A 72,089-nucleotide genomic window follows, 5' to 3' on the forward strand; every position below is an offset into this window, starting at 1 on the left:
AGTCATGGAGCCATGTATTAATAGACTGTGCCCATCTGCTTCTTCCTGTGTCATTGCCTGCAACTGGAAGGAGGGAGGAAAAAATAAACTGTGCTCCAGATTCCCCAACCAACTGTCCCAAGGCCCTGAAGTCTCTTCTGGTCTCCCTTGGACTATGTGTGCAGTTTCATTGCCACCCACATGGAAGAGCAGTAGTGGGTAATAATCTGAGGGCCATACCATGCTAAGAAATATCCTAGTGATGTTTATCATCCTACTGGGTTAATATTGCCTGTTATAAGAAAATTTATAGGACTAACAAAACTGGGGTCTTATTTCATGCCTTGAATGAACTTTTGAATATCCACTTGTATATTGCTTCTGTCCTTATTCCAGCCTATTTATCCCATTGCCCTTTGAGCCACCTCTCCCTTACTATTCTTCTTACCTAACAAGTCAGAATGTCTCTTTTTAAATTCTGAGTTAAACAGAATCTTGTCTTGCTACCCTCACCACCCATAGCCTTCCATGAGGTTCAGATACTATCTTCCCTGCATGTCAGACAGATTTCTCTCAACTCTTTGTAGCCTGTCTGATAGACTATGTCCATACTCCTAAGGGGAAGGGAGCCAGGGATTGCCTTACCACTAGGGAATTGTCACAACAAGCTAAAACTAACTCAGCCAAGACTAAATGAGGAGAGTTCTGAGCATCCTGAGAACTCTCAAGTCAGTACAAATACTATTGCCTTCTATTAGAAATGGAAATATGTTATTTACCAGGATGAAATTTCATTTGTAAATGTACTTGAAACTGGCAGTGATTTAATCAATTACGTGTTTCAAAAGCTTGCGAAAGAAAGTAGGTTCAGTTTGATGAGAGTTTGATCTTGAGAATTTGTCTATTCAGGTATTAATTAATAATTTTTTAAACTAAATTAAATATTTAGGAGAAAAGTAGTTACAAAGTGATTTACTGAACAAAATTTGGCACAAAAAAAAAAATTATTTTCTATACCTAAAAGGAACCTTTAGGTCTGTTTCAGACTAATGCAGAACTTAAAGATTTATTTGGAAAAACTGTGTAAAAAGAAACATGAACGAGACCTTCAGTCATTTTAAGTGCTAACTGAAAATGCCAAAGGATTAACCTCAATAGTAGCAATACAGTATCTCATGTGTAAGCATATTATCGTGTCCTCTGTCATGTGTGACTGTAGCACATTGCTCTCATGGTCAAAGTGTCACAGAGATATAGAATTTCCTATTTGAAGGAATCTTTGAAATTCCTCAAAGGGAAAACTGAAATCATCCTGCAGAGATCTCCATGAAGCAGTTCCAGACTTTCTACAGAAGATAGGAGCTATAAAGATGTGTAAGTGCAACGTTACACTTTTATCCGGAGTTACTATATGATATATCAGATGAAAAGTCACTGCAGTTCCTCAGAAAGTAGTGGCCTAAGAATTCAATGTTGAGAGATTAAATTAGTCATAGAAAACATAAGACTGGTAAAGGTACTAAAAATTAATGCAAATATCCACAAAGTAGCACATAAAGCAAAAGGTGGTGTTGTGCTTTAAAATGATTCATTATGATTTCATATATCGGTATTGTTAAAGATATTACAATGACTGGTAGATTTAGGATGACACTATTTCCAAGATAAGGCCTTTCTACTATAAACCTTCATGATGAGATATAGTACACATACCAAAAAAAATCGTAAAAAGAACTATATCTTTATATTATATCTTTATATTATTTATTATACAAGTTTTAAATATATAAGCATTTCCATAACATTTATTAAAGACTACTGTATCAGAAAACCTAATTTTTTTCTTGAAATGGATCTCTAGGGTACTGAGACTTATCAAATCATAATACAGCTTGTGTAATTTGTGTACAGCTGTGCTTATACGTCCAGCTGTCTGTCTATATGTCCCTTTTCAATGAAGTCTGAACCCAAAAGTTTGTTTTCACTCATGTTTGATAGAATAGTAGGAGTTTCAAAGATAATTAGGGAAAAAAGATCTTTGGGAGAGAAGAGATACTGCAAGTGCTCTCTGTAAAGCAAGCAATAGCCATCACAGTTATACAGGGCAGGTAAGTGGGATATTAATTAGGTAGTGTCTTTCTATATACAGTGACTCTTCAAGCCTTTCTCAGTGCTGCATAATCGCATTTTCTGAAAAAGTTTTAATTCACAACTTAATGCTATCAATGGAGGAAATAGACTGATGTGACTTCAAGCAAAGGACAAAGAAAGACAGGCTACGCTTATGGCTAAAACTATACCCAGATTTAAAAAAAAAAAATCTGCCATTAAAAATATTAGATTGCAAACTAGTATGTAGAATTACTAAAATATTTCTTGATAAGTGACAAATTTATGTTGTTCATCGATCACAAACCATTTCCATCACAATGTAGGATGAAGGACACAAATTAAGTGATTTTTTTCCCATGCAATCAAATGCTTTAAGCTATCAGGCAACACATATAAAAAATTACCTGACTCCTAAAGCTACTCGTTCTAATTCTCATTTCCTCCAGAAGAATAGAGAGGAAGAAGGCCAAACTAATGGTAGATATTCTTCCACAGCCTCTCTAAGCAGAGGCTGGCATAGACAGGCATACCTATGGATATGCTGTATTTTCTACCTAAATAAGATGAACATGAATGTGTCAGTCCATAGCACCTCTGTCGTGGAACAGCAACACATACCTGTACCTGCTGAAATTGTTACAGAAAGAACTGCTACAGCTTTCATACCCAGATAAGCCTGGAAGCTGAGAAATATATTTTCAAATACAATAGGTTTTTTCTTCCAATAAAAAATTCTTGGTCCTTCAAAGAGCAATGTAAGTTTAAGTAAAATTCTCATTAGTATTTACATTGTTCTATTTTGCACCAAAATTCACACAACAAATAATTAAGTGTTAATATAATAAACAAAGTAACTTTTCCCCATCTCTCTCATTTATCTGGATTTATGATTTAGAGGTTTAAAAGGGCAGTAAATACAACATCTGGAATACCTTTTCCCTTTGAGTAGGTCTATCAGAGAAATTACCTAGTTTGTTAATAGCCAAGATTCAGTCATTCACACTAGTTGTTTGAACTACAGACCAGTTTTTCCTTATCACAGAAAATGAAAGGTTTAGTTTAGTTTAGTTTCATTCACATTCTTCTTCTTGGTATAGAATCCTCAGTCCGCTCATTTTTATTGCAGAAAATTTCCTTAGAACTTTCATTTACATAAAAAGAAATTAAAAAAGCTTTTCATCCAATATCTTTTACTGCATTATCTGTCATGTGTTCCTTTTGTTTCCTCATTTGCTTGCATTTTTTTCCCCCCAAGGTTTCTTCATTATGCCTGAAGCATGTCCTTGTTTCCAATGTCTGCTATGCAACTCTAACGTCCCTCAACACAGTAGGACAGGCCCAGGAGTCTGATGCTGTATTTACTGCATGAACAACAACTTAATTAAGTGGTGCTTTAGAAATATCATCAGTGCTTTGTTGCTACTATTGCACTTGGGCATGTATCACATTGTTCTGACAAACATGTTGGGACAATTGCTTTGTAGTTCGTCTTGTTTCTGGAACACTACTTGCTAAGGACCCTGGAACAAGTTGTTTCTATTGCACCACTGGGGATACTGCTCTCAGTTCCAAAAATGAGCACAAAAGAGTCAGGATGAGGACTAAAGTTCTTTCAAGGCAGTACACAATCTGAATCAGAATTAAACTTACTTCACTTTCATTGATATCTCATATGCCTGCCATAGGAGATTATATTTCTTTTTTCCTTCGTGCTTTAATAATACAGAAAACTCAGGATAAAATTCCTTCTTCCAGTCCTCTTCACATGTACAGTAAGGGAAGGAAGGAAAATAGAGAAGAAAGTACTTTATTATTCATTCTCTGAAAGCTGGACCAGCACTTTCTGTTCAGCTTTCTTGCATGCCATGTGATCTATTCAATTACATCGCATAAGTGTAAATGAAACCAGTTGGGCTTGATTCGCTATCAGTTTTCAGCAAGTATAATTATTTGTACCTTTGTGAAGTAAGTGCAAGGTGAAGTGAACTAAGACAAAAAAAAAAGACATTTTCACAATTACTGTCCTTAGGTAATGTGAACAAACCACAGTGCTAGGAGGATCAACGTGTCGGAGCCTTAGAGAAGGAATGCTAAAGCTCATGTTCAGAGATAACACAAATTCCATAAAAGCAGAATGCTGTAATAATTATATGTAAAAATTTGTGGATATTGGAAACAAGGATGAACCAAAAACATGGGATTCCTAGCACTGTAAACCCGCAACTGCTAACATTACAGGTAGAAATAAAAAGTTTCACAAAGTAGAGTTTAAGCTAGATGTTGTTACCCTCAGAACTAATTTTGCGCAGTTCATATCTCTTCATATATAATTAAATAAATTATTTGAAAAGTCTGTTTAAAATTTCTCATCTGAAGTCTCTTCATGTATTTCCTGTTCTTTACAAGTTGTTGTTCCAGTTAGAATACTAGACTCAGAGAATCACAGAATGGTTTGTGTTGGAAGGATCCTTTGGAGATCATCTAGTCCAATCCCGCTGTCATAAACAAGGAAAACTTTCACTAGATCAGGTTGCTCAAAGCCGCATCCAAGCTGATCTTGAACACTTCCAGTCATGGGGCATCCACAACTTCCCTGGGCAACCTGTTCCAGTGTCTCACCACCCTCATTGTAAAAGACTTTCTTCCTTATATCCAATAGAAACCTACCCTCTTTCAGTTTAAAAACATTGCCCCTTGACTTGTCACTACAGGCCTTGGTAGAAAGTCTCTATATCTGTAAGGCCTTTGACACAGTCCCTGACAACATCCTTCTCTCTAAATTGGAGAGATAAAGATTTGATGGGTAGACTGTTCGGTGGATGAGGAATTGTTTGGATGGTCACCTCCAGAGGGCAGTGGCCAATGGCTCAATGTCCAGATGGAGACCGGTGATGAGTGGTGTTCTTCAGGGGTCCATATCGGGACAAGTACTCTTTAATATCTTCGTTAATGACATAGACAGTGGGATCAAGCACACCCTCAGCAAGTTTGCAGACAACATCAAGCTGAGAGGTGCAGTTAAAATGCTGGAGGGACAGGATTCATCCAAAGGCACTTGGACAAGCTAGAGGAATGGGCCTATGTGAACCTGATGAGGTTCAATGAGGCCAAGCGCAGGGTCCTGCACCTGGGTCGGGACAACCCCTGGTATCAATACAGGCTGCGGGATAAAGGAATCAAGAGCAGGCCTGCCAGGAAGGACTTGGGGATACTGGTGGAAATACACTGGAATACACACAGTATTCGAGGTGCAGCCTCATGGGCCTAGTCCTAGTGTGCCCTAGTCCTGCCGGTCACACTATTTCTGACACAAGCCAGCATTCTATTGGCCTTCTTGGCCACCTGGGCACACTGCCAGCTCATATTCAGATGGCTGTCAACCAACACCCCCAGGTCCTTTTCTACCAGGCAGCTTTCCAGCCACTCCTCCCCAAGCCTGTAGTGTTGCATGGGGTTGTTGTGACTGAAGTGCAGGACCCAGCCTCATACAGTTGACCTCGGCCTATTGATCCAGCCTGTCCAGATCCCTCTGTAGTGCCTTCCTGCTCTCAAGCAGATCAGCACTCCTGCCTCACTTGGTGTTGTCTGCAAACTTACTGAGGAAGCACTCAATCCCCTCACCTAGATCATAGATAAAGATGTTAAACAGAACTGGAATGGAATTAATTTTCTTCATCACAGCCTGTATGGCGCCATGTTTTGGATTTGTGACTAGAACAGTGTTGATAACACAACAGTGTTTTGGCTGTTGCTGAAAAATGCTTACACAGCATAAAGTTTTTTTTTATTTTGCCACTCTGCCCCACCAGCAAGTAGGCTGCCTTCCAGTGGAGTGTAGTGAATAAACTACCTCTTTGCTCTGCTTGCATAATCAGCTTTTGCTTCATGTATTAAACCGTCTCTCTGTCTCAATTCATGAAGTTTCTCGCCTTCCACTTTCTCCCCATCCTGCAGGAGAGGACAGTGAACAAGCAGCTGTGTAGGTGCTGGGTGGGGTCAACCCACCACAGGTGTAGATATGAAAAAGGAAACAGTAGAACAGATTAAATATTTATTTGACATGAGGCTTCTTTACTTTCATGATTGTTTCCACAAGCATATGCTTGTCTTATTCTTGATGGTATTGCAGTCATGTTAGCTTTCAGTATATTTCATAAATGAAAACCTGTCTTTATTTCAAACTGAGTGAGGCATTGACTGGACCAGGAAAAGATAGTAATGTAAAACTAGTAAGGGAGAGAAGAGATAACAGAGAAGTATGTGTAGTACAAGGTAGCAAACAAGAACAAATATATTGTAATGTAAACTCTTCTATATCAAACAAGGTAGAACAGTCCACATTGTCAATAAACCCTAAAGGAGAAGCAAATAAGAGATGTTACCTGAAAAAAACTGCTAAAAACTTGAGAGGAAAATATGACATCAGTTTTCTCCTATATAATCTTAAAAAAGATTTTTTAAGCAGAGTTTTATACTGAGTTAAGGAATGAAGTTTTAGTAGTTACAAATTCCTAAGTGTTTTTTGATACGGTCTTTAGGCATACTAGTTTGTGCCAACCACTTTCATGAAGATATTATGGCAAAGTTGTCGTTGCAGCTTAGTACTTTGTCACTGCTTTGCCATGATTGATCACAAAATACAACTTCTTACAGATTTTTTCTCCTTGTCCTTTAAGTTATATTACTATTTATTTTAATGTTCTTTCAAAGTAGCATTAACCATAAAATTAAACTACAAAATGAACTGTGAAAAAATGACACCGCAAAATGTGCATGTGTGCCATCACTGAGCCAGGACAACTGTGTTGTGTAGAAAGATACTTGTACATGTGTTCCTTCATTCTTCTCAGAATTTGCAACTCCATCTGGTTAGGTTAGTTTTTAGATGTTAAATGACTGAAGAAGTTCTTACAGGAAAAGTTACTTACTCTTTTGCAGTTTTTGCGCCTTTGAAATTTCAATTGCAGATTTTGTCTAAACTTCCTTCCAATAAATTTACTAGCATGTGTATATGGAACGTAATCATATTACTTTCACCCACACATCTTCTCTTTGTAACAAAAAGACTTGGAAGGCACCCACTGATTTTTTACCACTGCAGTCTCTGCAGACATTCTTTCCATTATCTGGAAAAGCACATCTTTGGTGCAATGAGCAAATGCCAGTTCTGTAGCTGGGACACAGCAAATTTTAGGAGCCTTAGTTTTTTCCTTGAATCAGACTTTTCCTTTCTTCCTTTGACTTAGAAGATAAATATAAGTTTCTGAAAACATAAACTCTAATCTGACTCACTTCTTCCCATTACTCATTATTAAGCTTAAACTTTAAAAGGCACCATGATCTAAGAACAACAAGTTTATCTATTGTTTCAGCTGTATTCAACTAAATACAAGAATCTTATAAAGTTCAGTACACTGAACAGCTTGGTGTTCTTTAAGAATTTATTAAGACTAAGACCTCAATTTTTATTCAAAAGTCTTTTTACTACTGAAAAATATTGTTGATGATCTATTCTAGATAAGAACTAGCAAAACACAGTTAAAAGACCCTTCAGATATCCAATCTTCACAGAATTATATGTCATCTAAAATACATGGAGGACATTCTCCACAATCTATTTCCTGAATTCTTTTTCTGTATCTCAGTATCTGTTGCAGTGTCATGGAAATCTTCATTTTAGAGTTTTAGATAGTTTACCTATTTTCTACATATCATTTGAAAAAGAATCCCTGTTGTCCAGGAAAGCCAGAAGAAGACATTTTGAACTAGTGTATCAATTATCAGAGACTGCTGACAACAGCATGTAAAATATTGTAATGAAAGACTCACTTTCACCTGTTCCCTCTTGAGATGATCAGCAAGAAATCAGTAATGGAACTTTCCACCTTATGTTGTAAAAGTGTTGCTCCAATATAATATGTTGAGGTTTTAATAGGACTTTCATTTTAAAAGAAGAGAAAAAGATGCTTGGAAGATTAATAGCATAAGCTCTTATTTTGTTCAATGCAACCATGCTATATTGCAAGCTTTATGTGACACACAGGGTTACAAACTGTGTGTGCTTTAATAAGGAGAGTATACTATTATAGTTTTGCTGAAGGGTTGGAAATATATTTCATGGATGTGGCCAAAATACCGTAGCCAGATGGTGCATGCTTCACTACAGTCAGTGTCATTACTAAACACTTATTTAAAAGCTGTGGGAATTTTAAGCAAATGTGGTTACAGCACATAACCAAGCTGAAGTCAGCCATGCCAAAGGATGGGTCAATAAGACAGTGTTAGGATCCAGTTTTTGTTTAAATGAGAGCTTGGATACAGGGGCAGATCAAGGATAGAGTTTAGGTGTTCCAAAGTTTTGGAAATTGCTGTCACAACAGCTTAACTACAGTGTTTAGAAACTTAAAAAGAATTTCTCTTGTCCCAAAGCTATCAACACCCTGGACTAAAATATTATTATTAGGGATATTGGCACTCTGATTTTTACCTTTATAAAAACAAAAGCTGAAGAGAGACTCCAGTCAGCTTTGTATCTAATCCCAAATCATAAATATATGAAGGAGTTTTAGTTTCAGCTAAAGAAATCAAACAAAATTTTATTTTGTATGTTTCAATTATTTCAGTTATCTCTTTTAGTATGAAGCTATCCAGTTCAACAATGGAGTTCAATGGACCCTTTTATGTCTGTGTGGTGGGTTGACCTTGACTAGACACCAGATGCCCACTAAAGCTGCTCTATCACTCCCCCTCCTCAGCTGGACCGGGGAGAGAAAAATATAATGAGAAGCTTATGGGTTGAGATAAGGACAGGGAGAGATCGTTCAGCAGTTATCGTCATGAGCAAAACAGACTCAACTTGGGGAAATTATTATCAGTCAAAATCACAGTAGTATAATGAGAAATAAGACTAAATCTTAAAACACCTTCCCCACACACACCCTTCTTCCTGGGCTCAACTTTGCTCCCACTTTCTCCACCACCTCTCCCTGAGAGGCACAGTGGGACAGGGAATGGGTGTTGCGATGAGATCATCATATGTTGTTTTCTGTCGCTCCTTCCTAGGAGAAGGAGCGACTAGCACCAGACCCAACTCACAGGGAAGTCTGCTGCCTCCCTGGGGCCTGGGTGAGAGACGTCACCAGGAAAATCTCTGGTCTGGTTCGGCCCACTGTTTACTACCCGCTGTTGGTCATGCAGGTTGGCAACGATGAGATTGCGCTAAGAAGCCCAAAGGCAGTCAAAAAGGACTTGAGAGCACTGGGGCGACTGGTCAATGGAGTGGGAGCACAGGTAGTGTTTTCGTCAATCCCTTCAGTGACAGGGAAGAACGCTGAAAGGAACAGGAAAGCACACCTGATCAACACGTGGCTCAGGGGCTGGTGCCGTCGTCAGAATTTTGGGTTTTTTGACCACGGGGCAGTTTATACGGCACCGGGCCTACTCGCAGCTGATGGAGTGCAACTGACGCCGAGGGGCAAAAGGATTCTTGCTCATGAGCTGGCAGGCCTCATTGAGAGGGCTTTAAACTAGATTTGGAGGGGGGGGGGGCTAAAACCGGGCTCACTAGAGTTGAACCTAGGGATAGGTTCAACGTGCCAGAGTTGAAATCTATAGCCCAGCTCAGGTGCATCTACACCAATGCACGCAGCATGGGCACCAAACAGGAGGAGCTGGAAGCCATTGTGCAGCGCGACAGCTATGACGTAGTTGCCGTCACAGAAACATGGTGGGATGCTTCTCATGACTGGAGGGCTGCAATGGATGGCTATAAGCTCTTCCGAAGGGATAGGCAGGGAAGGAGAGGCGGTGGGGTGGCTCTGTATGTTAGGGAGTGTTTTGATTGCATAGAAATCGAAGATTGTGAAGACCAAGTAGAGTGCTTGTGGGTAAGGATGAGGGGGAAGGCCAATGAGGCAGATATCCTGCTGGGAGTCTGTTACAGGCCACCCAACCAGGATGAAGAGATGGATGAGACATTCTATAAGCGACTGGCAGAGGTCTCGCATTCGCTGGCCCTTGTTCTTGTGGGGGACTTCAACCTACCGGACATCTGCTGGAAGTATAACACAGCAGAGAGGAAACAGTCTAGGAGGTTCCTGGAGTGTGTGGAGGATAACTTCCTGACAAAGCTGGTGAGTGAGCCCACCAGGGGAGATGCCTTACTGGACCTGCTGTTTACAAACAGAGAAGGACTGGTGAGAGATGTCGTGGTCGGAGGCTGTCTTGGGCTTAGCGAGCACGACATGATAGAATTCTCGGTTGTGAGGGAAGTAAGGAGAGGGGTCAGCAAAACTGCTATCATGGACTTCCGGAGGGCAGACTTTGGCCTGTTCAGGTCACTGGTTGAGAGAGTCCCTTGGGAGACAGTCCTGAAGGACAAAGGGGTCCAGGAAGGCTGGACAGTCTTCAAGAAGGAAATCTTAAAGGCGCAGGAGCAGGCGGTCCCCATGTGCCGTAAGAAGAGCTGGCGGGGAAAGCGACCGGCCTGGCTGAAGAGAGAGATTTTGCTGGGACTCAGGGAAAAGAGGAGAGTTTATCACCTCTGGAAGAAGGGCCAGGCAACTCACGAAGAGTACAAGGATCTCGTTAGGTCAAGCAGGGACAAAATTCGAAAGGCAAAAGCCCAGCTAGAGCTCAGTCTGGCCACAGTCGTAAAGGATAATAAAAAATGTTTTTACAAATATATTAACAACAAAAAGAGAGGCAAGGAGAATCTCCATCCCCTACTAGATACGGCGGGGAACATTGTCTCCAAGGACGAGGACAAGGCTGAGGTACTTAATGCCTTCTTCGCCTCAGTCTTTAATAGCCAGTCCAGGTATCCACAGGATATTCAGCCCCCTGAGCTGGAAGACGGGGATGGAGAGCACAATGTACTCCTCATAATCCAGGAGGAAGCAGTCAAGGACATGCTAAGCCACCTGGACACCCACAAGTCTATGGGGCCTGATGAGATCCACCCGAGAGTACTGAGAGAGCTGGCGGAGGAGCTTGCCAAGCCACTCTCCATCGTTTATCAGCAGTCCTGGTTAACAGGGGAGGTCCCAGAAGACTGGAGGCTTGCCAATGTGACGCCCATCTACAAGAAAGGCCGGAAGGAGGATCCTGGGAACTACAGGCCTGTCAGCCTGACCTCTGTTCCAGGGAAGATTACGGAGCGGTTGGTCTTGAGAGTGCTCACAGGGCATGTGCAGGACAACCAAAGGATCAGGCCCAGCCAGCATGGGTTCATGAAAGGCAGGTCCTGCTTGACCAACCTGATCTCCTTCTATGACCAGGTGACCCGCCTAGTGGATGAGGGAAAGGCTGTGGACGTTGTCTACCTGGACTTTAGTAAAGCCTTTGACAGCGTCTCCCACAGCATTCTCCTGGAGAAACTGGCGGCTCGTGGCTTAGACGGGTTTACTCTTCGCTGGGTGAGGAACTGGCTGGATGGCTGAGCCCAGAGAGTTGTGGCGAACGGCGTTAAATCCGGCTGGCGGCCGGTCACAAGCGGTGTTCCCCAGGGCTCGGTTCTGGGGCTGGTCTTATTCAATATCTTTATTGATGATCTGGATGAGGGGATCGAGTGCTCCCTCAGTAAGTTTGCAGATGACACCAAGTTGGGTGGGAGTGTTGATCTGCTGGAGGGTAGGAGGGCTCTACAGAGGGATCTGGACAGGCTGGATCGATGGGCAGAGGCCAACTGTATGAGGTTTAATAAGGTCAAGTGCAGGGTCCTGCACTTTGGCCACAAGAACCCCACGCAATGCTACAGGCTTGGGGAGGAGTTGCTGGAGAGCAGCCCGGCGGAAAGGGACCTGGGGGTGCTGGTTGACAGCCGGCTGAATATGAGCCGGCAGTGTGCCCAGGTGGCCAAGAAGGCCAACAGCGTCCTGGCCTGTATCAGGAATAGTGTGGCCAGCAGGAGTAGGGAAGTGATTGTACCCCTGTACTCGGCACTGGTGAGGCCACACTTCAAATGATGTGTTCGGTTTTGGGCCCCTCACTACAAGAAGGATGTTGAGGTGCTGGAGCGTGTCCAGAGAAGGGCAACGAAGCTGGTGAGGGGTCTGGAGCACAAGTCTTATGAGGAGTGGCTGAGGGAACTGGGGTTGTTTAGTCTGGAGAAGAGGAGGCTGAGAGGAGACCTTATCGCTCTCTACAACTACCTGAAAGGGGGTTGTGGCGACAAGGGTGTCCGTCTCTTCTCCCAAGTAACTAGTGATAGGACAAGAGGAAATGGCCTCAAGTTGCGCCAGGGGAGGTTTAGATTGGATATTAGGAAAAATTTCTTCACTGAGAGGGTGGTCAGGCATTGGAACAGGCTGCCCAGGGAGGTGGTGGAGTCGCCATCTCTGGAAGTGTTCAAAAAACGTGTGGATGTGGCGCTTCAGGACATGGTTTAGGGGACATGGTGGTGCTGGATTAATGGTTGGACTTGATGATCTTGGAGGTCCTTTCCAACCTAGTGATTCTGTGATTCTGTGATTCCTCCTCAGGGGAAGGACTCACACTCTTCCCCTGCTCCACCGTGAGGTCCCTCCCACAGGAGACAGTTCTCCGTGAACCAACATGAGTCCTTCCCAGAGGATGTAGTTCTTCACAAACTGCATCAGCCTGGGTACCTTCGATGGGGTGCAGCCCTTCAGGAACAGACTGCTCCAGCGTGAGTCCCCCATGGGGTCACAAGTCCTGCCAACAAACCTACTCCAGTGTGGGCTCCTCTCTCCATGGGTCCAGTGGTCCTGTCAGGAGCTTGCTCCAGCGTGGGCTTCCCATGGAGTCACAGGCCCCTTCAGGCATCCACCTGCTCTGACGTGGGGTCGTCCATGGGCTGCAGGTGGATGTCTGTTCCACTGTGGACCTCCACAGACTGCAGGGGCACAGATGGCCTCACCACGGTCTTCCCCACAGGCTGCGGGGGAGTCTCTGTTCCAGCACCTGGAGCACCTCCTCCCCCTCCTTCTTCACTGACCTTGGTGTCTGCAGGGTTGTTTCTCTCACATATTCTCACTCCTCTCTCCAGCTGCAAATTCTGTGTGCCCTTTTTTTTCCCCTTTTAAAATACTTTATCACAGAGGTGCTACCACCTTCGTTGATGGACTCAGCCTTGACCAGCAGGGGGTCCATCTTAGTGCCAGCTGGCATTGTCTTGGTCGGACACAGGGGAAGCTTCTAGCAACTTCTCACAGAAGCCACCCGTGAAGCCCCCACTGCTACCAAAACCTTGCTGTGAAAACCAATAGAATCTGACTTACAGATTGTTGGGTGTTTTAATACATTTTCCTTGGAAACTGCAACTCTAAAATCACAACTTTTCTCAATTTAAAGAAAGTCTTGTGCTCGTTCTTAAAACACTGTTATGACTTCTCAAATATGGCAGAATATGATATATCCATATATGATTAGGACTGATCAAAATATTTGAAATATACAATTAAAGATGTGTTTAAACTAGAGCTATATTAGCTTGCTCAAATGAATTATTGATATAACTGATCAATGCACTGCAATAAAAATATCTGTGCCACAGAAACTGCAGAAACATGTGTTTTTAAGCAGTAAGTTTATTAGTAGTGTATGTAGAGAGAGAGCAATTTTCTGTTAATCTAAGACTGGTTACCACAGTGCTCTGTAATTTCTTCTGGGGTCCTTAGTAGGAAGTGGTGATTACTCTCTCTAACATTGATCTATTACATAATTAGACAAAAAGCTTCAAATATTTTCAATTACTGAGATGGGCACTTCAAGAAGCCATTCAAAAGTCTTTGCAAGTACGACCTCTAAGAACTTTCCATTCTTAGATATCATCTGTAACTGCAATCTCCAGGGCAAACTTTTGAAAACTATGCTGTAGACAAACAGAAGTTTTGGGGTTAAAATCTAGAGTAACTGCATGAAATCTTGTATCATACAGAACGTTAGAATAGATATTCTAATGACTCCTTCTGGCCTGATAACCAATGAATTGGCGAACCTTCTCTGAGGTTTGAATTTCACTCCCCAATACAAACCTACACTTTGGAAAAACATTCATAGCAGAAAATAATATATATCTTCCTAATTTTTAAGAAAACTTTTAGAACAATCCTTTTGTTACTTAGCAGTTAAGAATATTCTTATGATTCTAGCTAAATTATTCTAGGCTTTTTATATATTTTAAAGAAAAGTACTTTCTTTTCTCCCATTCTCAAAATTAAGCTGGCAGTTTTTGCAATTGCATAGGAGTCTAGGCTCTTTAATGGTGTTGGAATTTGTAGTGAGATCTTTGAAAGAGGAAAATTAACAGTAGAATATGATAAATTTTATGTAGCAATTTTTCTGTGTGCTTTGACAGACAGATTTGGGCGAACAGATTGGGATTCAATTTGGGTAATAGCAGATAGTTACACAGTTAGGACATTAGTTACTCAGATCCCATAATTCAATTAGCAAATGTCAGTAATATGTGGGAATTATACATGGGAGCTAGAAAGTTCAAATGTGTTTGTTATAAGCTTCTGTGATTTTGATGCTGCTGGTGGCCATTTCAGATTTGTAGTTTATTGTGATCTTTGTTATTTATGTTGCCTTATATCCAAGTTGCCAGCCATATGAGAACAGGAGAACAACCTGCCTGTGAAAAGGCAGTATGTAGATAACTCTGCTTTGTACCTACTTAAATGTAATGGCTATTGATTTCCTATATGAGAATCTCTGTGTTTTTTTATAATACATGTAAGGTGGCATGTCAATTCTGTAGTTATTTAAAGACCTGTGGCAAAACTACAGACCATCCTGAATAGATTGTTGGCTCAATAACTTGTCAAAACTGTACTTAGAGCAGGAAAATTTAGCTGATTTGGGCCTTATTTGTACAACCCCAGGAGTCCAAGACAAGCAGAAAGTAATTCTTAACGATAACTGTTCTCTCATATTCAGCAAAACTGATAACACAACTCTTCAGTGCATACAGAAATAAAAAATTGAATGCGATCAAGGTTACCTTTTTTTAATGTCTTTTTTTTTTTCCCTTTCTTTCTTTAGTTATAAATGAATTTGAGTTGCAAGGAGAAATTTCTTATTTTTCCGAAACACGTGTTATCCCATTAAATAAAAAAACATGTGTGAGGAGAAGGACTGGAACAATCTTAATGGAAGAAATAGCTGTTAGACTGAGTCCAAATGGGAAAAATCCTAAAATTATTGTATGATAAAGTAAGCCAATAATCCTGTTTATAAACATATTTATCTGCAATTTAGGTAGCTGACACTGTAAAACCAAATGAATCTGAATTTCTTAATACAATACATATATCAGACTACAAGCTACTGGACTTCTAAGAGTGGGTCACAGACCTATTTTTTTGCTTTCTTTCTCTTAGGGAACTAATTTATTGCAGTCTGGAAGCAAGTATGCTTTATGTTAAAGATTTTTCTTGTTACAGTTTGCTGTTGACATAATGAAGATGTGAAAATTAACATAAGGATTCTGTGGATGGCTGCGAAGCTGGTGCTTACTTCTCTGTGGGGAAAAGAATAGTCCTCAGCCACTTTCAACAATCCTTTTATTCTCCAAATTGGGTATTATGATAACTACTTAAATCAGTGATACCATCTGTCTCATCATTTTGAAATTTTTATGACTTGCAATGTAAAAATAATTTACTAGATATATATTTTTTAAATCTAATATATTTTTCATAAAGCTAAATTTTTGTGATTATGTTTTTGGCTACTTGCATTTATAAAGCTTTGATCTTACACTGTTTCAAATTAATTGAAAATGCATTTCTGAAGTATACCTTATTTTTGTTCTGTTACAGCCACACAAGTACATGGCAAAGGTACGAGTCACAAGGCAAACCACTGTAAATCTTTGATTTCAAAGAGGCAGTGTAAGTTTTAGGTTACACTAAAAGTGTTGATCACTGCAGATTTCCATATTGAGAATGTTGGAGATGCAGTCTTGCCCTCAAATCTACAGTTATCAGCTAAGTTTTCCTTCTATCATTAAAATTTCTAATCACACTAGTAAAAGAGATGGGTGCAAGGAAACAAAGCCATAATTCATAACCCTTAGTTTAACTTTTCTTGAGGCAATGGCAATGTGGATGATGTCTCAGTCACTAGTTTCTGACGTAGATTCCTCTTGAACTGCTTTGCATGGAAGGATATCTGGAAGACACAAACATCCATTCTTCAGATAGAGATGATTTATAGTGAAGTTTTCTAAATTAGAGGCCACACCTGCCCATTCCAGACAGCCTATGGAATTCACAGGCATCACAGCAATTACAATTGGGTGATTTAGAAGATTAAACTAATAAACATCACAGAATCACAGAATGGTAGGGGTTGGAAGGGACCTCTGAAGATCATCTGGTCCAACCCCCCTGCCAAAGCAGGATCACCTCGGGCAGGTTGCACAGGAACGCATTCAGTTGAGTTTTGAAGGTCTCCAGAGAAGGAGACTCCACAACCTCTCTGGGCAGCCTGTTCCAGTGCTCCAGCACCCTCACAATAAAGAAGTTTTTCCTCATGTTGAGGTGGAACTTCCCGTGCTGCAATTAGTTACAATGCCATAAAAATAAAAAGAAATGTAGATATCGTGTGGGAGATAGATAGGTATAGCAGAGAGCTTGGTTTTACCAGGGCATTTTGTACATAGCAGATGTGCATAAGTGCCAGAACAGGTTTTATGATGTGTAGCTTCATTTCTGGTTACAAAGCACCAATTCTCTTCCCAAAACTCTCTATTTTGCATGTCAGCTGTATTCTTATAATTGACACTCAATCTTGGCAATTTATGGCATATTTCCGGCACCATCCTCTACTCACAGTACACAGCTTAGCATTCTGTGCCACTAGAGTAAGTACCTCAAATGCATAATATGTCAATGCATTTTAAGATTCATATTCTAAATGTGATGCAGATTTGGATGACTTTGGTGAATGAAATGTAATAGGCATTGACATCATCCATATTAACAGTTCCTTTGGAGCAGTTTTTTTGTAAAATGTCAATGTGTATTAAGAATAATATGTTTTGTACATGGAACCTACTGAAATCAATGCTACATTGCCAGAACAGTGTATGTATAATACAATTAATTATGAAAAATACGCAAATTCACAACAGCTCTTTTATATTAAAATTAATTGCACACATTTTTATCAGACTATGAAACACATTATAAGGTTAAGCCACAATGCCTTTTAGATGCCTGTGTTCACTGTGGTTGATATTGACATCCTTAATGCCACCACTGAGTTATTGCATGGACTGGTCACTATATAAAACCTTCATTACCACGTTGCTATGTACCATACCATGTTTGTGACTGTCAGATGTCAGGCATGCTCCCTGGCTTTAATCAAATCATTGCCATCAGACACTGGAGAAATTATTGATTCAAATTACACCAGTTCCTAATCCATATAGCTTAAATTGAGAAACATCTTCCTACCATTTATACTCTCTTCCAAAAAATATTGAAATTCTAGGTGATGCATGCATAGTTTATACTGATTTCAATTATAAGTTACAACATCCAAAATTTTAGAATGCTGGAGCATTACTCTGTTTGAAGACTAAAGACATCCTTGTCTCAAGACATGTTAAAAGAAAAGAAAAAAATTATTACAAAATTCACAGCGTATGACCTGTAGCCAAGTGGCAGATGTGATAGAAATAACTTTTAAAATATACATAATTTTCTTAAAGTAAGATCCAATTCCTAAGCTTTGTCTTCCTTTCTCTGTACACAACTGATGGATTGTGAATGCTTACCCAAGTACAATATGCAAATTCCCCTCAGTTGCAATTACAGACTTTTGGTAAATTAGGCTTCCTTCTGTACTGCATCCCTTCTTTAATATTCTATTGATATCATCCTCTTTTAAAAAATTGTCTTTTACTTATTTAGTACCTTTGATATCACCTCACGTTTTGTAGTGTCCTAACAACTTCAGAATTTCTAACAGCTCTTTTGTAGCCTAACTGTCATATCTTAAATTTGACTGAACTGTTAGGAAATCATTATCCAGTGAAAGATAAACACTTCACTGTCTGGAGAAGCAATGAGCTACTCTCATTGTAAAACCTCTCTGTGTACAACATTCTGCAGGACCATGTGAATTGACAAGCATACTTGAATTAAATGTGGAAATGGAGTTAATGTATACTACTGATGTTAACTCCTGACCAAGTCCAGAGAAAAAGACTATGTCTATACTTCAAAATAAAAGAGGGTCAGGGACCAGTCTCTGTCTCAGAGCTCATGTGGAAAAGACTGGCTTTCATCAACAATGCTTAGAGCATATTGTCACAGATCTAATACAAACTAGATACAGTAGCATTTATTCCATTCATCTTGGGTCTCCTTTGGATCCCAAAAGAAACACACGCTGTTTTTACATGGGGTTTTTTTTCATGTAAAATATTTATAATAATGAGAGGATAATGTTGCAGTTCAACAGAGTGGTATTTTTCTGGTATGAAACTCAAAGTATATGCTGCATGCAAAGTCTACTGAGATAGTTTTGGAAGACTGTGTTGCACTAAGGGAGACAAATCCTGCTCCAATATACTCCCCCTTGAAAATGGTCTCTTGTGGTTGATATCCCCTGATCAGAGCTTTAACCATGTTTCTGGGAACACTTGTTGACAGGATGAAAATTGTGCAGAGCAATTAAGCTATCACTGGCTGAGTACTGTGGATCAGTGCTTGAACTTCCACCATGACTTTCTCAAAACTATAGATGTAACCAATAACAGTAGATTATTTTTGTTTTATAACTAGTCAGACATCAGGCTTTGAGGGATATCATAACTTCACATAACATAACTTCACAACATTTTTAAATAGTGATGCCTCACCTATTTTAGCAGATGAGCATGACTCCTTATGCAGTAACATCTTCAGAACAAATTCATGTCAGATGTAGTTTCCATGCCGTACAGCTAGACAAGTTCATTTTCAGTATTGACTATCTTTAGGAACGTGTGGGTGTTTAAACATTTCACTCTTCGGAGTCATTTACTAGGAAAAGTATTCAGCCTCAGTTAGGTGTGTCAGCAATTAAGCACTTCACTGAGTGCTCTGTAGTAAATGTCTCTCATTGACTTTTATTTGAATTATGGCACATTAAAAACATAATTAAATATCAGCTGAATAGATCTTCTGTATTTCAGGGTTGCCTTTTTCCACATTTTAGGTTAGTGTCATAACCACTGAACTGTAGAACAAAAGTGGGAATCAATCCATGCAACCCAATCTACACTGGGACATATGTGTCTAGGTCTGTCTAACCTTGTAGTCATCTGAAGGACATCTAACCTACATTAGGAAAGATTAGCTATAGACTACATCATCCTCTGGTGGCAAAGCCTTAATATGTGTGTAATGAAAAGAGTGGCTGACTCTGATGTCCTGGATTTCATTTTGCATGTTTACAAAATGTATATGTCTCTAGATGAGCTTTATTGAAAGCTTAGACACTTTAGGTGGCCTGGATTGCCTCTGCCAGATTAGGTGCACTAGATTTCACTCTCGACTGTAATGCTGCCTTCTCTTTGAAATCAAAATCTAAAAGTGGTGTTGCTTGTTTTCTGCAAAATGACCATGACCTTAATACTGTATTTAAATATCCTAATATCCTAATATTCTAATATTCTAAATATCCTAATATTTAGAAGTCTGGACAGTCTTCAAGAAGGAAATCTTAAAGGCGCAGGAGCAGGCGGTCCCCATGTGCTGTAAGAAGAGCTGGCGGGGAAGGCGACCGGCCTGGCTGAACAGGGAGATTTTGCTGGGACTCAGGGAAAAGAGGAGAGTTTATCACCTCTGGAAGAAGGGGAAGGCAACTCATGAAGAGTACAAAGATCTCGTTAGGTCAAGCAGGGACAAAATTAGAAAGGCAAAAGCCCAGCTAGAGCTCAGTCTGGCCACAGTCGTAAAGGATAATAAAAAATGTTTTTACAAATATATTAACAACAAAAAGAGAGGCAAGGAGAATCTCCATCCCCTACTAGATACGGCGGGGAACATTGTCTCCAAGGACGAGGACAAGGCTGAGGTACTTAATGCCTTCTTCGCCTCAGTCTTTAATAGCCAGTCCAGGTATCCACAGGATATTCAGCCCCCTGAGCTGGAAGACGGGGATGGAGAGCACAATGTACTCCTCATAATCCAGGAGGAAGCAGTCAAGGACATGCTAAGCCACCTGGACACCCACAAGTCTATGGGGCCTGATGGGATCCACCCAAGAGTACTGAGAGAGCTGGCGGAGGAGCTTGCCAAGCCACTCTCCATCGTTTATCAGCAGTCCTGGTTAACAGGGGAGGTCCCAGAAGACTGGAGGCTTGCCAATGTGACGCCCATCTACAAGAAAGGCCGGAAGGAGGATCCTGGGAACTACAGGCCTGTCAGCCTGACCTCTGTTCCAGGGAAGATTATGGAGCGGTTGGTTTTGAGAGTGCTCACAGGGCATCTGCAGAACAGCCAAAGGATCAGGCCCAGCCAGCATGGGTTCATGAAAGGCAGGTCCTGCTTGACCAACCTGATCTCCTTCTATGACCAGGTGACCCGCCTAGTGGATGAGGGAAAGGCTGTGGACGTTGTCTACCTGGACTTTAGTAAAGCCTTTGACAGCGTCTCCCACAGCATTCTCCTGGAGAAACTGGCGGCTCGAGGCTTAGACAGGTTTACTCTTCGCTGGGTGAGGAACTGGCTGGATGGCCGAGCCCAGAGAGTTGTGGTGAATGGCGTTAAATCCGGCTGGCGGCCGGTCACGAGTGGTGTTCCCCAGGGCTCGGTTCTGGGACCAGTCTTGTTCAATATCTTTATAGATGATCTGGATGAGGGAATTGAGTGCTCCCTCAGTAAGTTTGCAGATGACACCAAGCTGAGTGGGAGTGTTGATCTGCTGGAGGGTAGGAGGGCTCTGCAGAGGGATCTGGACAGGCTGGATCGATGGGCAGAGGCCAACTGTATGAGGTTTAATAAGGCCAAGTGCAGGGTCCTGCACTTTGGCCACAACAACCCCATGCAATGCTACAGGCTTGGGGAGGAGTGGATGGAGAGCAGCCCGGCGGAAAGGGACCTGGGGGTGCTGGTTGACAGCCGGCTGAATATGAGCCGGCAGTGTGCCCAGGTGGCCAAGAAGGCCAACAGCGTCCTGGCCTGTATCAGGAATAGTGTGGCCAGCAGGAGCAGGGAAGTGATTGTGCCCCTGTACTCGGCACTGGTGAGGCCGCACCTTGAATACTGTGTTCAGTTTTGGGCCCCTCACTACAAGAAGGATGTTGAGGTGCTGGAGCGTGTCCAGAGAAGGGCAACGAAGCTGGTGAGGGGTCTGGAGCACATGTCTTATGAGGAGCGGCTGAGGGAACTGGGGTTGTTTAGTCTGGAGAAGAGGAGGCTGAGGGGAGACCTTATCACTCTCTACAACTACCTGAAAGGGGGTTGTGGCGATGAGGGTGTTGGTCTCTTCTCCCAAGTAACTAGTGATAGGACAAGAGGAAATGGCCTCAAGTTGCGCCAGGGGAGGTTTAGATTGGATATTAGGAAAAATTTCTTCACTGAGAGGGTGGTCAGGCATTGGAACAGGCTGCCCAGGGAGGTGGTGGAGTCGCCATCCCTGGAAGTGTTCAAAAAACGTGTGGATGTGGCACTTCAGGACATGGTTTAGGGGACATGGTGGTTTTGGATTAATGGTTGGACTTGATGATCTTAAAGGTCCTTTCCAACCTAGTGATTCTGTGATTCTGTGATTCTGTAATCTTATCCACAATCATCTTTAAATAACAAAATGGTACAAAAAAGCAATTAACATAAATTAAACCATAAATTTTAAACAGACAGCTCTTACAAAAATTCTAATCAGACACCTACTGACTCAATATCTAATCCTGCTGCCATTGAAGTCAGGTCGTATATTATTTTAATTTCTTCTAGCTAGCTTCCAAGTCTCTAGTTCTTATAATAGCATATATCACTGCAACATCTAAGTGTCACTGAGGAAATAGTAACTGCTCTAACAACTGGCCAGTGATCACGTTTTTTCTTTCTACGTTAGAGCTAGGGATATATTTTTATTTGTTATGTTTTAAACCACATCTTATCTCTTTCTTTTTCTCATCTTCTATTTTAACTCCCATTCCTCAGTGCCATCTTCAGTGATATTTGGAGGAGTTTATATTTTAATTGAAAGGGTGTTAAATTTAGGTTTATTTTAGTTTGGTCAGATAAAGCTTTGGTCCTGTTGTTGAGAAAGTGCTGTACCACAGTTTTTTTATGTCTCCACTGTTGTCAGGCTGAGAGCTCCTACAGAAAACAGCTGTAAATGCAAGTCATCATATGAGGACAAACATACTCTATGAGCTATATCAGGCATTAGAGATCAACAGAGATTAATTTTGAAGGTGGTTGATACAGGATGACTGTTTCAGAAATCATCACATTAAGCAGTGTTCTGGGAGGAGATGATTTTTCTTTTAGATATATAAATAAGGAGATGCCCACATTCTGAAATTACTTAATTTTTTATTGTTATGATGCTGATACCACAAAACCAGATATTAACAGGATTCCATCAGAATGACAAAATGTGATGATCTATCACTACTATGATGGTATGGAAGGTTATCTTTTACTAGCCACTACTGAAAGGAATTATTAATTCTTAATAAAGACTCCTCTGTAATTCTTGTCTGAAATAAAACAGAAAATGAAAGAAAACTGGTACCTCACTTGAAATCCTCAACTTTAAAGACATTTTATTAACAAATTAAATAGGAATAAGTGGAAAATAACACCAGAGACATACACCAAAGATGCTGCAAAGGATAAGAGAAAGATGCTAACAAAAAAACCTTTCAGGTTACTTTAAGGAGACTAAAACAAATAGGCTGTTCAACCACCACAAATACATAAATTTTCTATCTACTAATTAAGACTAGTGACACCTTGAGTCTCCTGTTTATGTACATTGCACTATCCACAGCACAATTTAGATTCTCACAGCTGTTATCAAAAGTCAGTCTTAGTCCATTACTTTAATTAATCTATGCTCATTATCAGGATGACAGTCATTCTGTGAACAGAAAGTCAAAGAAGATGTATCATTAGAGAAGTTTTTAGAGCAATTTTCAGGAAACAGATACATTAAATATTTTCCACCCTTAGTGAAATTCTTTGATCTGCAACAATAACAATGATATCTCTAAATACAACCTTGAAATAAATACTTGAGGGCTTGCAAATCTGGTACATAACAGGAACTGTCATTCACACTAACCAGCTGCTTTCTTATTTCTTAATAAATTAAGGGGTGTTACCTAGAACATATAGGTTTATGATGATCTAAATATTCTTCCAAGATTATGAAAATATACTTCTTGTTAGAAAAGAAATACAGAATCATTAAGGTTGGAAAAGACCTTCAAGATCATCAAGTCCAACAGCTAACCCAACACCACCATGCCCCCTAAACCATGTCCCGAAACGCCACATCCATGTTTTTTGTATACTTCCAGTGATGGTGACTCCACCACCTGCCTGGGCAGCCTATTCCAATGCTTGACCACTCTCTCGGTGAAGAAATTTTTCCTAATATCCAATCTAAACCTCCCCTGGTGCAACTTGAGGCCATTTCCTCTCATCCTATCACCAGTTTCTTGGGAGAAGAGACCAACACCCGCCTCACCAAAAATCCCTTTCAGGTAGTTGTAGAGAGTGATGAGGTGTCCCCTCAGCCTCCTCTTCTCCAGACTGAACAAAACCAGTTCCCTCTGCTGCTCCTCATAAGACTTGTGCTCCAGATCCCTCACCAGCTTTGTTGCCCTTCTTTGGACACCCTCCAGCACCTCAACGTCCCTCTTGTAGTGAAGGGCCCAAAACTGAACACATCATTTGAAGTGTGGCCTCACCAGTGCCGAGTACAGGGGCACAACCACCTCCCTACTCCTGCTGGCCACACTCTTTCTGATACAGGCCAGGATGCTGTTGGCCTTCTTGGCCACCTGGGCACACTGCTGGCTCATATTCAACCGGCTGTCAACCAGCACTCCCAGCTCCTCGTCCACCGGGCAACTCTCCAGCCACTCCTCCCCAATCTGTAGCATTTCATGGGGTTGCATGCAACATAATTACAGCAACTCATTAAAAAAAAAGTGGGAAGAAAAGGCAGCTACATAGATGTGATTTGAAATGAGTGCTTTCTGTTGAAGAAAGTCTGCACAACCTACTTGATATAGGGTTTGCAGTTGTCTCTACCTCCCTTTCTCTCCCTCTTCCTCTCTTTATGTATATTGTAAAGCTACTTAAGATACATAGCGTGAAAATATGTGCTGTGTTTAACTCTATTTTCTTATGGTGAAAATATGTACTTTACCATTATTTTATCAAAAAGTTAAGTACATAACTAAAAACTATATTAAATATGGATTAAAAGTAAAGATGTAATGTAATGTAACCACAGGGAAACTTGTAACAGGAATATTTAGTAATCATAAAGAAAACACATATATTACAACTCCCAAAAATTAATTGTAGGTGTTACACTTAAAAAAAAAATTTAAAAAATCTGCAAACTTGTGGATATCCCCCACTGCAGTAAGAAATGATGATTACCTCTCTCCAATAACCAATTAGTTCTGGAAAACACACACCAAAATATTTACATTATCTGCCACTTAAGAAAGGTCAATGAAAAGCAAAGAAAAAAGGAGAGCACAAAGAACTGCAAAACTCCAGGATGACAGAATGTAACAGGTAGGTTTTGCCATTTTTTTTTGCTAAAGAGGCAAGCGAACAAAGCCCTCCTCACCTCATTTATTTCCTATCACCTCATTTATTTCCTATCAACAAAACAATTAATACAAGCCTTAAGAAATACTAATTTTCTTCCCAAATATATCAATAGTAGGTACATGCAAACCTTTTGTCAAAAGTATTTCTAATTTTTTCTCTCAGTGATCACATGATGAGAGCTTAAAAACAACCTGGCATATGACTAGAATCTGGTCTATTTAAAATCTCAAATTGTTATGGTGGAAGAGCTTAATGTTGTTCTCTATTGGATTCATTCTTGGATTGCATTAAGGGATATGTTGAATGTCTTGGTATATTTAATATGTCTTTTGATCTGGGAAGATTGATATTGAAATTGTAACAAAACCAGACAATAATAATCTTCAAAAGGAGGTAGCAGTGTATGTTACTGGATAATACTGAGAAAACAAAGCTAATGTGGATAAATAACAAGTAATCGATACTTTTAAGAATGCGAACACCTGATGTATATAAATATGTTCTATATTAATAATATTTATATTAGGCATCAATATAAAATATGTATAAACCCTCAGAGTAGAGAGGGAGCAAATAAATGTTAATTAGAAATAATACTATGATTATGAATTATCCTGTAAAGATGCCATCTTCAGCATGTCATATACATTAAAAAAAATGAGTTATGGAGAGGTTTTCATAAAAGATAAAATTTTAAGAATTAAAGCAAAAGCTGTCAGCATTGAATTCTGATGGTGAACACATCAGGCTGTGTGCCTACTATCAGGTCGTTAAAGTAACCAGATTTTAGATTGCCACCCAACACTTGAAGCATTTGTCACGTTTTCAAAGTAACTTAGATTAATAGTATGCAGTTTAAAGAGTAATGCATAATTCAAATGCTCCTGCTGACTTGGTCACTGTTCAGATCACAGATTTAATGCTTTTTTAAGTTGTGGACATAAATAGTGGTGCATCCTAGTAAATATGATTTTGCATTAGTAGTAGAAGGCCGTAGACTTTGCACTAACCTGACTGCAGGGCCTTAGCACTTGTTTGACCTTGTCCTGGCCTGGATAGTTTTAGTTCATCAGTACAGCCAGCAGACTTCAGAGAGCAATTAATCTCACCCTAAAGTAGACATTTACATTTGATCAGCTGATTCGTGGTTGCTTTAATTATATTATTATGGCTTTCCCCCACGTATTGTAGATGCGTCCCACTGCTCCTTTTCTGATTTGGCAGAAATTTCTGATTTCTGCCTGTGCCAATTGTCCTTGTGACAGTGTAACGTAGCCCGTGTTGGGAGACAGAGACCATCTAAATCCTTCCTAGGCAGACCTTGATGGTTCCTGATAAGAGAACAGGGAGAATTTATAGGTAGCATAAACTTAGTCTGAGGTCAGTCTACCTAAAAAAACAATACAGTTACACAGAAAGTTAGGTCTGTCGAGTCTTCTTGACTTTTAGCCTCTTAGGATTTGCCAGTTCAGGGAAGTGCAGATGTGCTCAGAAGGAATACGAACACTTACCTGAGCATAGAGCTTTAATAAGTCTTAAACATCTTTGAGGTATGATGTATTTTTGCTATTTAATCTGCAGCTTTCCACACATTTTTATTCTCTAGAAATGTTTATATTCTGAAAAACATAAAAGAAACATTTATATTTCATGTCTCTAAGTTCATTGCATAAAAAGGAAGTAAAAAAGAAAAAACACAGGAGCATCTGCAATACCTCAAAAAGAAGCATAAGAATTGATACGATTTTTAGGTGGATACATATTTTATATGCATATAATTGGGAATTAATAATTTATAATAATAAAATTATTAATTTTTACATGTACCAGTCACAGTACTGGATATTCAGGTCATGCTTGTTAACATCATCTATGTGACAAAATATAATCCTGAGCTTACTAAACATGAAGAACCAGACATTAATATTGAAGTCAGTTATACAAATGTACCTTAATATTCACAAAATTTATGAACTTATCTTTAAACAGCTAAGAAATTCACCTATGGAATAAACCCATTAAACATCTATAAAGGCATCATTTTAGGGAATAAGAAGGGTCTCCAGAAACATAACTGTTTGTCAGATGCTTTAATTAGTCATAGCTCAGCTGAAGTTAGTGGATAATATTTTTCACCAAATGAAAATGCATTTCTAAATATTTTTATTCTCTGTTATCATATTCGTTGTTTATTTTCTCAATTTTAGCTACAATTTTCTATTTTATTTCTAATTGTAAAGAACTGATTTGTGTGTGGTCTGAATTTTGCTTAACTATCATCATCTGCCATATAATACCTTCCAACAGCAGCTATGTTTTTAAGTCTATGCCATGACTTTTAGCTATGTGATTCCCATTAAAGTCAATGGCAAATGCACTACTAAAAACCTGTTTTGGCACTTTTGGAAAGTTTATGAGGAGGAAATTAAATAAAAAAGTTCAGTGGCTACAAAAAGAGTCTTGTTTGTTGATAAACTTGCTCAGTATTCTGTGGCTCATCTTGCTGAGCTGCAACCTGAGTGTTTCACCAGACACTGTAGTTTCATAATTGACACTGCTGGTTACCTCTAAAACCATCATCCACCAATTCATGAGTCCCAGGATAATATGGAATGGGCCTTGATGTACACAGCTGTTTTCAAATTACGCAGGACAATTGTGAGAAAGAGAAGGATATATCATTAAAAACACTTATTTAAAAAAAAAATAAAATAAAGAAGAAGAAAAGCTCTGTTCATGTTCTGGGCATTGCTTTTAATCTCCAATCAGAAACAAGTCTGAGGCTATTTTCCAAAATACCATATATTTTTGTTTACTTGTCTGGAATCCAAGGAATGAAATATAGAATAATAAGAAATAAAAAAAAAAAAAATCCCAAATATACAGTCTGCCTTTTTTTTTTTTTCTTGAAGGATATAATCACTAAAAGACACAACATACTTCTAATGAGCACCATCTGAAAGTATTGCTTGGCAAAGAAAGTACTCAACCAAGGTTGCTCTCCATTTTATAAGTATAAGACATGAGGACAAAAGAATGCAATGTCTGAAGCCGTTACAAGAGTCAAGTTAGAAGCATTAGACTGCAAAACACTCATACATTATTAAGTATCTCAGCTGTGGCATCTGAGTACTTCTTAATTCTCCTTTCCACTGAAACAAAAAATTTATTTGTTAATCATTAGATGGGACAATAATTCCAAACAAAAAAGAAAAAAAAAATCCAAATGTTTGTGAACACAGAAACTTTTGAGATAATAAAATCTCAGATATTCACCAAATACTTCACTATTTTGCGTAAACTCAAGGGTACGCTGGTACTTCAAGGGTCTAACCTGTACATGCCACATGCTTAGGGTCTTAATTTCTGTATAGTATGTTGAAATGTTTGGGCATTGGATGCGTAAGGAAGAAGTGTGAAGAGATAGAAGGGAGAAGGTGGGCGTGTGCAGTCACCTGCACATTTACAGCATGAGGGAGAGATACTGGAGTGAGTCTTAGACATTATAATTCCTTTACTTTGAGGCATTACCATATACACACTTTCCTCATGATTTACATTTATCTTGTCGATTGTAGTAAATAACTTTTTTGGCCACCTGTCTGTTTGGCACTTGTAAGCTATGACAACACTTCTGTTTGGGGTGTAAAAGAAGGACTATGCCAGCTGAGTTTCAGTTTTTCTCTATCACCGCTTGTCTCAACATCAAGTGTCTTACTGCTTCATTGACACCGTTCTTATTTTGCTAGTTTGCATTTTTAGTTAGGTAATTTTGTCAATGCATGAATGTTGGTTTACTTAATGTTGTTAGCTAAGCTGAACACTGAAATCTTATTCATTTTGACAAGGTAGCCCTGGGTCCACAATAGTGTCCCAGCCCTGAGGGCACTCACAGGCCTCACTGCCCCTGCCTACCCCCTCAGGGCCCTCCCAACCTGCTCAGAGACAAAGACCCCATTTCAGCCCACCGGGGCCATCATCCTCTTCCCCAGTGATGCCACAGCAGGGCCGGTCTCCTGCCCAGCCATGGGCCCCACTGAGCCAGGCCCACCCACAGGCCCACATCCCCGCCCAGCCATGGGCCCCACTGAGCCAGGCCCACCCACAGGCCCACATCCCCGCCCAGCCTCACCCTGTCCCTGGCCCCAGGGAGGTGCCTGGTGCCTGGGGCTAGGGCTGTCCCCAGTGCCCCTGGCTGCCCTGCTCCTGGTGCCCCAGCCCGGAAGGAACAGCTGGTTGGTGCAATGCCCTGACAATAGTCACCTTGAAATTGCCCATGTTCATGTATGGGTTATACTGAGATACTATCCAGCAATGAACTACCCACAGCTTTGGCATATTTCACTTAAATTAAGAATTTAAACCTGCATGAATCATCCTCTGGGTGCACCCATGCTTCTGTAGAATAGCAAGGCTCTTAGCCAAAGTGGGCCAGTTATTAAGATATAGTCAGAAAATTATTTTTCTCGTTTTCTTTGAAACCCTTATGGACATGGGAACTGTGCCAAATATACCTAGGACTTTTATTATTAGATGGGATCCCAGCATCTGTATTTCATACACAAACTCCCTTACAGAACACCCTATGGCTCCTCAGGTGCTGAAGTGCATCAAAACGAACAAAAATGGTCAAGGAATGAAGCGAAAGTCAAAAGGAGTTTCCAATGGCACATATTTCTAGTAATAAATCTCTCTCTTGCTGGCTTCCTCCCAGATCTTCAAGCTTACGAGCAGTTCCAAGTAAAAGTCATGTGCCACATGGCGACAAGAACTCAACAGAGTGAAATCTTAATAATTGCCATTGGCTTTTCTTCAATTGCTGCTTGCTCAGTGGTACCAACATCTGTGGAATCTTCTTTGAACGCAAATATATTCCTGTTGTTCGCTAGTTCAGAAGAAAATGAAGGAGAATATCCCACTTTTTTTGTTCTGTGTGTAAGACATGGAGTGATTCAGGGGACACTGTGCAGCGTAGATACCACACAGCGCATGGTGAAAGCACCTATTTCTGTACTTTAAGCATCTCACACAAAACAGACAATAAAAGAGCCTCATTTATATCTATGAGATAATGTGGATAAACTCAATAGGCAGAACTTAGTAAAAATATATCCTTGGAAATATAATGTAATATCCTAAGGTAATTGCATAAATGTGAGTCACCTGATACAATTATTACTTTTTAACATGCCATTTCAGAGGAAAAAATCTTCATACATGATTAAATAACAAACTTTGTCTGAGCATACTAAAGATTTTTAAAATAGCATCACTCCTTTTATTTCAGTTTCTTCTTCAGATATAAGATGAGCTTTATACAGCCTTATCTTCAGTTTTTAATTTTCTAGGTAGTGTTAACATTCTCTCTCAAGGGTGAGATGAAACAGAACTGAGACCACCAATGCGTAAAAATCTCGTTCCTTCTTCTTCAAAGACAAGGGCCAATACACTTTTAGGTTTAGTGATGTAGCTTTCACCAACATAATTCCTCATTATTAATGACATTTTGTCCATTATGGCATGAGATTCCTCGGAAGATAGAAATAATCACCCAGAAGTAGCATCTAGCTAATTATCTACTGCCTGAGAAATCGAGTTGGTATAACAGATGAAACATCAGTTACAGCAATTGGCGGTGTCCACCGACAGAGGAAATGTATCTTTGAAATTACTGTACGAGAAATCTCAGAAATCTTTTCAGTCTTCCTTACCTAGACTTCTCTATCTGGGAAGAAAGCTAGTTTGTAGCAAAAGAATTTTATATATATATAAATATATGTATATGTATCTGTATAACATTAAATGCCTAAAAGTAATTATGGGACATTACATAAACATTAGTTTTGTAGAATGTATGGACTATTGCTTTATTTCTTACTGTTTTCATAGAACACTTAGTGATTCTTTCAGAGCTTAGGAGGTATTATATGAAAGGAACAAGTTTGGGGTTTTTTTTTACAAGTTTCACTTTAGTCAATATTTTAAATATATAATAATAAAAACTGGTTTAGCTTTGTTTGTTTGTTTGTTTGTTTTAAGTACAGAAAAATATTTTAATTGCATATTAAAGTTAACAAAAGGGCAACATAATATAAATGCTTCAGCACCTAAGCTTGACTGCTTAGCAAATTTTTCAGGGCAGCTAAAAACTTTGTTAGTTAAAGTAACAAGTAACTAAAATTTAGACACTTGGGATTTCACAAAAGGGGAGCTTCAACAATCGTACTGGAGGCTTCTAGGACAGCTGGAAAGAAAACAAGAAGGACAAGCAAAGAAGTCTAGAAAGTGAAGGAACAGGACATGGAAGTTAGAAATAGACAATGAAAACAACAAAATTAGCTAGGGAAAAAGTGCCAGAGTCAGGGTATTCATGTAAAAAGATAGAAGGTAACACATTTTTAAAAAACTGATTTTGATTAAATTCAAGAAATAAAACCTGAGGAGAAAAGCAGATGTCCTACACTAAATGTGAATAGATTCTACTGTAAGAAATTTGGACCTGAGTTCTGCCTCAGTAAGGCAGTGATAAATGCATATATTATATACGCAGGATTTGGGCCTTTTTCTTTACCATTTTAAGGTGCTTGAAAGTAGAGAGAGGTCAGAATAAAAGAAGACAGCTGCAGGATTACAGGCATAGTTTTTTTTCTCTGTAGTCTGTTGTTACATTCTTTAATCCATTTTGAGCGGTGCTTCATTTGCTGTATCTGGAAAGGTTACAAGCTGGCATTCTCATAGGAAACTGAACTCTGCCAACAGAGCAGGAAAGGAAAGGGAAATGAGTGCTTAGGTACTAATCAAACGTATTAAAATGGCTGTAGTTTTCTGATGGAATGGTGCCAAAGAATACTTGAACTAAGTTGTTTGTGTGCTTGTCTTGCATCACACCATGGCAGAAGTCAAAACTAGCTACTATTTTTTACCAAAATAATACTTTTTAACTAAAAAATTCTGTAATCCTGACTTTTCTGTCTGAAAGTGTTATTATCCACACAGGCAAAAAAAGAACAACTCATCTGTAAAATAAAATTATTACACTGAATCACAGAATCACAGAATCATTAAGGTTGGAAAAGACCTTTAAGATCATCAAGTCCAACCATCAGTGCAACACCACCATGTTCTGAAGTGCCACGTCTACATGTTTTTTGAATACTTCCGGTGATGGTGACTCCATCACCTCCCTGGGCAGCCTGTTCCAATGCTTGACCACCCTCTCAGGAAAGAAATTTCTCCTAATATCCAGTCTAAACCTCCCCTGGCACAACTTGAAGCCATTTCCTCTCGTCCTATCGCTGGTTACTTGGGAGAAGACACTAACACCCACCTTACCACAACACCCTTTCAGGTACTTGTACAGAGGAATAAGGTCTCCCCTCAGCCTCCTCTTCTCCAGACTAAACAAACCCAGTTCCCTCAGCCGCTCCTCATAAGACTTGTGCTCCAGACCCCTCACCAGCTTCATTGCCCTTCTTTAGACACGCTCCAGCACCTCAACATCCTTCTTGTAGTGAGGGGCCCAAAACTGAACACAGGATTCAAGGTGCAGCCTCACCAGTGCAGAGTACGGGGGCACAAACACTTCCCTACTCCTGCTGGCCACACTCTTTCTGATACAGACCAGGATGCTGTTGGCCACCTTGGCCACCTGGGCACACTGCTGGCTCATGTTCAGCCGGCTGTCAACCAGCACCCTGGGGTCCTTTTCCGCCGAGCATCTCTCCAGCCACTCCTCCCAAAGCCTGTAGCGTTGCATGGGGTTGTTGTGACCCAAGTGCAGGACCCAGTGCCGGGCCTTATTAAAACTCATACAGTTGACCTTGGACCATCAATCCAGCCTCGCCAGATCCCTCTGTAGTGCCTTCCTACCCTCCAGCAGATCAACTCTCCCACCCAACTTGGTGTCATCTGCAAATTTACTGAGGGAACACTCGATCCCCTCATCCAGATCACCAGTAAAGATATTGAACAAGACCGGCCCCAAAACTGAGCCCTGGGGAACACCGATTGTGACTGGACACCAACTGGATTTCACTCCATTCACCACAACTCTGTGGACTCAGACATCCAGCCAATTGACCTATTACCTGAACAGGATGAAGTTAGCCCTCTTGAAGTTAGTATATTTGTAAAAACACTTTTCATTACCTTGTACGACGGTGGACAGATTGAGCTCTAGCTGGGCTTTTGCCTTTCTCATTTTCTCTCTGCATGACCTAATGAGATCCTTGTACACTTCTTGAGTTGCCTGCCCCTTCTTCCAAAAGTGATAAACACTCTTCTTTTTCCTGAGTCCAAACAAAAGCTGCCTGTTCATCCAGGCCAATCACCTTCCCCGCCAGCTCGCCTTGCGGCACCTGAAGACTGTCTATTCTTGGGAGTTTAAGATCTCCTTCTTGAAGACCGTCCAGCCTTCCTGGACCCCTTTGCTCTTCAGGACTGTCTCCCAAGGGACTCTCTCAACCAGTGTCCTGAACAGGTTGAAGTCTGCCCTCTGGAAGTCCACAGTAGTGGGTTTGCTGACCCCCCTCCTTACTTCACTAAGAATTGAGAATTCTATCTTTTCATGGCCGCTAAACCCCGAGACAGCCACTGACCACCACATCTCCCACCAGTCCTCTGTTCGTAAACTGCAGGTCAAGTAGGGCACCTCCCCTTATAGGCTCACTCACCAGCTGTGTCAGGAAGTTATCTTCCACACACTCCAGGAACTTCCTAGACTCTTTCTTTTTCTGCTTTGTTGTATTTCCAGCAGACATCTGGTAAGTTGAAGTCCACCACAAGAATAAGGGCTCACGATTATGAGACTTCTGCCAGTCACTTGCAGAATGCTTTGTCTGCCTCTTCATCCTGATTGACTGGTCTGTAACAGACACCCAGCAGGATATCTTCCTTGTTTGTTTTTCCCATTATCCTTACCCATAAGCACTCAACCTTGTCATCACAGTCGTTGAGCTCTATACAGTCAAAACGCTCCCTAAAATACAGAGCCACTCCACCACCTCACCTTCCATGCCTATCTCTTCTGAAGAGCTTATAGCCATCCATTGCAGCATTCCAGTCATGAGAGTCATCCCACCATGTTTCTGTGATGATGACCAAGTCATAGCTGTCCTCCTGTACAGTGGCTTCCAGATCCTCCTCTTTGCTGCTCATGCTGCATGCATTGGTATAGATGCACTTGAGCTGGGTTATTGATTTCACTCCCAACATCAGCATACCATCCCTAGGCTCACCTCGAGTGAGCCTGGTCTTATCCCCTTCACCCTTAGAATCTAGATTAAAGCCCTCTTGATGAGGCCCACCAACTCATAAGCAAGAATCCTTTTCCCCCTTGGAGATAGTTGAAGTCCATCTGCTGCCAGCAGGCCCCGTGCTGTGTAAACTGCCTGATGGTCAAAAAACCCAAAATTCCACCGACAGCACCAGTCTGTGAGCCACGTGTTAACCAGATGTGTTTTCCTGTTCCTTTCAGTGTTCCTCCCTGCCACTGAAGGGATTGATGAAAACACTACCTGTGCTCCTGATCCTCCAATCAGTCGCCCTAGTGCTCTGAAGTCCCTTTTAATTGCTTTTAGACTTCTTTGAGCAACCTCATCATTTCCAGCCTGCATGACCAACAGCAGGTAGTAATCAGTGGGACATACCAGACCAGGGAGTTTCCTATTGACATCTCTCACCCGGGCCCCAGAGACTTCCCTGTGGTGTGGGTCTGGTCAGTATATTGGGCCTTCTGTACTGCTCAGAAGGGAGTCACCTACGACAATTATCCTCCTTTTTTCTTAGCAGAGGAAGTCTTGATGCATGGGGCTGACTCACCCAAAGCAACCCCCTGGATGAACTTTCATAAAAGTCCTCATTTGCCTGGCCTTCAAGTTCCAGAGCCCGATATCTGTTGTGTAAGGGTAGCTGGGATGGTGAGGGAAGCCAGAAGGGGAAACTCCTTTTTGTTTTTAAAGTGTTCAAGGGGTCTGTATGTGTGAGCTTCTGTGGGTTTAGACCTCTTCTCAGCTCACAAGTTGGAGTGTACTCTTATGAGAAATTGTCTCCTCTTCCTTAAAAAAACCCGTGATTAACCGTAAGACATATTCTGAGCAGTGAGTGATAGCATGAAGATGCAGCACAATGGCAACCACATATCAGTGTCTCGAGCAACAAAAAAAATATGTATTTCAATCTAATAAAAAAGCTAAACATTTTCCCAGAAACATAGTCCGTCATGATTTTTTAGATCCATTCTAGAGCTAATATTGTTTAGGGAAAACTATCTATATCCCATGTATTCCCAAGAACATATTTAGAATGTTCTCATGTCAGTTTCCCAAGAAAGATTATTTTTGTTCAGTTTTTATTGTACTCTTACAAGTTAGGAAAAATGAAGCACATGAAGAAATGCATTGACATCTTCAGGAAATAAGCTAGCTTATACATAGGCGTATTAAAGTGATAATAAGACAGGTAGACTGTACAATGAACCTCCAAGGATAGGAAAAAGAAACGGAAATGAAAGTTTGTATGATGAGATAAGAAGGGCAAGTTAGGTTAACAAGATTGTCCTTATGGATGATTTGATTTCAACCTTTTTCAACCTCCTTGGTACTAATTGGGAAATCTCTGAGGCATGCTGTAAAAGGGAGAAAAAATTGAAAGATTTAAGATTTAGTAAATGATTGCTTTCCTAAACCACTCTGTTAACAGCCCAACGTGGAATAGTTTTTGCTTAATCTAGGTTGAATTTTAGGCAGTGACTAAGGCAACAGTGGTAAATTATTGAAACAATAGAAGGCAATCAAGTCAAATTTTCACAGCCCACAGTACACTTATTTTGCTGTATTTTTAAAATACTGTTATTGTATAAAGAAAAAGCAGGTACAGAAAGAAATTGAAAATATGGAATAAGACAACAACAGTAAAGAATAGTGTAAATAGTGAAGTAAGGAGCAGTAGGTGCTATTACCAAAGACACAGTAAATTGTAATATAATATGAGTTGCTTGATAATATTTTGAAACAAATGAAATATTATTGTGATAGACTAAGCTACCTATAAGTCATTGATTTAAAAGGGCTGTGTCATATATACAATTTTAAAATGTATCTGATATACATAAAGTCTATAATGGTGTAGACAATGTCATTACTAATTACTGTTTTCAGTTTATCATGCCTAATAGTACAAGGAAGCATAAATGCATATGAAGGGAAGTGAGACAGGACTCTTGTTATCTAAAAAAAGTCACAGAATCATTTAGGTTGGAAAAGACCTTTAAGATCATCAAGTCCAGCCACCAACCCAACACCACCATGCCCATTAAACCATATTCTGAATTACGACGTCTACATGTTTTCTTAATATCTCCAGTGACGGTGACTCCACCACCTCCCTGGGCAGCCTGTTGCAATGTTTGACCACTCCAATGTCAAAATGACCGGGCCTGTTGTGTTCCTTACACAGGTCTATAGCAGTATACAAATCCCTCTCTTGCAATGTAAGTATCATGGCCCACGCACCTGATTCAATGTCATTAACTGCCACACAGTATTGTAAAAAAATAAAATTAAAAGTTTTTACTCTGAAGCTTTAGAACTGTTTTATGATCTTGCTGAAAAGTAGTAAGATAAAAGACTACAGAATCTTTAAAATCTTTACTGAGTCATGTTGACAGAAGAAACTAAAAGTCTGCAAATTAATGAGCATTGACATAAAGGCAATTGTGTCTTAAGAAACAAGTGCCTACTGATTTTTTCTTTACATTTGCTACAAGTTGTACATATGTTTTGTTATTCAAGAGACATAGCTCCTTGCTAAAGCCCAAATTAATTACTTATTTGAGATACAGTTTTATACATGAAGATTTGTTGTTTTGTAATATCGCATTCAGAGTCATGATATCTCTGGAGTCATTTTCCTGACTGATGTTTAATTCTGTATGTCTTAAAAAAGACATTTTTCTTCTTGTAAGATTGAAAAGAAAAAAAGAATAGCTTTAAACAGTGACAAATATTTACAAAGAGATTTTATTACAGTAACTGAACCCTGCTGTTGGTATTGGATAGTAGTAATACATTTGGTGCAGGTATGAGAGGACTGGAAAAAAGAAGTATTATTTTCATCATAGCTACATATGGCCTGAAAAAAATGGATCTATAATTCTGGTATACACAAACATCTTTCCAAGAGAAGGATGGTCATACAGTCAAAGTGTTCTGTTCTTTGAGTTCCTTAGATTCAGTTCATGGTAGATACTGCTTAAATAATTTAATGGGTCTATGCTTTATTTCTCTAACTTCAAAATGAGTTAATATTATTTTTTAAACTTTACTTACTTTGACTTTGTAAAAGTTAAGCTCTTATAATTGAGATATTTCTCATCTCATAACTCTATCTATAGTTGCAACAAGGTGAGAGTTTGAATTTGGTAAACATCTCTGAAAGTTACTTTATCTAAAAATAACACAAAATAAGTTTTAGAAAGTCAAGGATCTAGAACATCATCCCAAACACTTACTTTGATAAGTTAAATAACTAATACTTAATATAATACAGTGAAATAGAGTTTCACTGAAATTCACTGCTTCTCATTAGAAGAGAGACTGGAAGTTATTGTTAAGTAACAGCAAGAGAAGGATGGATGCTCTGTGAAAACAAACCAAGAGGTGAGGGTGACCTCAGTGCAGGAAGAATTAGTCACCTCACTGATGAGGGTGTAAACTGAAAGGGGTTATCACTAAATTTAAGGTTACAAGTTTCCTGATACTTAAGGTTACAATATGGAAAAGTTCATTGAGTTTTATGATTTAGAAAACATTTAAGTGAGTAAAGGAAAAGGATTTGGCAACTATAGAGAATTAATCCAAACAGGGTCATCATTTTGGCACTCATGGTCATAAAGGAACATTTATTGCCTGGAGCTCCAGTAGACTTTTGTAGAATTTATAATACAAAATTATTTTTTCTCTCTCACTGGTGTATCTGTCTTAATATTAGAGCACCTGAACAGTGAAGATTTTCAAGAGTATTTTAATGTGCGTTTCAATAAGAAAAAAGTTGCTTTAACGTTTTTTAACCTCATGTCTTTTTTAGTGAAAAGTCTCCTGAGAACTGTAATGCATACAAGATGGAATACCTTCTCAAAACTGTAGATAAAGAGAAGAACGAAGTTCATTCTTTAATAACATTCCCTCCTATAATAATAATAATAATGATAATAATAGTGATAATAATAATAATAATAACAGTGATGATAATAACAACAAGATTAACAACAACTGCCTGAGATACTTTTGCTGTCAAAGAGAGTATATTGTTCTAGACAGACCAATGGAAGACACCTAGATTTAGGTACAGTGAGGTCTTTCATCTGTCTCACACCCCAAGGGAGAATTCTAACCAAAAGGGTGTAAGGCAACTTTCCAAAGTACTTAGACTTTTAAGGAAGTGAAAGCCTACTTTTCTTGTAAATCCTACTAATATCTTTGCAACTGTAGTCTTTTCTTACTCTGGTGAATACAAATTATGCAGCCTTAAAAGAAATGTCAAAACTAGACTGAGTTAACCCAGTCTCTAACTGATTGGAAATGTATTTGTGCTGACAATGCCTTTTAAATATATGAAAAGGAATTCATCTTTTAAATAGCATGTAGGACCTGCTATTGCTAAGTAATAAATTTAAAAAAGGATTGATCATTGATATAAAAAGTCTTTTTGGTATTGGTGACTTGTCCTACTAATAGACATTTGCTTAATCTGAATGGTATGGTAACAAGAAAATTGCTGACACTTTGAAAAAAACAACTGATCCTATGTATCAGTTATCAAATGGTTTCTAGAAGGTTACCTTTTACTATAAAACAATACAGAAACAAATGTTGACGATGCAGTCTAACATGATTTGCTTCAAAAGAATTTTTTCAAATACATTTATTTTTTCAGTTCTACTAACTGGAAAAAAGTAGGAAATACAATGAGGTAGTAGAAGGCATGTTTCCTAGTAACACAAATATTACACCTACATTTCTTATTCTTGTAAATTCAAGGAATACTACTTTCCATCTCTCCTTATACCTCTGAATATTTACATTTTAATAAACAATGTAAAATTTTAAACTTAATTTCATACATTTTATTAACTTATTTTAATAAGAAACTATGTAACATTACTAACTTATTTTAATAAGACAACTATGTGACATTCAATTATATTATCTTTATAAGTCATGTTTATTTTCCCTGCATACATGTGATTTAAAAAAAAATCTTAAAAAAAGAGAAATCAGTCTAATGATTCGCAATACATTTTTTGCCAGGTTGAATAAGTGTTAAATCATGTGAGACAAAAAACATTTATCAATCACCGCTTCTCATATATTGTGGCAATTAGCATTTGTGATACAGAAACAAATACTTATATCTGTGTTAAATGTAATGAAATTATCTGTTGTTATTATTCATTAATGTTCTAACCATTTTCCCTTAAGAAATATTTAGTAATTTAAGGAGCATATGTTTGTGCAAATTATATTCTCCCTTAAGATTTTTTAAGAAGCTCATGATAATAAGCAATTATACAGTACTTTTTTAGCTTAAACTTTTAGATTAATCACAGAAAGGTTTTATGCATAACCTTATTGCCAAGAACATGCTTTGATGTGACAGACTTATCCTCAATTAGGTTTTGCTAAAACATCATCTTTGTACTATTATCGATGTTTTGTTTTAGTACAAAGATAGTGTATTCTCTTTACAGATATACTAATTAAAAAGATATTCTGTTGAGTGTACTGCTTTTAGTGAACAATTAATCTGATAAAACTATTTTTTTCTGATTGTTTTCTTTTGTATGCACAGCCTAGCTTTTGATGATCAAGATGACAACACAATACAATATCATCATGCAAACAGTGTAACCAACAGGTAAGCCCTATGCTGCACATTGAAGAAATGTATCTGTAGTTTTATCTTATTGTTTGTAGATGTCAGCTAAACCTTATTTAATATCTTTTCTCACAAATAATTTGCATGTTTGAATGGTTCCATGCCTTTAAGTTGAGAGAAAAAACAGTCTAACTAAAAATTCCAGTGTTCTGTATTTCTACTTGACATTATCAAAATGTACCACAGAGGAAATATGTCATGTTATGTCATAAGAGAAAATGACAAGCTCTGTACAAACACATGAACAGCAAATCGTTTATCTGGTATTAGTGAAATAAGTAGCTAAGGTATAAATGTCTTCATTTACAAAGGGACTAGATAGTGTAACAATACGAGTGAAACCTGTTAAAGAGAATCTTTTAAATGACTACATGCTCACAAAGTAACATAGCAGAATTAGAATGGGAATGTTCTTCGCAATAAAATAGATGGTATAACCATTTAAGCAGTTGATTTTTAAGTGATAATTGTAGATTCCTTCATTCCTTTGACTGAGCATCCCGGCTTGACTAGGTGGCACAAAGCAAAGGGGATTTCTGGTGCATCTGGAGCACAGACGAGAGCTTTCCAGTGGCAGGGTGTACTTTACCAAATGGTAGATCACTATAAGAATATGCAAGCTGATCACCGGTGAATTCTCAAAAGAGGACTGATAGTTGCAAATAGTCTTTTCCAGCTGTCCTCTGAGGACAGATGTGCTCTGTAGCAATTGATGCAATGTAGAGAAAGAAATGAAACGTTACAGTACACAGAAAGCAGGGGGATATGACCTGTAGTCTCACAGAAGTTGGAGTAATAATATCAAGGATTGAAGTAACATAGGTACCACTTAGAAATTAAGACCACTCTCCAAAATAAGATAGTACAAGAACTCAGATAACAATGCAACAGTTAGCCACTTGAAATTCTGTATAAATGAATGCTTGTTGCGACCAGATATGTCCAAAGGTCACAACATGAGTTCTGCAACAATATTCTAAGGCTTTGACACAGCTTGATCAATCTAATCTAAACCACTCCATCTAGGCCAATTAGCTTCACTTTAGGTGCTGGCTTGGCTCTTTTTCATCAGTGGTTTTGCACTGCTGCATTTTTATCTGTCTGTTTGTTTTGTCATGGAGACTCAAATATTTGACACATAAACTAAAGAGACAAATATATGAACTATATCAGCTTCCTCTACAAGGATGGTGTGTGAAGTGAGTTTTCCAGTTCTACTGTGTGTCTGAGAGGCAGAGTTACAGAGTTTATTTCAGCATGGTAGCGCTGATTACTAAATGCAAATTTTACACTAAAACACAGTGAAAAGAAAACTGGGATGACAAAAACCATATGTTGACAATGTCTCCACTTATAAAGGATAACAAAAGTTATACACAGAAAGAAGTGTCTTCAAGTCCTTTTAAAGCTATTAAAAAAAGTAAAATTAAGGAAATATATTAATTTTTTCTCTAGAATTGTTATTTCTGACTTGAGCAGAAACTAGAAGAAATTAAAATCTCTGTGAAAACTCTTTCATAAGATTAATTTTGTATATCAAAGAGCCAAATTTATAGATTTTTAAATTCTGTTAACAATGATAATGATAGTTCAAGTAAATTTTGCATGTTAATTTCTTTTTTTCTGATTGTCTTAAGAAATTTATAATTATAAATACTGATATTAAATTTGTTTACTCACAGTGTTAATTTACTGTTATGTTGCTGTCAGAAGAAGACACAGCTATGGTCTTTTAGTCCATGGTGTTTTTTCATACTTTTTATTTTATACGCTACTATTCTTCAATAAACTTTTTAACCTGTGCAGACAGATGAAGTCATATGGGTAGCTCTCAATCTTAAACTGACATAGTGTCATACACTTCAAATGCTACGTGAGCTTAGGGCTGAAGTTGTAAACAAGAATAGTTTTCTGTGGTGCGTGCTAGTATACTGTAATTTGAATTGACGTCAGCTGATGTTTCCAGTTTGTCAGTAAACAAAAGTTACATAGCGTGGCAGTAAAACTGATTTCTTATTGTGCTTTGAGGACCTAAACTATAACATAAAAGAGTTAGAGTCAAGTTTTCTCCTCGGGCTTTCCTGATACACTCATATTTCTTACTTGTGCATGCTCAGTGCCTACGCTAATTACTCCTTTTTTAAAGATCCATTCTATTTCCCTGATACCAGTTTACATTTAATACCACCTGCTAATAGCAAAAGGAAGCTTTAAGGCAAACAATTCCAAACTGTTAAAATATTTTACACTGTAATTTTCAATTTGACAATTCAAACTACAGTAAACTTTAAATAAGTTTTCCTCTGGTCTATATTTGAAGTTTTCATCTTATGGAATTAAAGTTGATACTGCTTGCATATTATGCATTCAAATGTAATTAAAAGAATTAAACTCTTAAATAGAACATTCCTTAAATTAAGTGGGATGGTGGAGTTAAAAGTCCAAGTCTGAAAACTACTAACTAAATTTAATAACTATTCAAAATATAATAAAAACTTTGGATCTTGTCATGAAACCAGGATGAAACCATTCCTGAAACTAGGATGAAATTATTTCATTATTAGAAGTCTGTATTAGTGTCGTGGTTTAGCCCGAGCTGGCAGCTAAGCCCCACGCAGCCGCTCGCTCACTCCCCCGCGGTGGGACGGGGGAGAGAATCAGAAAAGTAAAACTGAGGAAACTCATGGTTTGAGATAAAGACAGTTTAATAAGGAAAGCAAAAGCCGCGCACGCAAGCAAAGCAAGACAAAGAATTCATTCACCACTCCCCATGGGCAGGCAGGTGTTCAGCCATCTCCAGGGAAGCAGGGCTCCGTCACGCGTAATGGTTTCTTGGGAAGACAGACGCCATCACTCCGAACGTCCCTCCACACCTTCCTTCTTCTTCGTCCCAGCTTTATATACTGAGCATGACGTTATATGGTATGGAATATCTCTTTGGCCAGCCTGGGTCAGCTGTCCTGGCTGTGTCCCCTCCCAGCTTCCCGTGCACCCCCAGCCTGCTCACTGCAGGCCAGCACGAGAAGCTGGACTGTCCTTGACTACTCAGCAACAATTCAAAACATCAGCACGTTATCAACATTTTCTCATCCCAAATCCAAAACATAGCCTCACGCTAGCTTCTATGAAGAAAATTAACTCTACCCTGGCTGAAACCAGGACAATTAAAAATTAAGAGGAAGTGCATTATCCCCTAGCAGACAAGTCATTTGCCTGCAACAGTAGCAGAACTATTCAAGTCATACTAAAGATGGATAATCAAGAATCTTATTATCAACATTAGTAGTGAAGGATCCCTTGTGTATTATGGATAAAGTCTGAAATAAAACACAAAATTAAGATCTGGATGAATCTAAATAAAAAAACTCTCTGGCCTTCAGTAAATTACTTAAAGGTCATTTCTAATTGTGCTTAATAAATCTTTTTTTTTTTTAATGTGTCCCATCTTAGCTCCCTCTTTCTGATGGTTTAGATGGCTTATCATATATGTTTACAGAATTGTCAGAATAAAGTGAAAAACCTCTTGTAGCAGAGAGAAGTAAGAGAACTTATGGGTGGACTGATTTGGTCTTTCAATTACCTATCATCTGTACCAGAAATATATTGGCATTGCTAAGTGCATAAACAGCAATATATTTATTACATTCTGTGTTTTATTTATGAACATTGCTATTCGGTGTGATCGTCAGCAGTCAGGATTTTTAATGGATTCTACATAGATTATAAGGGAGAATAGTCCTATTCTGCATGTCTCCCTGTCTTTTCCATCTGCTGCCTTGTCTTCTAGAATGCAAATCAAAAGAGCAGATGTGTAATGTGGGTATGTCACTAGCAGCACTAAATACTGTGTATGTTTTGATTTGGCAAAGTTTATATAGAAACATACAGTTTTCCTGACCTCTGCTTCTCATTTGCTAGTTACATGATTTCCCCTTGTGCAAAAAGACATTTTATCATGTGCATGCTGTTTAAAGGAAGCCAAATGACAGCTTGTGGAAATAAAATTTATAGAAAGCAAAAATTCCTAGGTGGGCATATTGTTAATATAACTCGCAAAGAGAACATAGAGGAAAAAAGTTAGACCCTGCGAGCCCTTGTTCTTGTAGGGGACTTCAATCTACCAGACATCTGCTGGAAGTATAACACGGCAGAGAGGAAACAGTCTAGCAGGTTCCTGGACTGTGTGGAGGATAACTTCCTGACACAGCTGGTGAGTGAGCCCACGAGGGGAGGTGCCTTGCTGGACCTGCTGTTTACAAACAGAGACTGACTGGTGGGAGATGTGGTGGTCGGAGGTCGTCTTGGGCTAGCAACCACGATATGATAGAATCCTCAATTCTGAATGAAGTAAGGAGGGGGGTCAGCAAAACCACTACAATGGACTTCCGGAAGGCAGACTTCAGCATGTTCAGGACACTGGTTGAGAGAGTCCCTTGGGAGACTGTCCTGAAGAGAAAAGAGGTCCAGGAAGGCTGGACGGTCTTCAAGAAGGAAATCTTAAAGGCGTAGGACCAGGCAGTCCCCATGTGCCATAAGAAGAGCTGGCAGGGAAGACGACCATCGTGGATGAACACAGAGATTTTGCTGGGACTCAGAGAAAAGAAGAGAGTTTATCACCTCTGGAAGAAGGAGAAGGCAACTCACGAAGAGTGCAAGGATCTCGTTAGGTCAAGCAGGGACAAAATTAGAAAGGCAAAAGCCCAGCTAGAACTCAGTCTGGCCACAGTTGTAAAGGATAACAAAAAATGTTTTTACAAATATAGTAACAACAAAAAGAGAGCCAAGGAGAATCTCCACCACTTACTGGATGTGATGGGGAACATTGTCTCCAAGGATGAGGACAAGGTTGATGTACTTAATGCCACCTTTACCTCAGTCTTTAATAGTCAGACCAGGTGTCTGCAGCGTATTCAGCCCCCTGAGCTGGAAGACAGGGACGAAGAGCACAATAAATTCCTCATAATCCAACAGGAAACAGTTAAGGATCTGCTAAGCTACCTGGATACCCATAAGTCTATGGGGCCTGATGGGTTCCACCTGAGAGTACTGAGAGAGCTGTCAGAAGAGCTTGCCAAGCCACTCTCTATCATTTATCAACAGTCGTGGTTAACAGGGGAGGTCCCAGACCACTGGAGGCTTGCCAGTGTGACACCCATCTACAAGAAGGACCAGAAGGAGGATCCTGGGAACTACAGGCCTGTCAGCCTGACCTCCGTACCGGGGAAGATCATGGAGCAGTTCATCTTCAAGGCGCTCACAGGGCATGTGCAGGACAACCAAGGGATAAGGCCCAGCCAGCATGGGTTCATGAAAGGCAGGTCCTGCTTGCCCAACTTCATCTGCTTCTATGACCAGGTGACCTGCCTAGTAGATGAGGGAAAGTGGATATTGTCTACCTGAACTTTAGTAAAGCCTTTGATGGCATCTCCCACAGCATTCTCATAGAGAAGCTAGTGGCTCGTGGCTTAGACAGGAGTACTCTTCACTGGGTGAAGAACTGGCTGGATCACCAAGCCCAGAGAGTTGTGGTGAATGGCGTTAAATCCGGCTGGCGGCCGGTCACAAGTGATGTTCCCCAGGGCTTGGTTCTGGGGCCGGTCTTGTTCAATATCTTTACTGATGACCTGGATGAGGCGATCGAGTGTTCCCTCCGTAAGTTGGCCTGTGCAGCATTTTGCCCTTTCTTAAATACATTTTTCCTGAGGTACCACCACCTTGGCTGCTGGGCTTAGCCGTGCCCTGTAGTGGGGCGGTTGTAGCCGGCTGGAACCGGCTGCGTTCAGCATGTAGAAGCCCTGGCCTCTCCTCACAGAGGCTGCCCCTGCAGCCCCCGCTGGCAAAACCTTATCACCTATACTCCAATACAGTCATTAGCATCTCCCCTGACTGTTTGTGACTGTTCTAAATATTTATTTTTTTTCTAGAATGACCTGAATCTACTGAAGGATGAGATGGGGGGTGCCACTGGAACTCAGAAAACAAACACCATTCCTTGGTCCTCCTTTAATTTAGACGTCTTGTCAAATATCACTCTTCCACTGCCATAGCTTATTCCATTTTGTTCTTATGGTCAATAGCAGGATCACTAACACTCATTCTGTAGTCCTGTACATCATTCCTTCATTTAAATAAAACTGAGTAAATGGAAATAAAGAACTGTGATAGACTACCTAACTGTGGTGGGTTGACCTTAGCTGGATGCCAGGTACCACAAAGCTGCTTTGTCACTCCCGTCCTCAGCAGGATGGGGGGAGAAATTAAGATGGAAAAAAAATAAACAAACACGTGGTTCAAGATGAAGGCAGTTTAATAAAGCAAAAAGCAAAGGCTTATGTACAGAAGCAAAAGAAAACAAAAGATTTACTCTACTTCCCATCAACAGGTGATGTTCAGCCACTTCCCCGGAAGCAGGGCTTCAGTACACGTAGCAGTTGCTCCAGAAGACAAACATTGAAAAATTAAATGCCCCCACTTCTCCTCCTTTCTCTTAGCTTTTATTGATGAGCTGACATCATATGGTATGGAATACCCCTTTGGCAATTTTGTGTCAGCTGTCCTAGCTACGCCCCTCCCAAGGTTTTGACTTACCCCCAGCTTACTGGTGGGGAGAATGTTGAAGAGAGCCTTGATGCTGTGCAAGCACTGCTCAGCAGTAGCCAAAACACTGGTGTGTTATCAACACCTTTCTAGCTACCAATAAAATGCACAGCACTATGGGGGCTGCTATGGGGAAAATTAACTCCATCTCAGCCAGCCCCAATACACTAACACAGGAATATAGTGCCTTGAAGTATTGTCATAACTTGAAATGCAAATCGATATAAACAGGAAATAATGCTTGTATCTCAGAAATCTCTTCAAAGTAGGGAAGAGCCAATAAACAAGTTTAATGTATTTTATTTTTTAGATATGAACGTCTGCAAGTTTTTTGGTTTTGCAGTTTGAAGATGGTTGGACTTGTAGCAAAATTAACTGTAATCTTCTCTTTACAAGGAAAAATGTCCAAAACCAAACATTTCATCTATTCAAGTACTAATTTTGAGGTGAATGTTTCCCTGTGGGACACAACTCAATTTTACTTGTAGTTCCTACAAATTGTTTTATATTTTACTTGAAGTTATTAAGCTTCTGTTTCAATATACCTGCAAGCTAGGAGTATGCTTTTCTTCTTTTGCCGTAATTTATTCCCATGTGATTTTTTTTTTTTAAACTGCACATTTTTATTACATACCAGGATTTGGAGTGTGCTAGACTGCAGTATATGCCAATGGATGTAACTATTCCAATAGGAGATTCCATCCTGGCAGACAGTAGAATCATAGTTGGACTCTAAGTTCCTCATATGGCTAAAGCACTACAGTAATACCAGAGAGGAAGAGAAGTTTTCATCAGACTAAAAGCTACAGGATGCCAGCTGGCTCACTGCCCTACAGAATGTACCAATACAACTAGCGTAAAACAAGTATTTTAATTTTATACTGTTAAAGTTATATGTGAAAAATATAATTTTCTCTTTCAAAATGCACACAGTAGAAAACAAAAAGCTTTTTCATCACTGACTCAAAAATGTTCTGTAGCTTGGTTGTTACAGCAATCACTTGCCAATATTTTTTCCTGAGTTTTCTAAAGTTCGTATCTACGGTTATGCAAATTCAAAGAAGATATTTATACAAAATAGTCCCATCTTCCAGAAAAGTGTTCCAGCCAATAGTTTATGTTGTTTCATGACCAGGCATCTCCAATACCACTGTCACTGTTTTATAAAATACTTGGATTAATTTTTTTCATTTTTTAAAATATTTTTTATTTTAACTGGATGAATGAAAAGAAAACTGCTACTGGAGAGTTACAGTGTGGTTTTGTTTCCTTTCTTTATTATATCAATGGGCTTTGCCACTGTGTTATAAACTTAAGCAATTTGTTTCATCCCTTCCTTCTTTGCCTTTCTCTTCCTTTTCCCTTCATGCCTCTGGGAGTCAGATTGTAGCTTGTAGCACTTTGAACGGTGCTGTATTTCTCTGGTCTGGTGCTTAGCTAATGAATTTACACTGCATGCTGAACTGAAGCAAACTGCTACAATATCCTTAAGTCAGTAAAATCCCAGGAGTAAAAATGAGCTCTATGCTCCCATTAGCCTGAGCTTGTCATCTAATGGGAAAACAGCATCTATTTTATAACTATTTTAGGAAGTCTAGTAAGATACTCTCTACAAAATAAATAGTTCTGAAAGTATGAACATATCTGAACTGAAAGTACCTATCACAAACTGATTCCTATTTTCTGTGTGAAACTGGTATTTCTTTCAATGCATCTCTCTTTATTTTTTTCCCCTCATGGAATTTCTACTTTTCTTGGATCATAAATCCATATGATTGTGCAGATCATCTGGGTGACTTGGCAAGTCTGATACTGCAAAAATTGTGTTAGCTGGCTTTACTTAGGCTGTTATGAAATGTATTTGAAGCCTACAGAAGTCTTTTAGGAGATAGCTGTGAGCAGTTCCAATATCTTAAGCTTACAATCAGCTACTCAGTTTAAGGTTACTTTAAAGGTCCTTTGAGTTCACTTTTTCTTGGTAGACTTTTTCATATTTTTCATATTTCAGCTTGTCAGTAGCTTACACTAAAATATGATGGTTTGAAAATGCAGCCCCTGAACTCAGATATCAGATTATTACTCTGAGTTTGAAAGAAAAACATGACATTTTCCTAGATAACAAAGGAAGGGTCCTACATCATTGGACAAATCTGTCACAGTGTCCTGTGTTAAACTAGAATTTGGAAACATGTTGTTATTGTTGCAGGACATCAATGACATGCTGAAATTATAGATATTGAAGCACCCATTTTTCAGTTGCAATTATAGCCAGTTTTACTTACCTTTTATAAATATGAATAGAATTATCCACTGAAATTAAGAAGAAATAAATCATGACTCTTATGCAGATATGTGTACACTTTTGTACAAAGTGTAGAGGATCTACTTATCTAAATCAGAGGATTATGAAACCTTATCAATGTTTTTCCAGCATACTGAAGAAAATCCTCTTGACTTCACTTAATATATGTTTCAATGAATATTCAGTACTCCTAAGAAGATATTCATTCCTCTTTCAGGCACATTGCCCCATAGATGGGTAACATAAGAACACTATTAATATTCCTTGATGACAATAAACTATTTAGGAGATATTGACAGGAGAAATATACAAAGGCTCAAAACTAAACAATTTATGAAAATCTCTGAAAAACAGAGTTTTTATAAAGTATACAGTATGATTTTCCAGACTAGTTGTCATTTTACTATGCCTTGAAATTTTAAGTATTGATCCGATATTCTAGGGGGACAGACTGAATTTTCCTTCCATGTGAATTTTTGCTCAGGAATTTCAAATTAATTTATATAGAGAAAGAACTCTGATATCATCAAGAGATCATCAATATATTTTGCTTTCTATAAACTGGAGATTTATTTCTCATGGAAACCTGTATAGTACTTTATGTTAAATTACATGTGGTATTTATGTATGCATGTTTTTTTACATGCCAACTAGACCTTACATGACTGCTTGTCTTGTAGTAGCTGGACTTCAATGGATTAGACTCCGCTGACTTTAAAACATCAAAAGACCAGTGAAACTCTTAAATTTTATTCCTAGTCTGCACTTATGTTTACAGGTTACTGAGGCTTTATGCACCAAGTTATGGTATAATGTTCTACAGGGAAAATGATAGGATTAATGTAGGACAAGCTAACAGCTAGTAGACAGAAACACAAATTCTTTAGTTGAATAGTCAGATAACAGAACAAGCCAAAAAAAGTAAAACAGGATGCTAACTTGTAAAATGTATTTGAACCCTGAGCAAAATTAGAACAAAATTGATTGTTCCGCTTGAGAAAAAGGAAACGGGGAAAAAAAATTGCTACAAGAAACACCCTTCAAACCAAGATATAGAAGTTAAAATACCGGGCTGGGAGTGAGAGCACATCAGATGCTAGAAAGACTATGCCAGCTCTCTGAACTACATTCTTGTGTACTGTTAGAAAACTGAGATACAGAAGATGTCCAGATCTGTCAAAAAGAATTAATGTAAGCTTACAAAATTATAATTTTCAGTAAAAACTATAATTCACAGACCATAATATTCACTAGAATAAATAAGAATAGTGCTCTGAAAAGATTTCCTCTGTAAATAAATTTTCTCAGAATTCCATTAGCTTTTAACTTTGACCTTCACTCAATTCTCTGAACAGTCAATTAAAATAAAACCTACCCCTACACATGTCTTTAAAGTATAGCTCCTTCAAACAGCCTCAGAGATGTTAATTTAGGAACATAATGTCAGATGTACACACACACACACACGTGTGTGTACATATATATATATAAAGCAACAATCTAAGCTGTACTTCCTTCTGCTGTTCAACTCTTCCTAAATACACCTGCTTCAAAAAGTAAAACTTATATTTAAAATTATCTTTTCTTTCAGAATTATTGAATATTATGTCATTCCTTCATTGTGTGATATACCTACATGATTAATGAACTGTCATGGTTCTTTTTTATATCACCCATTGCTTCTATTGTATTTTTGATGTATTATTTAAAAACGGTACCTGAAAACCTGATCTTTTTTTCTAGATAAAGTTCTTATTGTCCTCTTTCCTATTAAAAAAATGCATTTGCATGTCAAAGCTATTTTATCTTCATTCCTAACCAAGGAAATAGGACGCTATTTCACTGTTAATAAACTGGAAGGCAACAATTCTAAGAAAGCAATGAGCTTGATGAACATGGATTATGAAAATTAAAAAATAAGAGTGTATGCATTGGATGGGAGAAATTATGGTAAGAAATCCAACCAACAAGACAGAGTATAAATTAAAGTTCTGATTTATATATGTTGTTTGAATATCACATCATCGTATCGCAACCTCCAGTTGCAATCAAGATTATTCCCAGCTCTGATGACATGGCAATAAATCTGAAGATACATTTTCAAGAAGGAAATACATAAGAACACAAAATGATGTCTTTTTTAAAGTCAATAATACAAATTCTTTGTTCCATGCACATGATAAAATTGAAGTGGGGGCAAGTTCTAGAATTAAGCAAAAGTACAATTGAAATCAAGAGGCACTACACTGATAAAAAAAGAAAAGTAGGAACAAACCTTGAATTCAATGATAAGACAGGGGGCAAGTTCTCCAGAATGTTGCTTGTAAATGACTAAAATTAATTTCATCTCTGCTAATTAACTGAATTCTTCTGTGGTTCTGGATGTACATACAGTTGTTTTAAAATATGATTATTTATTTAATATTTTTGTAAAATTGTTGCAAAGCTAATCACAGGTGAGTTATATGTGACAGCATTGCAATAATCATTAATGTAATGTATAAATTCAGAACCAGATATTTTATACTTCCATTTAATATGTTCCCTGATTTCCAGCTGTGATCTCCTGAAGGCACATGCATTCAAGTTATGAACTTTCAACAGCATTTATCTATAAAGAGAGTATTTTTTTCTTCTCCCAGTATACCCAACCAATCATTTTAGCTGTTCCAGTAAGAGTTTGGAATGATCTTTAAGAGAAATGAAAAGGCAGAGACACTTGTATATGTAGCAGATGGAAGATTTATGCTCTTGTAAACCACACCTGGTATCTCTGTTAGGGGTATCATTTCAGAAAACTCTTGGAGGTTTTACCGTTTTTGTGCATAGTAAACTGGGTGAAAAAATTATTTGTTTCTTATTGCTCTGAAGTTTTATATGAAAAACAAAAAAAAAGTGGTTGCTTAAATATTGCTATATTGTAGATTTTTAAATGGGTTAGTTGATAAGCATTATTTTCTCTCTGTTTTTCTTGCCTTATACTGCTAAACACAAAGCACAAGTTATTCTTCATTATATAAGGCTTACAGTGCATAATTACATATTTATTTAAAAAAACCCCACATCAATACTGTGTTCAGTGGGGTTACCCCATTCCTAATTTGTCTTTACTCCTCCTTCCTTTTCTCTCCTGTATAAGTATACTTTATTCTTATGTACTTTATTCTCTCCTATATAAGTATACTTTACTATCTTATATGGAGGTAGAATTCAGATTCAGAAACATTAGGCAGGCTTTAGTGAGCTGCCTACACACAGAATACTAGCGCCATTTTCGGTGCTGTGTATGTCTGTCCTTCAGTTTCTGTTTCAAAAGTATACAGATCTCCTGAAAACATTGTGATCTAAGTATCATACCTGTGAGATAGCTTATATACTCTAAGGCAAGTAAAATTGCAGTAGGTGCCTACATTTAAGTCAACTGATTAAATTTATGGTCAATACAGTCACTGAGACTCGAACAATTTGCTTAAATGTGTTCATTTCATGCCATTTGTGAATCCTCCAGCTGCCACTCCAGGAAGATATAGGTCTGCTTTATGTACCATCTGTCACTTCTGTGTGAATGTCTTGGATATCCTAGCATATCTCAAATGGTACCAGGAGCCTATATTTAGGCAATTGAATTAAGCCTATGCAGACCAGAAAGCTGTTCAGATGACTACATTTACATGTCTGCTAAAGGCTGAACTGAGTAATTCCTTAGATTTCCTAAGTTACACTTTAATAGAGACTTGACTCATTTTTCCAGAATAAGCACACAATCCATTTGAAATACTGTCATATCCTGTTACACCTCAAATGCCAGTACAGGACTACACAGGTCTCATATGCAGGTCTTCTGTTATGCCTGCTAGCTCCACACAGATGCCTTGGACATCATTAAAGATCTTATCTGACACTAAACACCTGTATGTGGCAAGTGAACAAAGATCCAGATCCCCACAAACTATAGTGACAGCATGAACAGCTCACATGTCAACACGTGCATGTGGACTACTTTATTATAGTTGCTCACTTGAGGTGCTTACGCATAAGTGTCTGAATGGCATAGGGAACTCATTCTGGTCCACTTTTATTGGTGCTAAAGGGCACATACTTTTCTGAAGGCCTTGTGTCATAACTGTTAGCCCAATGGGATATTTTGACTACTCTATGATGTCTCAAACACCAGTAGATATCTCTATTTAAGCAAAAAATCCCCATCCAATCTGATTACACAGATGATACCAAACTGAGGAGATCTGTTGCTATACTAGAGATTAAGGCTGTTAAACAAATGGACCTCAAAAGGTTGAAGATACTGTGAACAGAAGCCTTATGAAGTTCAAGAAAGACAAATGCAAAGCCCTGTACCTGGAATGGAATAACTCAACGGAACTATACAAGCTAAACATCATTGTACCAGAAAGCAACTTTAGACCTGGTGGACAGTAAGTTGAACATGAAGAAAGTGTGCTGTTGTAACAAAGACCAACAACAAACTGGCCAATATTAGTAAGAGTCTAACCAGCAATTCAATAGAAGTGATTATTTTTCCCTATTTGGCACTTGTGAGAACGCATCTACAGTAGTGAATCCAATGGAGACACACCATGACAATTAGGGCTCATGGCTCATGGCTTAGACATGTGCATTCTTTGCTGGGTAAAGAACTGGCTGGACGGCCGACCCAGAGAGTTGTGAATGGTGTTAAATCCACTTGGCATCTGGTCACAAGCGGTGTTCCCCAGGGCTCAGTTTTGGAGCCGGTCTTGTTCAATATCGTTGTTGATGACCTGGATGAGGGGATCGAGTGCTCCCTTAGTATGTTTGTAGATGACACCAAGTTGGGTGGGAGTGTTGATCTGATGGAGGGTAGGAGGGCTCTGCAGAGGAATTACTGGGCATGGTGGTGTTGGGTTGACAGTTGGACTTGATGATCTGAAAGGTCTTTTTCAACCTTAATGGTTCTGTAATATCAGGATAGAAAAGAAGGCTAGGGTGTATCCAGGTGGTTTCGTCAGCTGCTTGAAAACTATTTATGGGGAAAACAGAATTGCAGTCTTCAGGGTTGTACAGCAAAAGGACAATAGTCAATGGACAAAATTGCAATAATCTAGATATTAGGAAAAGGTTTGTTACAATGAGAGCAGTCAAAGTCTGGAACAGGTTGCCCAGGATTCCTGAGGAATCTTTGATCTTGGAGATGCCCAAAACTCAACTGGACAAGATCCTGATGCACATGTTCTAACTTCAAAGTCAAATCTAACTAAGAAGGAATTTAAATTATATGATCTTCACAGGCTCCTCACAATTGAAATTATTAAATTATTCTATAATTCTTGAATCCCATGGTATAAACCCATCCTTTACATTATGCTGGTGGAAGAAAAGTGATGAGATTCACCTTTCCTTTCTTCTCATAGGTAGCTTAGAAACAGGTAAGGCACACAGCTTTTTTGTTATTTATTTACAGAGAGGACTTCCTACCTTGAGATCAGTGTAGTGTTCACATGAAAACATGAAAGAAAGATAGGAGGACTGTGTTTTGTCCTTTTTTTTTCTTTTTTCTTTTTGAAAGGTATTTAAAGAATAATGATATCATCAGTCACAGTTAATATGGGTTCACAAAAAGAAAGTCCTGTTTAATGAATTTGATATCCTTCTATGATGTCACCCGCCTAGTGGATGGACCCTAAGAGGAAAAACAACTGTGTTTTTGTTCTGTTTTCAGCTAGGATAGAGTTCATTTTCTTCATAGAAGCTAGTGTGAGGCTATGTTTTGGATTTGGGAAGAGAAATGTTGATAACATACTGATGTTTTCAGTTGTTGCTAAGCATTCAAGGACTGTCCAGCTTCTCATGCTGGTCTGCCAGTGAGAAGATGGGGGATGCATGGGGAGCTGGGAGGGAACACAGCCAGGACAGCTGTCCCAGGCTGGCCAAAGAGATATTCCATACCATATGACGTCATGCTCAGTATGTAAAGCTGGGGCAAAGAAGAAGGAAGGGGTGGAAGAACATTTGGAGTGATGGTGTCTGTCTTCCCAAGTAACTGTTATGCATGATAGAGCCCTCTTTTCCCAGAGATGACTGCACACCTGCCTGCCCATGGGAAGTGGTGAATGAATTCCTTGTTTTGCTTTGCTTCCGTGTGCGGCTTTTGTTTTACCTGTTAAGCTGTCTTTATCTCAACCCATGATTTTCTCACTTTTACTCTTCTGATTCTCACCCCCGTCCCACTGTGTGGGAGCAATTGCATGGTGCTTAGTTGCTGGCTGGGGTTAAACCATGACAGCTTTTTTTGGCTGAGTTACTGGAAACAAATACTGGAGGGCATCTAAGATGGCTCAGTCTAAGATTTTCCTCTGTGATGTTGTGAGAGCAATAAGATGTTTAAAAACAAGATTATGGGAGTTCCTGATATTGTGGAGTTGCAGACCAATATTCTTCAGAAACACAGGGTAGTGCAACATCATCCAGATGAGTGCATATAGCAATGCTTTATGATCTGTTACTCAGAATTTTTACCAGGACTAAATCAATTGACATCAACCCATACAGTTGAAACTAATGTTAGGTGGGATTTTTGAATCCCTGTTCCATTTTGAGCTATGGTAGACAGTGTCCACTGAGGTTCTTAACCTGATGTTCTCATAGTTTAAATTAGAAAAAAACACTGGTTAGGTATTGGCTCTACTGACTCTGAAATTTACTTTCCTATTTTGAAGTACTAGAGCCTGAACACCTTAACATTCACATTTGCTGTAACTATGCAATTAGAATTTGATGTTTGATCTGTGAAGCAAGTAATTTTTAGGGCAGGAAGAGTAGTGAAGTAGGTGATATTGAGTATTTTATTATGAATAGTAACATTAGCTAACAGTGCTCAAAGCATGAACATAGTTTAGAAGAATAAGAAATAGCTTTAAGCACAATTGTTCACTTTTATGACTTCACACTTCACTGTCTAGGCATATTCTCTAACACTTGTTCAGAATATGATATTTCAACATAAATTCCAGACAGTATAACTCATCAATGGAATATTTATATACATATATAAAGAAACATACATTTTTGCAAAACCAAACCATTTCTTTATCCAGGATTATCTGAACTATTTGTTCAAATTTTGTTTATTTTCCCTAGTAATGAAAATACCCATGTGTATAGTCAACTGATTCTTTCCATTCAGTGCATTTTTCTGAACTTTATGATCAGTCATGGCCCACCTTCTAGTACCACAAAAACTTTTTGAGACCTAAGAGTTTTTGAAAACTGTTAAATATAACAGCTATAGCAGTTCTTCAGTTAACTCTCTCTCTTTCATAAATAACCTGAGAAAGAGTCCTTATTATCTGAATGGATTTGGGGTTTAACTGGAGCCTACATATTACATGCTGCCTTATCATAACTAAAATCATCTTCCGTTCCATGCAAATTTAGACAACTTTCTATGATTTGTAAATATAAATGGTATGATACAGTATAAATGTTTCAGTTTCCCAAACCTTTCAGGGATGTACGGAAGATATACAAAGGAAATGTCAAGTCCTTAGGGCAGTTGACACAAAGACATGAGTCATAGACATGATGGAATTTAGTTCTGAATTTCAGATATCTGAATATAGGCATCTATAGCTATCTGAGATGTCCTATCATATCATGTCCTTTCACAACTTTTATCTCCTGTCTAGTTATGCTACATCATTCAAAGTGTGCCACTTTTTACCATTAAACTGCTGTGCAGCTCTACCATGGATCCAATCTTTAGGTTCCCAGTAATTCTAAAATAAATGTGAAAATTCTCAGAAATTAGTGGGAAAAGGGGATACGCCTTTGATCGTTCCTAGAAAGAGATACTGTCTTTCTAAATGTAATTTAAGGGAATGGATTTTTCCCTCTCTAAGTCTGCAAAGAAACTACATTTTTTTAATTGAATGCACATTCATTGCATGACAGATTCACAAAGCTTCTAAAATTCCAGAGGACATGCCCAAGGGGGCTGACATGGGGTCCTGATTCCTGGGCAGGGTGGGGGACCCCCAGGGGTCTGGGAAGGGATGATAAAGCCTGTAAGTGCTTGCAGGCCCTGGCAAGAAGAGCCCAATCTATGTTATTCTTCACCAAACTGAATTCAAAAAGAATAATACACCATGGTAGTGTCCATTTCAGATCTGTCATTCCTGTTCGGAACGAAGTCATAAAGGAAGGGATATTCTTGGGAAAAGGAAAAGTTTTAAAAAAGTTTAAACAAAGGCAAGTGTTTGGCATACTAGGAAGCTATTCCTAACAGGAGGTAAATCAGAGAAGTTATCAAATAGCTAGATGCTTCCTTCTTTGACATTTTTTCCCACAACTTCACTCAGGGAATGAAACCTGTGACTCATGCATATGAAAGGATTCTCTAATTCAATCTACCAGATAATCTGATTTTTACACATGCACGGAATTTGCAGTTTTACTCCTGTTCTTTGGAGTATTTCTTTTACTATGTAATTTCTCAAGAAACACCCATGACACAGCCACAAATAACAAAATGAATGTCAATGGCACAGTGAATGTCAATGGCACAACAAAGGCAGCGTACCTGGCTGTATCCAGAAGTAAAAAGCCTTTTTTTTTTTCTTTCCGTATGATCAACATTTATGTCTTCTGTTTCCAACCCAGAGTTTTAATCACTGATAGTACAACCAGGTTACTTGCCAAGTGAAGTTCTTTAGAGTAGCACGAAACATGATCCCAACATATTTTAAATGTGTATAATTTCTCTTGAAGTACAAAAAGAAACGTTAAAAATCTAACTGCCAGTACCATTATATAATTATGTTTCTCAGTTTTCTTATGCGAGAATGATCTTACAGAGACATACACTAAACTTGGAATATACAGCCACAGACAAAAAAATATTTTCAGTAATTTCAATTTTGCTGTTTTAAAAATAAGTTTCTTTTTTATTATTAAAATATCTCAGAAACATTAAAGAAATACTGAAAATTTGAACAGCTACAGGTTTCAGAAATCTTTGGGGACAGCCCTTTCTAAATTTCTTTCTTCCATTTTAGTAGTATATTTATGTATATGAAGCTAAATAACTAAAACTAAATAAGACATGCATTTGACACTTAGCTGAGGAAGGAATCAGCCTTCTGATGCTGAAAAGCTGCCAGGAATAAAGGAGGCCCTATGTTTATTAATCATACTTCTGACAACTGAAGAATGAAAATGCTTCTTGAAAATACCAGAGCTATTTTAGGTAACACTAATCATCCATGATATGGTAAAGCAGATATTTGCTGACAGCAAATGATCCTGCCTCCCATCTTTCCAACACTGCTGTCCTGGAAGAAGTAAGATAAACAATGTGGACTTCATCTGGCGTGTAGTCTACCAGCAGATCAGTATAACTCTTGCTTCATATTAGGAATTTCATAGAACTCCAAAAAAGACTGAATGCCTACAAATACAATTTTTCTCTTCCCAAAGTCACAAAAGATCAATTAAGATTTTTAAGAGAGAGGAAAAGAAAATAAATGTTAAGGTTAGGACATAAACATTTTGGAACATAATATTTCACTGAAGAAATACACAAACTCAAACTAACCCATTTAGCTGTTACCTATACTAGTCAGAGACAAGCCTACTCAGGAAAAGAAAAACATTGGGCAAAAATTGGGTTTTTGGTTGCCCTTTTTTTTTGGGGGGGGGTGTTTGGAATTTTTTTGTTTGTTGTTTTTGTTGGGTTTTGCTGTGTGTTCTTTTAATAGCAAAGAGAATGATGGATGTTAATGTGCGGGTTTTTATAGAAGTCCCTCCTGTTTCTTTCATTGTACAGTGTATGTGTGTATGGATTAGAGACCAGTCCCTATGCCTTTCCTTAAAATACTGAGCTGGCCAGGGCACAATTCCAAATTATTCAATTCTTAGCACAGCTTGGGTCCAGGTCAGGCAGTGCTTTCTTATTAAAAACTCAGTTTTTATAACAAAAACTTTTGCTGAGACTCAGCACAGGAAAGCACTATTGCTAAGATGTTTGTTCCTATCTATTTCAATAGAGCCAACATATTTTGGAAGAGGAAGAGATTATATCTGTATGGATGAAATTGTTTCCATGTTATTTAACCTCAGGGCCAAAGAACCATGTCATTGCTATTTTGCTAGGATAGACATAGGTCTCGTCACTCCAATGCCATAAGACATTACATTTGTTTGTAGCCTGCTTCAATTCTAATTCTTAATCATTTGCAGAAAGACATCTGTCAGCACATCAGTAGGATGTGTTTTGCCTTCACTAGCCAGTTAGCAGAGAACTGATTCTGCTGGATAACTACTTTAGGAAAAGAGAAACTTAAGAGCTATAATTTTACCTTGTTTCATACATTGTATTATTATATGCACTATTCTTATATACTATGTGACTTGCAATTATGAATACGGTGTTGCAGCTGCTTCCACAAATAAAAGTCTGTCTCAGAAAAATAATAATTAAAAAAAATGACATCTGAATAATATAACAACTAATGATATATGGAAAATGTCAGTTTAGATAAGTGTTGAAAAGTACAGATGTGTAATAAAAGAGTCTTATCCAAAATATCTGCCTCCTGGGCCAAATTTTCCAGCTCTGTTTAATGTATCTCTGCAGTCAATTGCAGACAAAATGTTTATTCAATAAGAATTCAACGTATATTCAATGTGATACCAAACTGCTCAATTTGGAATCATATGTACTGTTATCAACTGTGCCTTAGGCTAAACCGTAGGCCTAAAATTTAATGTCAGGTTGTTCCCCTCACTGCGTCTAGGTTTGGGGAGTCAAAAATGCTTACCAGCTTCTCTTTCCCCATTCCCATTCCTCAATGGAAGGAGGCATCCAGCGCACTAGACTCCTCTTCACCCCATATATGCTTGGTTTTCTCAAGGTTGCCAGATATACTGAGGCTAAATGGATCCATGGCACCCAAAGATTGCCAGTCTATATGACTAGTATCCTGAGGCACGTTGTGGCACAGCTCAGAAACTATGGACATGACCAGTGAATGCCTATGATTAGACAAAATCAACTCTCTCATGAGCTTTTTTCTGCCAGGCTACAAGTACCAGAGGAATATTTCCTTAAGTAGCATCTGGACAGTTCTGATTCTTACCAAATTTATAGCTAGCAGGAGTGTTTTACATAAGTGGAATAAATTCTATCAATATGTATTTGAGCTTTCAAAAAAGAGTTTGCATGAGATTTTTTTGCAAAGCATTCCTTTTTTTGACAAAATCAACTCAAGGAGTCCACCAGTCTATTATGTTTATACTGCTTTCTATGCAATTTCTCACTAAAAACGAGTAACAGGAAGAATAATGTAATCATTATATGATTTAGTTTGCATTTATCTTAACTACAGTAGAATAATTATCCTTTTTTGAACCATCTGCAGTTTGCAAAAATAAGATCTCTAAAATTTGTGGTGAACAAGTACGATGAACAGTCTGCTGTTATGCTCAGATGTCGTTTTCTAGGTACTTAAAAATAGTGTTTCCTGTTCTTAGCTTTTTTTTTTTTTTTATGTTCATTGGCATACTGAACTACACTAACTATGCAGGTTAAAATTTAGAATTTGATAGGTATGATAGCTCATCTTAGCACCTATGGAACAGCAGCAAGTTAAGTATCACATGAAAGAGGAAAATTTGAAGGAACAATTGTAACTGTATTTTTATGAAGGAAGCATTTTTTGATGAATGGCTAATAAAAATCACCTTTGTAATGTAATCCAAACATATATGTGCATCTTTGAATATTCATATGAAGCTAATTGAGAAATACTCAACATCTTACCAGGCCCTTAAACAGTCTCATTATTGTAGTATGCATTTCCCAATTTGCATCTATATTACTATTAAATTAAAGATATTTCAGAAGTATTTTGTAATGATGCAACTTCATTGAAAACTCAAAGTCTGACCTCCTTTAAAACTAAAGAAAAGTATAGAATCACATCTAAAAAAAACAGTTTTTAAATTTCCAAACCGTTTATAGAAAAAAGAAGTATGTTCTTAAAATTTTCCCCTTCAGAGGCAAACAAAAGAAAACTTGGAAGACTAAATTGCATGGTACAGACTAATAATAGATACTTTCTCTTCACTTGTTGTTGAAGTACAGCTATGAGTTGTTAATATAAACACAAAAACTTGTATTAGTTTATCTTGAAATTTCATTGTTTGCTTCAATAAGGTAAATGAACAATCAGCTGGGAACAGCCGAGCACGAACAGGTATCTGGTAAAATACACAAATATTTCCACCTGTACTGAAGAGTCTCCTTATATCTATCTTTCCAGTATATATGTGTGTGTCTTTATAAACACACACAAATGTGTGTCTGTGCGTACACAATGTCTGTGTCTGTATATGTGCATGTGGGTGCGTGGGACACAAGAAAAATATCCTAGCACTTGAACTGTTGCCAGATAATTTATTTACTAGATGTTACTCTACTTTTTTTTTTTTTTTAAATCTGATGTGTGTAGACTTACAGGTGAAATCAAAGTGTTATTCTAGTTGTACCAGCAAATGACAACTGTAAGCTTCCTTTTTGTGTAATTAATTCTTTATTAGGTGTTCATGGCACACAAAAAAGAGAAATCAGACAGTACTTTTCACATTATTTCTCTGTGCACAGTCCTGTCATATGAAATAATGCAAATGCCCATAAAACTGCATAAAACACAGTCATATCATGTCTTTTTAAGCTCTCCTCACGCTCTGGATACACCTATGAGTATTTTTTGTTTGCTCCGAACGATATCACCTATTATTATCTTTATCTTTAATACTACAACTTACCTAGCTTGTTTCTATACTAATATTCTTGAAACAAGATGGCTACCTTATATCTTCCACTGAATTACTTTAATTCTATTTTATTCATATATTAGAGAACCACAATATAAAAAAATAATAATTCATAGAACATTAAATGTCTTAACAGCCTCTATAAAAGAAAAGAACAAAGAAATTCTTTCACTTAATTTCATTATGTCTTGTCCTTCAAGAAAACTTCCTTTTGATAATGTTTATCTGAAATTAGGTGGCTTTCAAAGGATTTTGATGTCCTAAGGTACATTTGAAAAACCAAACACTGGAAACCAAGAAACAGAAAGTGAAGTTACAAAAAGACTACAAAGATGTATGTGACTTAAATTACTAAGCCCAAACTGAAACATGCCCATCATCTTTTAAAAATATACATCAAGGAGAGAAATCATTGTGGTTATTTCATATATCATTGTAAGGAATTTCATGAAAGCAGAAATTCTTCTTAAATCAAAAAACTATATTGATCAGCTCTCTGAAGATCACTCATTCTCAAGTGCAAATAATTTTACTTTTTTTATCTCCATAAATATTCTCCATATTGATCTTTTTTCCCAAAATTTTATTCCGAAATGGATTGGATTTGTGTTAGAATGTACACATTTTAAGAATGCACAATTTAGTTTATAAAGTGGTTTCGGACATCATAGAGGTCTGAAAACTGAACTTCAAGTATATCCTTTGAATGTTTCTGTCAGGCAGAATGGATTGGATCACACAAAATTGCAGACTGTGGAAAGGGGCAAGAGCTGTGCTAAGAGAAAAGCAGTTTCAACTACTGATTTTTACAGTAATTTATACTGTTTTCTGCCTGTAGGCAGCCTAATAACCCAATAAGAGATGAAGCATTTAAAGTCAAAGGCCAATGGACAAAACTGAGGCTACTCTATGTAATTCCCAGCATTCTTTCTTAAATCTAATACTGCTATGAGACATCAAATAATCAGCTCTTCAGCCTTTAGAAAATAGTGCCAACTTACAAAATTTGAGAGTAGTGGTAATTAAGCTTCCTTCTTTACTTCTAGTGAACACAAAATCCTGGCATGAATTGAAAATTAAGATCTAAATACCTACAAAAAAATGGGCTATTTTTCCTAGTTCAATCCTCCACTTCAGGACAGCGAAGAGGTGACAAGTGACACAGTAATAGCTTTAGGAGGCACTATATTAAATCTAATTCCTGTTGATCTGCAATAATCAAATGTTTCAGATACTTAACAAAATAATGTCTGTATTTTCAAATTAGTTTAATGCTCTAGCAGGAGATTACATAATAAATCAGATCCTGTACTACTTTCATACTTTTAGGAATAAGAAATACAGAAAAGAAAAGAAAAACTTGAATATTTTATTGAATTGGATTATCCATTTTCAAAATAAATCAAATTAGTAAATTTACGTAAAACAAAATATTTTATTTCATGATCTTCATTAGCTCAAACTCTTTAAAAGTTAGAACTTCTCTAATACAGATAACTGATTGAACTGAGTTAGGGAGTGATTACACAAGCAGATCCGAGGCTGGGGTATTGTCTGGTGGGTGGAGAGTAGGAGATGAGCAGCTGCTCTCAAAACATGAAATGGCCTCAGCTTACTGTTACCACTGTTTGTGCTGAACAACACTGAATTTTTTGCACTTCATATTGTTATAGAAGGAAGAACAGAAAAAAATAGGGAAGGACAGGATGTGAGGGAGAGCAGGAGGACACTCTCAAGTACACATTTAAGTAGTTGAACTGAGACAATGAAGAGGAACATACAGTGGGCATTATTTTAAATCCATGTCAATGGAATATACCAGAGAATGCAGGTAACTTGCAAAACATTGATAAACATTTCACTTGGCAATTTTTCAGTATAATACTCAGACTTTTACATAACTAACTGAAGTTGGGAGAGCACTTTTGTCACTTATCACTTCCTTAATCTTTATCAAATACCAATCAACACTGAGGTATCAGGGCAGGGAGAGGGAAGACAGAAGTAGGCTGAGGGCAGGCAATCCAAGTTCAAGGTACCAGTACATGTATTCCAATGCAATACTCTTTTCTCTTTCTTTTCAACATGGTAAGGATGCTGTTTCCACACCAAACTGTCTTTATATCAGCACTTCACTTTTTGAATATATTTTTCACTCATTTCTTCACCAGTGCAAACAGAGGTCGCTATGACTGACTTGCCTCAAATTAGAAATTAAAATGTAAACCTCTGAAATGTCAGTAAATCTGACATAAAACCTTTTTGGTTGTCTAGGATAGAAGGTAAAAAGATTGTGGTCTCAGGGCAATATACTGCGCCTAAAGGCTCACGGAGCCTCCTGTCACACATTGCCTTCATATATTATTACTCTGTGTCTATTGTCGTGGTTTAGCCCCAGCCAGCAACTAAGCCCCATGCAGCCGCTCGCTCACTCCCCCACGGTGGGACGGGGGAGAGAATCAGAAGAGTAAAACTGAGGAAACTCATGGTTTGAGATAAAGACAGTTTAATAAGGAAAGCAAAAGCCGCGCACGCAAGCAAAGCAAGACAAAGAATTCATTCACCACTCCCCATGGGCAGGCAGGTGTTCAGCCATCTCCAGGGAAGCAGGGCTCCGTCACGCGTAATGGTTTCTTGGGAAGACAGACGCCATCACTCCGAATGTCCCTCCACCCCTTCCTTCTTCTTTGTCCCAGCTTTATATACTGAGCATGACGTTATATGGTATGGAATATCTCTTTGGCCAGCCTGGGTCAGCTGTCCTGGCTGTGTCCCCTCCCAGCTTCCCGTGCACCCCCAGCCTGCTCGCTGCAGGCCAGCATGAGAAGCTGGACTGTCCTTGACTACTCAGCAACAACTCAAAACATCAGCACCTTATCAACATTTTCTCATCCCAAATCCAAAACATAGCCTCATGCTAGCTTCTATGAAGAAAATTAACTCTACCCTGGCTGAAACCAGGACACTATCAACACTATACCCTTGGGATTTTCATAGGCCTTTGAACATGATCTCTAAGATTGTTTACATTTTAGCTAGTGCATGCTAATATACTACTACTATAATACTTATGGGCAGGCAAAAAATGCAAGTATTTTCTTGCATTGGCTAGTAAGAGTGTTAAATGAACAGCCTAAACCAAGCAGAAGGAATGCTAATTAAAAGGGCAGGATGTGTTCCAATTGTTCTAATCAAAGAGAGCTTAATCCCTTCGTAAGCTGGTTGGCTTTGTTGGAGGAAAATCTCAACAACCTTGTTACTTTTGATAACTGTAAGCCACTGACTCATGGCCCCTTGACAGCTAGCTGAGCATGTAATAACATTTCTCTGTATTTGGGGACTGACTTAAGCTGGCTTTATAATAGATTATTGTGGATGTTAAAGTGAAATGTTAGCCTTTTTTTTTTTAAATCTCTGTATTCCCTGGTAATTAAGGTTATAAAAAGGGCACTGAACACAATGCAGCTTCAAGGTCACCAAACATGGATACAAAAGTCTTCAGTTTGTGTACATAAGGTATTAAGCATAGGTTTATTCTGCAGTGCTAATAACCAAAAGATGGTTCTTCTATTACCAGTACATGACAAATTCACTGAAAGCTATTTCTAAGTACAAACAAGTGCTTTTCACTTCAATTAGAAGACCCAGTAAATTGTAAGTACTTTTATAAGAAGACAACATGGAAATATGTTGAAAGAAAAAAGAAAAAAAAAAGAAAAAATTACAGAATCACAGAATCACAGAATCATTAAGGTTGGAAAGGACCTTCAAGATCATCAAGTCCAACAGCTAACCCAACACCACCATGCCCCCTAAACCATGTCCTGAAGTGCCACATCCACACATTTTTTGAACACTTCCAGTGATGGCGACTCCACCACCTCCCTGGGCAACATGTTCCAATGCCTGACCACTCTCTCGGTGAAGAAATTTTTCCTAATATCCAATCTAAACCTCCTCTGGCACAACTTGAGGCCATTTCCTCTTGTCCTATCACTAGCTACTTGGGAGAAGAGGCCAACACCCTCATCGCCACAACCCCCTTTCAGGTAGTTGTAGAGAGCGATAAGCAGAACACTACTTGACAGAACACAATCTAATGACATTGCACAACAACATCTGCAGAAGTGGAAGTTACTTGGTGTAACAAGAACCTTAGCGAAATCTCAGAAGAAAAAATGCTTTCTCATTCCTGAAGTGTGCATACTAGACCTGATGCTGCTCTAAAATACTTCAGCCAAACAAGTTGTACAAATTCTGTTATGCAGAATAGTATAGATGTAGTTGCTCTGAGAGTTGTTGTGAAGACTCAAGCTGGTAGGTACATAAGAAGCGAGCAACTCTTTTTGGAACACTTCAAAACGAAAAGGCACAGCTGCATGTTGTGAAGGGATCAGTCTTCCTGGTACGCATGCTCTTAAAAGGCCTGTTAGAATAAGTCCTTCAGGGGACTTGGAGTCCACCTAGTTCCAAAATCCTGCCTCAGACTAGAAACCAGGCAAGCAAGCTGCTCTGCTAAGGGCAAATTTTTATCGAGGAATTATAAAGGTAAGATACAGCAGAAGATTCAAACACCTGAATTTTTGTTGCTGAAATGTGTGCTGACAAATGCGCATATGCATATGTCATATATCCCATTCAGTGCTTGCAGTACCCTGAGCTCCAGAGCACTCTTCTCTTTCTTGCGGCACATTTCAGCTGATGCAAAGTCCTGTGGCCAGATAAAGACAGTTTGCTGCTTTCTCTGCTCCTCATCATCATAAGTATCCTACACATAGATCCTTAAATAGTAACCTATGGACATTTATCATATATATACATTACAGTGTAAAGTAAGGTAGTTATATTCATCCATCAATTTTCATGCATCAAGAATTTTCCATTGCTTAGTAAAATCAACACTTTCTGAAGGGAGAACAAGTCAGCAGATGTGTTTTTATACATCAACTGAAGTTACTATACATTGCCAATTATTCATGCATTGTATAGCTCTCATTATAGCTGTGTATTTCTAAGCTCTCTCAGTGTAGACTACATTTTCCATTTCGCACTGAAATAAAAAAATCCTAGTCTCAATTGTTTACAGCAGCGTATCAATGCACCAGGCTGATAACGAATTGCAAATGCAATGTCAAGTAGGATCCCAAAACAGATAAAACTTCTATGGTATCAAGAGCCAAGCCCTCAACTGCTATACACTGGCATTTCATCACTGACACCATTAGAGGAAAATCAGTTTACACTAACTGAAAATTTGGTTGGAATGCTGTGAAAACTATTTACACAGGTTTTTATTTATGTAGCTGGTTTTATATCTGTTTTGATATTGAGTTGGAAGCATAAGCATTAAATTAAATTTACTAATAAAACCAACACTTGGCAAGATAATAGAATATTCACTCTAAGGAGTTAATGAAAAATTAAATTACTCACTTTGTACCTAATAGTTGTCTACAAAATCTTCATAATTTATATTTATGACCCAGGTATTCATTAGTTAGTTAATAATGATTTTTTTCCCCATGGGAAATTCATCAAGAAATAAAGAGACAAGCAGGGAAATACTAATGAAAAGTTTCAACAGATTTAAGTTTCCATAAAGACTAGTGCAGGATAATTATTAATTATTTCTACCACTATAGCCTGTGTAAGTTTGCATAAAGAAGAAGAGAAAATTAAAAAAAAGAGGCCAGTAAGAAAACAAAAGACAAAAAACAAACCCCAAACCACAAATGCCATTCTCTTAGAATCTTATGAAAGCTTTTAGGCCTATACCTGTATCATTTCCTTTCCTCTCCCATGACTAGACTGAAGCCAAATACCCACCTTCTGGCCCAGTCACTATGACTGAAGTTCATGATCTCATGGGGACAAATTTTTAGCTGGGGACAAACTTTTTAGCAGCGTGTGTTGCAAAAGGACAAGGAGGAATGTTTTAAAACAAAAAGAGGATGGATTTAGACTACATAGAAGGAAGAAATGTTTCACAATGAGGGTGGTGAAACACTGGAACAGGTTGCCTGGAGAGGTGGTAAATTCCCCATCCCTGGAATCATTCAAGGTCAGGTTGGATGGGGCTCTGAGCAACCTGGTCTAGTTGAAGATGTCCCTGCTCATTGTGAGGGGCTTGGACTAGATGACTTCTAAAGGTCTCTTCTAACGCATACTATTCTATGATTCTATGATTCCCCTCACATTGCAGCTTGTAGTTTTCTCTAGAGTTATGCTTGCAGTTTCTTGGAATTTTGTCAAAAACCATAAAAATACAAAGCATTTGGAATTTCTTTACAGTGGGATTTTGGAGATGGCTCCAACACTTTTTCCTTTAACTACCTAACTGAAGAATGTCTCGCAACTTTTTTGTTCTGCATCGAGATATGTAAGGATTATATAAATTTACTGTGTGAGATAAAATTCATAGAATCATATTTTACACCTTCTTGAATCAACTATACTCGCATTGTCAGATCCCAAGAGAAAATAGTGTGGCATCAAGCATAAGCGTGATGAGTGCTACATTTCCCGTGCATATTAAATATGAACTCTGGGCTTTGACACAGCAACTTGCTGATTACACAGCTTTATTTCAATCATGACAATCTGCTAGTTCAGCTGAACTAATTAAAGAGTTTAACATCATTATATAAACATATAGGTATAAACATATTTCTAAATATTTATATGAGACTCAACCTCTATTAATTATTCTTTTTAAAGTCAATCATCCAAAGGGTTCTGACTCCTGAGAAATTAATAAGCGAAAGATGTATCATAGGAAACACCATTCCAGTAAAGTAAAACAACAATGAGCTTCTGGCTTGAGCTCAACGCCAAAGAACTCACATCCTCCTCTCTGAGGGAGGCAGCCTCAGTCTCCCTCAAGAAGTGGCACTTAACATCGCATCTCAGCTGGCAATTCTCAGCTAAGTGTGGAGTCCAGCTGTAGGAACAAACCTTTTCCCTACCATTCCTGCAGGGTTATAGAAAATGACAAATTTTCATAACCAAGAGAAGTGCTTGCTGCATTCTGGGAAAGGAGGAAAGGGGTAAACTCTGTCAGTAGAGTTTCACATTCATCTACGAAATAGCAATTGATAGCAATCGGGTATTACAATTATTTTCTCAGGTATTATAGAATCATGGAATAGTTTGGGTTGGAAGGGCCCTTTAAAAGTCTAGTCCAACCCTGCTGCATTAAGCAGGGACTTCTTCCACTAGATCAGGTTGCTCAGAGCCTTGTCCAACCTGACCTGGAATGTTTCCAGGCATAGGGCACCTACCACCTCTCTGTGCAAACTGTATGTTTGTCTTCCTGTTACTATAATACCCCTTAGCATATTATAGTAGATCCTTTTTGACCCTGTATGTTCCAGTGTTTCAAGAAACCATTTAGGATATATGTAGGGTCTCCCAGTTTGTCAGTGGCACAATGTATGTGCAGTGTGGCATTTTAAAAATTTTAATAACTTGTTATTGGAAAGGAAAAATATCTTTCCATATTTATACATCTTTGTTTCAAATCATGATTTCTTTTCTGAAGAGCATTTTGTTTAAAATTTATATTTACTTTATTTGTACATTATGGCTATGCCCAGAAGCCAATGAGGCTGATTTTCTGTAAGGTTAGAAACATCAGAAACTTCATGCATTTTCTGAGGGAACGATATCTCTCTGTTATCCTCCCAGCCATCTACCCTAAACCCTTCTCTTTCCTTCTCAACTTCTCTATTCTTTTCTTCTCTTTATGTATATCTTCCACATTCTCCTACTTAAGTTCTTTTAAATGCTAACCAGTTCCAAGGAATAGTTCTCATCCTTCCATCCAAGGTATATCCTTCCATCTTTTAACTGTACAGGGTACCCAGTGTAATATCTTAGAACAGACCTGTTTCCCCTTCTCTCTCAAAACTCTTTTTGATTCCTCAGATATTAGGGGAAATTATTGCAAATTACTCTGTTGTGCAATAACAAAGCCAAGAGTAACTCCATTTTGTATGACACCCTAACCCAGTGGGTGCATGCTAAATGCACCATTCTCAAAATGCTTCACAGATTGAATGCTTTTGGGAGTATAGACATTTCTCCGGTTAATTTCTGGAAAACAACACTGTTTAGGCATATGGCTGCTCAGAATGGGGCAAGTTTGATCATCTGAAGAGGTACAATTCTAAGAATTTTTTTTGTAGAACTTAGCCGTGCCCTGAAATTTAGGTAGCCATTATCTACACATGTATTTTGGGGGCAGAAGGGAGAAAATATTGGACAATCTTTCTAAACTAAAAGCTTAACTTGTACATCACTCATTAAAAATAACATAACAATGAAAAATTAGCTATAAGCCCTCCAAAAATCTGCAGTATGTAGCATTCAGAATTTATTTTTAAAATACTGACAATCCTGCTGGAATCAGAAAACATAAGAAAATATAATGTTATTAGAAAGAGACCTTCCTTTTATATGATTTACAGAAAGATTTCTCAAACAAAATGTCTATAAATACATATATATATTTGTGTATATATATACACTTACAGCACAAGAATAAAAAATCTGTGAGCTTTTCTGGCACAACCTATAACTAATACAGTCTGCTATCTGCAATCTCATGATAGTGAAGAAAGTATGAAACCTTACTTCCTTACCAAGTAGTATAACTGAAAGTGTAGCTATTATGAAACAGGAATGATACCCTTGAGTGAAGAAAGGGCAATCAGTAACAAAGGATAGTAATAATATAACAATCATGTTATCATCAAATGATGACTGCTTGATTGTGATGGATTAAACAATTGCAACATTTTATTACTTCATATCCCTCCTGCAGTAACATTACAGCAGCAATCATGTCATTTTTTTTCTGTAAATTTGGCACCTGCTGACTTAAAGTCATTTACAGGATGTTGTTAAGTTGGTTTCGTAATGCATGTGCTAAGTTACCATTAACACACTTAATGACCACAAGGACTATGAAATTGGATCAATTAAAAGAGGGGGTTAGCCCTCTCACAGTTTCTAATCACATGTGGACGACCACTAATGAATTTGAGCTCTCTTGGGTACCTATTCTGAAAATCAAATCTGCTAGACAGTTAATCAATTGAGATAGATATCAACGGAGTTTGTGCGCCGCTGGATTCCACTGCATCACTGCTGCTTAGAGAGAAAGAGGCCAAGTGAAAAAGGGGTGAAGGTGGAAAGTAAGTTTAAAGGGATTTATATACAATAAAGTATAGTAAATCATTATGCTTAGTGTCATTCCTGAAATGCCGTGAATGTTCTAATAGACGAACTTTTAGACTTTCTTTCTGCTGATATTTTCCATGCAAAAATAACAGAAGTCCAGAAGCAAGCAAGATCTATTCCATTGGTCCCAGATCTTGGACACTAATACTGCTATGAAATAGCTGTGGGCTAAACATCTTTTCTGGCACAAACACAGTAAACATTCTTTTTTGCTTCCAAAATATCTACTACCCCATACTGCCAGATGTATGCAACTTTACTAATGCCAGGACTACAGCAATGATTTTCATATTTCCATACTTCATCACATGTCACACAAAGGAATATGTGCTGATTTAAGAAAATAAGATGAAAAACACTTAAGCCCTACAAACCTCCAAAGCCCTCCGAGATTAAAAATATTTTAGCACTTTATCTTGGACTGCCTCTAATACTGAATGCTAATTAGAGCTGCCAAGTTGTGCTTTTAAGATTTGCTGTTCACATACTATTTTATCTACTGGCCTGAAAATAAGTCTTTTACCAGTATGTTGTGTCAGCAAAACCACACTTGTTTGAAAGTAGGTATTTCAGCCATGTCACATACAGGGACAGCTAGAAAGCAGTGACTGCTAGTGCTGCATGTACAGTCTATCTCAAATCTCATTGTATTATACCAGTTTCCACAAGGCACTATAGTTCTAGTCTCAGTTTATTTTTCCTATCAGTATATGTGAAATACCAACCAAAAACTCTGAAAAAGAAAAAATGGTGGATTAACTGGCTATGCAGAGGTGATATACCCAGACCATTCCACATGAAAAGCTTTCCAATCTCTGTGGAGATTTGCGTCTGCAAATCCCTGTTCTTGGAAGATTGACTAGCATTGAAAATTACTTGGTGAAGGGAAGCTCAAGAGTACATAAATAAGCTATCCCAAAAAGAACATATAACTTTGCTTCTCAGCCAAGAGGGTGCTACTCAGCAAAAAGTGGGAACACAGCTCCAGATGGCAGCTTTTCAAATTTGAAAAATGAAGATATTTCTTGTAGGAGCTGCCTACTATCTAACAGAATGGATCTTCAGACTTCCAGCACTACTGCTTCTACTCGATCAAGGATACAATGAATCTTTAATCATTTAAGTTATTAAATAACAAAATTGATACCCTTCTGACTCATCCCAGATTCCATAAATAATTGAAGTTCTTGAAGAACTTTCAGTCAATAAGTGCGATGGATTCCTCCCTCGTTACTGTAGGCATAAATGTTACTATGTGACCAGACCAGAAAAAGTCATCTCTTACCAGAATGTTTATGATTCTCACCTTGAAT

Source organism: Phaethon aethereus (assembly GCF_964289735.1).
Source record: "Phaethon aethereus genome assembly, chromosome: 1".
Lineage (NCBI taxonomy): Eukaryota > Metazoa > Chordata > Aves > Phaethontiformes > Phaethontidae > Phaethon > Phaethon aethereus.